We start from the raw sequence: 72089 nt of genomic DNA, 5'->3' as shown, positions 1-72089 counted from the left end.
CCCAAAACTTTTGGGGGTATTTTGGTCATTTTATTTCATGTAAAATATTTTTTTAATATTTTTCAAAGATTCACCTTTTTTTATAAACACACGTCTAAAATCATGTGATTTTGATTTGTAGAAAAAAAATAAAATTCAAACACTACCGGACATCCGTGATCGTCAGAGCGGCCCAAATTCAATCTGGGTAGTTGGGCTCATATGTTCATATGAGCTAATGGGCTAATCCCAGAGAGAGTTATGTAGGTTGGATTTATTAATTTTGGAGTCTATTTTTTTAAAAAAGTTACTTTTGTTGGGCAATTTTGTAAATATTGCTATAAGACAAAGGGTACTTTTGTAATCTCCAAAAGGGGTAAAATTGAAATTTTAACTAAAGGACAAGGGCACTCTACAAATAAAGTTTCAAGATATTAACTTCCAAAATACCATTGTATTTTTGTGAAATTTCAAATTTGTCATTTCTTAATGGTAAAGTTATATATTTAAATCATTTTTTAATAAAAAAATAATGATTGTTTTGATAAATATACCCATCACACTTCTAACTTGAACCTTTGTATTCTGAGGGGTTTTTAACTCTAGACAAATCATATATATATATATATATATATATATAAGGTTTTGTTATACTATACCACTTGTGGTGTAAACCCTTAAAGTTATCAATAATTTTAGACATTTAGATACCCTTACCATATAGTATAGTAACTTTTTGTTTAGGGGTATTTTAAGTAGTTAGTCAAAGGTAAACTAAAAATTCTTAATAGAAACAAAAGCATTTATTAACAATAGTGGACAATGACATCACCCACAAGATGCATTAATTGTTTTTAACTACTAATATAATGTCACTATTTTGTTATAAAAATATCCATTATGCCTTTCTAAATAACAAAAAATGCCCCTACTTGAAAAATTTTGTATTACAATTCAAGGGTATCTTAATGTCTAAAAATGTTGAGCACTTTAAAGGTCTACATCACAAAGTGGTGTAGCCTAACAAAACCCATAATAATATTATATATAATAATATATATTATTATAACGCCACTATCCTAATGTTAACTTTCACTGATAGTGTGAGTTTCACTAAAAGTACCAACACTATGGTACTCCAAAAGCAGCTTTCCTTACAGGAATTGTAAATGGGGAGAACTTGTGTTCCGACTATCCCCCATTTTAGTTGTTCCCAAACAGGTAAAAACTATAATAACAGGGAAAGTCCAGCACTTTCACTGCTTTATGGAGTTATCAAAAGCCCCCATAGTAATCCCTAGCCCCACCGTCCATTGACTGGTTGGGTCCTACGTGGGTCGAGATTGTAATCAATGGATCAAAATTGTAAGGATGCACTTTGTATAAAGCCGAGGCTCTAAACAATCAAAGTAAAGCGCATCTTCAAATAGTGTTGAGAAATATGGATTCAATACTTGTGATCAATGGTTTAAAAAGCGAAACGGTGACCCGGATCGGGCATCTTAAAAATCGATCCAGATCGGCGAATCGGCGATCCAGATCGGGAATCGGCTGAATCGATAGAATTAAAGCTTCAAAAAAATCCGAAAAAATTATTAAAATTTATTATAAATATTGTTTTTTAGGAATCCAATAAGAAATGAAGGTACTACATTATTAATTTTCATTTTTTTCATCAATTTGTGAATATTGAGATGCTCTTTCCCTGTATAAACTTATGTTAACAATTAAATTTGCATCACATAAAAGAAAAATAATAGAATTATCATAGATAAAATATATAATTATACATGGACTATTATAAAGAGTAGACTAATCAATGAAAGAATGGCCATTAAAATCTCGTTTTGGTGAAAAACCCTAATCCGTTAAAAGAATCCAAATTATTACAACCTAACTAACTATAATCCAAAATTATTAAAACCTAACTCATTATAATATTATATACTGAAATTATAATTATTAGTCTACATTTTATAATTATTTTATTAGACAAATAATAACAAATTTTAAATATTTTATAATATTATCTAATTTAAAATGTATTATTGACAAATGTAAGAAAAATAGTACATTACATGATTTATAATGTAAAAATTAATAAATAAAATAAAAAAATTGGTTATCAATGTAAAAATTAATAAAATGTATACAAATTTTGGAAATAACACTTCAATTTTTCAAAAATTTATTTTTTTAGGTTTCTATAATAAATTTAGTGAAAGAGATTGTTAGTAGAAAGATGGAGATTTCAAATAGAATAACCTTTTTATGTTTTATTTTTTTATGCCTTTCATATTATTTAAAAAAATAATTATACCACCATATACAACAAAAATTAACTGGTATACAAAAAATTAACTTTTTTATTTTTCATTTTTTTATTCTTTTTATATTATTTACAAAAATATTTATACAATATATACAACACAAAAAAATAACACCCACGGGGGGACTCGACCTTGATACATCGCATGAAGAAGCAAAGGTCTTAACGACCACGCCACCTCACCATATGTGGTTATAACTTGATGATTAATAGAATATATTTAAATTCTCTTTTCATTTAATGATGTTTGGGAATTATCCCACATCGAAAGATGAGTATTCTACCTTGGTATATAAATACCTATGTAATATAAACTAAAATGTTGTATAAAAATATTGGGGTAACCTCACACGTGTCGCACGCGTGCACGAGCGTGTCACATGCGTGCAGGGAGGGAACCGGGTAGAACCAAACAAAACCAGATTGGAACCGACGGTTCTTCTCTAAAATCGGGCGGTTCCCGGTTTTGTATTGGAACAGGCACGAGCTGTGCCGGTTCCTGAGTCGAACCAGGCGAGTCCAGTTCGACTCGCCGATTTTTAAAACACTGCTTGTGATAGTCTTAAAATATATTTTCATCTTTAATTATAAAATTTAAAGCTTCAAAAACAATGTAGATCGAGATTGAAATTCTTGGAAATTGGCGATCCAAAAATGCGTTCCAAGATGCACTATTTCCGAAACTTGAAATCCATTTTTTTCTCATGTCCATGCATCTTAATCTCAAGATGATCAATTTGAGGATATTGGGGCATCAAAACAACCTCTTTTAGTGAAATTTTTGAGGTGGGCTTTAATTTAATTGTTTAGAGCCTTGGCACTATATAATTTTTTTCCAAATTTTTGAGGTGGGCTCTAATCTGAAAGATTTTACTTTGATTGTTTAGAGCTCGGCTCTTTATAAACCGCACCCAAGATGAATAAAATAGCTTATTTACAGTAACAAGTAAGTCGATTTACAATAATTTGTGAATTTTTAATCAATTCATAGATGAAAGCGTATGTTACACTTTATTGTCAAAATTGATTTATAGGAAGCTAATATTTTAAAAAATCACCCGATTTATGTAAATATGTAAAAGGTGCGGTTTGTATAAAGCCTAGGCTCTAAACAATCAAATCAGAGCCTACCTTCAAATGGTGTCGAGAAATGTGGTTTCGATATTGAAAATATTTGTGATAGCCTAAAATATAGGTAAAATATCTCCTTATCCTCTATTTTTAACTTCCATATCTTATGAGACCCAAAATTTGAAAATATTACTTGTAAGCAAAATGTTTCCTATCTTTTTTATCTTACAACCCCTGGACCCCTTTAACCATTCATTTTTTACCCAAACAAACACTGAAATGACACTCTATTCAAACTCTATCTCTCTCTCTTCGCTTCTCTTTGAGTTTATCAGCCAAGGGGTTTAGCTTAAGCTCGCACATGAGCACACCTTCTTATGTGTGAAAAAGAGATGAAGTTTGGATTTTAGAGAGACATGGAGTTTTAGAGAAAGAGAGAGAGATGGAGTTTTGAGAGAGAGAGACGATAATGTGAGAGAGAGATGGAGTTTGGGTTTTAGAGAGAGATGGAGTTTTGAGAGAGAGAGATGATGATGTGAGAGAGAGAGATGGAGTTTTGAGAGAGAGATGATGAAATGCGATAGAGATGGAGTTTTAGAGAGAAAGAGATATAGAGTCATTTCATAAGTTGTTGAGGTTAATATTACATGGTCAAAATAGTTTAGGGGGTTGAAAGACGAAAAGGATGGAGTAATTTTACTTACAAGTAATATTTTCAATTCTTAAATCTGATGAGATATAGAAGTTAAAAATAAGGGATAATAGGATAGTTTACTAAAATATATGTTCATCTTTATTTATAAAGTCTAAAGCTTCTAAAATAATGTAGATCGATAGATCTATGAAAACTTGAAAAACTTGAAAATTGATGGTCTAAAAATGAGTTACAAAATACACTATTCCAAAACTTGAAATCCATATTTTTCTTATATCCATGCATCTTGATGTCGAGATGATCAATTTGAGGATATTTGAGAATCAAAACAACCCCTTCTAGTATAATTTTTTTGGAAGGTTCAAATTTGATTGTTTAGAGCCAGCTCTATATAGACTTTTCCTATATGTAAATCGATTTACAAGAATGTGAACTTCAATGGCTTTAGAGGCCGACGAGTTTTTAAATAAATCAATCAATCTCTCTCTCTCTCAACCTTTTATACTGTGACTAGTGAAGTGTTCCCATAGGACCGGTGATTTTGTGCTACCCTCGTTTATTTGATTGGAGTTATATTTCTTTACAGAAATTCTTTTAGTAAGTGAAAGATGATTTAATTTTGAAAAATTGTTTCATGCAGCGAGGATTGCATTTCTACATTTGAGGTCTTTGAGGTATAAAGCATCCATTTAAGATGGATGCAAATCGGAGGTCCATCTAAAAACAATTGAAATTAACTGTCTAAATTTTTTTTTAATAGAATTATTATTTTTTATTTTCAAAATTTATTTATTTATTCATATTTATGATCTCCATGTTAGATATTTCATGTCCTTAAAAGTTGGATCCAAAAATCCATCTCAAAAATTAATTTTTAAGAAATCACTCATTTCTAAAGGACTCATAGAAACCGTGTCCTTTAATTTTTAATTTTTTTTTTTAAAAAGAAATATGACATATTCTGAATTTTTATTGAATTTTTAATAGTTAAATTTCCATTTGAAATTAAGTGACATAAAAAGTAATATCACCTTAGATATAAAGTATTAAAAAATAAATCTAAAACATTTCTCAAAAATAGGTTGATCCTTTAAGTTTTGTTTGAAATAAAATCAAGAAACATAATGATTTGTTTTCAATTATTCAGGAAACTAATCAAAATATGCCTATTTTATTAACTATTCAACAATGGGAAATATTTATATAAGTTGACACCTTATAATGTGTGCACCTGTTAAATCCTTTTCATCTAAATTGATCATTTGTCGAGACATAAAATTTAAAAATGCCGCATCTTGCAATACATTATTTGGACGGTCTATTTTAAAGCTTTTCATAAGTTTGTAGATCTGCTTAATTTGAACCATCTTTTAAATTTAAAATAATTATAGATATAAATTATTTCTCGTACATCTAAACAAAAGGAAAATTTCGAAGAATACGCTATTTTTATTTTTAGTAGTAGATGCTTTCTGTGTCAATATCACAAATTCAACGCTTGGAGGACGAATAAAATATCAGATTACTTTATATATCTTCTCTTATTAAATTGCACAAGGCAGGTTTTATCCCATATGTTTTTTTTTTTTGTTATTAATTGCACCAGCCACCAGGTTGCTTATCTCAAAAGTCCACCTTGAATTGGTACGGTGGGGTCGGCCCGAGCCTGACCCACCTGGCCTCTAGTTGGATCACCCAACCCGGGTCTGGTCCAAGTTTTTTGTCTCGGGACATGATGGATTGAGTCAAGTAGGGTTCAAGTAAAGATAAAAAATTATATATCGGGTCGACACTGGCTTGGACCTGACCTAGTGGGTCCAATATTCGTGGTGGGTGTCCCATATATGGGTGCAGACTGCAGACCCAGACAATGGTCGGGTGATCGAGTCCACCCGCCAAGTCGGGGATTGAACCCAACCTGATCAACCTGATTGCAACCTGCCAAATAGATACAACCAAAAACTAACCCATAGAGTACAAATTTTGGCAGGGGAAGGGGGATTCCCCCTCCTCTTTATATTTCTATTGCATCTCTGCACTGGTACAACTCCATAATCACCCAACCCACATCAGATCAATCAAAATAATTCCCCTAGCACATATGTCTACATACACATGGTTAAGGATTCTCTTGATAGATATGCTTTTAAAGTTTAAACCGTTATAGGCGTGGGTTTTGAAGTTGAACCAGTAATGGAGCAGGGAGTGATGATGTTTCTTTGGGTGCTTGTGATTGGCTTTGTCACTTTGGTGGTGGTGTGCCGGTGGTGGAGCAGCCGGCATCACCAAAAGGGCCTTAAACTTCCTCCAGGAACCATGGGATGGCCCCTCATAGGGGAGACCCTCCAATTTTCTGGCGCCTTGGGCTCCGAAGGCAATGAAGGTTTCATCAAAGAGAGGACTCGAAAATATGGAACTGAGGTCTTCAAGACACATTTCCTTGGCAAGCCACTTGTGGTATTTTGCGGACCCACGGGCAATAAATTTGTGTTCTCAAATGAGAACCGAGTACTCGTGAACTCATGGCCACCCTCCGTTGCGAGGATATTTGGCACTTCATTGAGCACCAGGGCAGGGGACGATGCCAAACGGATACGTAAACTCCTAATGGCTTTCTTGAGGCCGGAGGACTTCCAAAAGTTTGTCAGTCGAACGGATATTGTAGCTCAAAAACACTTAAGAACACACTGGTATGGGAAATCGGAGGTGAAGACATTTGATATGCTTAAAGCTTACGCATTCTCGTTAGCCTGTAGCCTGTTTGCTAGTATTGAGAGTGAGGAGCGTAGGGCCGAGCTTTCTGCACTTTTCATTGTTTTGCTGAGGGGACTACTGAAGTTGGACCTGAAAATCCCTGGAACAAGCCATTATAGGGCTAAAAAGGCAGCTGACGTGCTAAAAAGAGAGCTGAGGAAGGAGATGGAGGAAAGAAAAGAGGCCTTGAAGGATGGAAGAGCAACCCCGAAGCAAGACCTATTGTCGTATCTACTCACCACTGCTGATGACCGTGGTGGTTATATGAGCGATACAGAAGTGGTGGACAATATCTTGCTCCTTCTCTTTGGTGGCCATGATACGAGCAGTTCGACACTGCTGATGGTATTGAAGTATTTGGCAGAGGAGCCTTACTGTTACAACGAGATCCTCAAAGGTACTCTTTCTTTCTGTGTGTGTGTGTGTATGATGAGTTGTGCAATGTTGGCACCCAAGAAAATGTTGCCTCTACTGTATTTTGTGTTGAAAACAGAAATTGGTTTCCTTTTAATCAGGCTTTTCAATCGTTTGTGCCTCATTTCCATTCCACACTCCTTATGTTATCTTGTGGTGACTTAGGTTAATTGTTTCTTAGCATAGCTCTAAAACTCGAGTGAGTGCACTCGGACTCACCCGAGTTGCTTGGACATGACAGAGTGATGAGTCTCAAAAGGAACCTGCCAATCTCAAAGGGTTCCTATATTTCAGTACAATCACTTGTACAGACTCGGCTCAGTCTTTGTCAGACTCTGCCGAGTCTTTAAAGACCAATCAGACACAAGACCTGCTGAGTCCCAAACTCGAGCCTTATTTTTTTGAATATGCTCTAAGTTGACAACCTTTGATTCTATTTTGTAATTTTTTCAGAGCAAAGGGAAATTGCCCAGTCCAAGAACAAAGAAGAACTACTGAATTGGGAAGACATCAAAAAGATGAAATACACATGGAATGTGGTGTGTGAAGTGATGAGAGTCGCACCTGCAGTCTCAGGAACTTTCAGATACGCCATAACTGACTTCAACTTTGCTGGCTTCCACATACCTAAGGGCTGGATGGTAAATCAATCAAGCCTCTCTTCTTCTTCTTTTCTGTTTTTTTTTTTCTCTTTTTTCCTTGATGGTTATGAAAATAGGACCCTATATTCATCAAAAACAAATTAAAAATGACAAAACCGGGACAACAATTCTGCCACCCCAACTAAATGTCCTGTAACCTTTCTCAAAAGTCTAAACAGCATTTCTGCTTTCTTGAATTTTTTAATGCAAAATATCAAAACAAAAACAATCAAAGAGAATACAAATTTTTCTCCTGTAATTCTACTCTTTTCATGTTTGTCTAATATTACTTCATGTTGTAAAAAGTCCAAAAATCCCCATAAGAACTATCTCAAAAGAAACTGCCCAGAGAACACACATATTGTACTCCAATGAGACCACATTATACACTTACCCCACATTATACACCTATCTTTTTTGGCAATTGTGAAATGAGCTTTGTTAATGTGGATGCAGCTCCATTGGAGTGCGTATACTACACATACGATGGCAGAGTATTTTCCAGAGCCCGAAAAATTCGATCCCTCTCGCTTTGAGGGGGAGGGTCCCACCCCGTTTACATTTGTGCCTTTCGGTGGGGGACCACGCATGTGCCCTGGGATTGAATTTGCAAGAGTGGGGATGCTAGTGTTCTTGCACAATTTGGTGAAGAATTATAAGTGGGAATTGGTTTTCCCAGATGAGAAGATACGCATGGATCCCATGCCTGTTGCTGCAAATGGACTCCCAATTCATCTCCACCCACATCAGCAACATTCATGATCTCTCTCTCAAAGTTATGGTTGCCAAGTGACTTTAGTGAGGGCCTTCGCTCTAGTCGTTTGCTCCATAATTGAAATGTTTTATGTTTGCTTTTCTATGAAATGAACGGTCCCAATAACTTTAACATGATTTGTGTAGTTGTACATCAATGGATATTAATATCCTATGCTTGTTGCTGCAAAGTGACTCCCAATTCACCTCCACCCAGATCAGCAACATACATGATCTTTCTCTCCGGTGGCTTTTTTTAGATAAGTATTTTCTTCATAAATCATATAGTAAAAGTTAGAAGATGAAATATCAATCTCGAACATTTTCATCAAAAAGAGCTACCAAATGCCAGAAAAGGAAATAAACAGGAGGCGCTTTTCTGTTTTCATGTCAGTGGTGGAGGTGGCGTGAGAGAAAGGTCCTAGTACCAAACCTACACCAGAAACACACGCACACAAATGAATCTCGAACATGATTAACATCTCTAATTAGTAGCTTACATATGTGCTGTAATGGTTTACCTGAGGTGTCTTCATAATCTTGGTCTACTCTGCTTTGAGAATTGACCTCACATTCGATTTCTTCAGTGTCCTCAACTCATGTGTTGTCATCTGGTCTTGCATTTCTCGGTGCTTTCATAACAATTTCATCATCTCGTCTGAGAAACCCAGCTCCTCTCAAGAGCTTTGTGCTCTCCTCCTCTAATTATAGTTATGCTATAATTGCTCTTATCTTCTCCCCTGAAACCCAGCTCCTCTCAAGAACTTTACTCTCTCCTCCACTGAATTGAGTTATGTTCGAGCGTAGCTTCTCATCAACTGAAGCCTACCAAAACTTAAAGACATTATACTGTAATCAAACTTGCAGAGCTAAACATTAAGGAAACTGGTGTTTGTTAAAACTTGCATCATCAAGGCAGGCATATGTTGATTTTATTTTACTTTAATTTCTGTCGAGTAACTTCATTCAGTTGCAATACGATACATACATAACAAAAGACGAGGTATATATGTTGCACAATCAAGAGAAGGATGAAGTTTCTAATTTAGTACATGACTGCGTAATCCATCATCATCATCGTCAAAGTCTTTTCCCAACTAATTGGGGTCAGCTACATGAATCTCGATCCACCATTCATCTGACTCCGTAATCCATTAAATACAAAATATATGTGTAGAAGAACCACATGTTCAATGACTGACTAATCTCTAGTTTATACTTAACAATAGATGACTGATTAATCTATTAAATCATGTTAACAAAAAATGAAAGAGCTCATTAGCATCCAAAAAAAATAAAAAATGAAATAACTAATAAATTAAAAGGAAGTCAAAATAAAGCAGCCTAATTTGAATCTTTTAGGTCGTATAATTTATCCAATGTAACAATCAGACAATACCCATTACACTATTTTAACAAATCAAATCACAAATAAACAAATAAATGATGACACCACATAATAAAATCAAGCATCAAATTATAGTCTGCATAATAAATTGCAATTTACAGCAACTAAGAATTTCAAAATTGTAAACAATGGAGAAATAGTTTTCCATTTCTTTTCTACCCAAAATTATAACATTTGCATTGTATATATGATTAGCATTAGGATCATTTATATTTATTTAATGCAAGAGTTCATTCGGAAAACCCATTTTCAGCGAATGACATTATCAACAAACAATATTGTATACTATAAGACCATTTATATTTGGCACAAGAAAGTCACAATTTTTTTTAGCATCCAGACGTCAAATCCAACACCTTGAGTATGTCACCGAATTGTAAACGTTGTTATTTAATTCTTTAAGCTTGGCTAATGGAACAACCTAGCGACTCGATTTCAAATTTAATGGCAATCAATGATTCTTACCAAAATTAAACAGTCATATACTATGTTCTTCCTCAACAAATTGTCATAAACCAAAATCCAAATCAGTAAATCACCGTAGAGGTTCACTAACTCGAATGGGTTCATTCAAAAAGCCTAATTTAGCAAATCATTACATGAAAAAGTAATGTACACATAACTCTAAAAGATCTCCACAAAAAATTAAACAAAGTTTCGAGTACCATATATCAAACAACGAATTTGCAAATATTATGGATTTATGGTAAAATCTCAAGTGGTTTAAAACTCTCATCCTTTCATGACGAAATTACTACCATAGGAGCGTCAAAACAAATATTCTCAACGGTTAAAATTAAATATCAAAGAGCCAAGGCAAGTAATTCGGCGAGTCCGAATGGACTTAGCCAAGCTATAGCATCATCGTTGAAGTTTTTTCCAACTGATTGGGGTCGGCTACATGAATTTGGTTGTCATTCTACTTTATAAGAAACTAAAATTACATAAATTTTTTGAAAGGTGCTACAATGGGAGATTTCGGAGTAATTTTCTTTTAAGAAAGTTTGTTTTTTTTAGTGTTATTATGCAATTTGAGATGTCATATTAATTAAGGAAAATTATCAAAAATATACTTTCATTTTTGGATTATTGATAATAAACCCAAAACTTTTCAAACTTTTCTTTAATTTTTGTATTTTTTTACCAAAATAACATTCATGGTAGTCTTAAAACTGTGAAGACATTGTTGTGCTCGGAAGCTCTAAACCCGATGGGTTGAGTTTTGGCAAAAAAAGTTTGAGAAATAATAAAAAAACCACATACCACAAGAACGCAAAGATTTACTTGGTTTACTCCAAAAGAGCTACATCCACTATATTAATGAAAGTTATATCAAATATTTTAGTACATGGAGTTATTTCTACAAAGCAACCTTTTTATGCTTTCTCTACATCATAGAAGTAGTATCCTCCCCTTTATCCAACCGTCCATTCTGAATGGAGGGCTAAGATTGCCCCAATTGTAATGTCACATCTCTACGCTATTTTATTTTTTATTTTTTTCTTTAAATTATTTTGACACCAAATTTTGGATGTCTATTCCTCTATTAAATTCGCACTAGCAAAAATATAAAAAAATATTTTCAATAAAATAAAATGACCAAAATACCCCTAAAAATTTTAAGGGGTATTTTGGTCATTATATTTTATTGAAAAATTATTTTTAATATTTTGTATAGGTGCGCCCAATGATTTAAAAAGCAGATCGGTGAACCGGATAGGGTACCTCAAAAACCGATCTGGATCGGGAATCGGCTGAAGTGGTCGGATTAAAGCTTAAAAAAAAATCCGAAAAAATTATTAAAATTCATTATAAATATTGTTTTTTAGGAATCCAATAAGAAATGAGGATACTATATTATTAACTTTCACTTTTTTCATCATTTTGTGCATATTGAGATGCTCTTTCCCTACATAAACCTAAGTATTAAATTTGCATCACATAAAAGAAAAATCATAGAATTATTGTGGGTAAAAATCAATAAAAGAATGACCATTACAATCTCGTTTTAGCAAAAAAACCTAATCCGCTAAAAAAACCCAAATTATTACAGCCTAACTAACTATAATCCAAAATTATTACAACCTAACTAATTATAATTATTAGTTTACATTTTATAATTAATTTATTGGACAAATAATAACAAATTAAAAATATTTTATAATATTATCTAATTTAAAATGTATTATTGACAACTGTAAGAAAAATAGTACATTACATGATTTATAATGTAAAAATTAATAAATAAAATAAAAGATTTGGTTATCAATGTAAAAATTATAAAATGCGTACAAATTTTGGAAATAACACTTTAATTTATTATATGCCCAAGGGGGAACAAAAATTAGCTCAAGAAGGGATAAACTACTATATGGCCCAAGGGGGGATTCGAATTTTAGAAGTCAAAACAAATAACATTAATAATAATCATCATGCCTCCTCAGTATATGTGTTTAAAATTGCATATTAATAACATATATTTACATTATGTTTTCATTTAATGATGTTTGGGAATTATCTCACATCGAATGATGAGTATTCAAATATGCTATATAAATAACAATGTAATTGGAAAATAAAACATAAGTGTGAAAACACGAGGGCATCCGTGCACATGCACACGTGCATGTGTGTCGCACGTGTGGCACATGTGTGTGTCGCGCTTTGATGCGTGTGTCGCATGTATAGCACGTGTGAGAGTGTGTGTATCGCTCCTGTCACACGTACACACGTGTGGGAGTGGTGCGTGATGCGTACACACGTGTGAAGGTGCTTTTGAGGTTAGAATTGGGAGTGAACCGCTAGAACCGGATAGAACAGGGTGGGAACCGACGATTCTAATGAGAAGATGACACGTACGAAATTTCATACTCATACAATTTGTATAAAAAAAACTAAAAATAAATTACTTTGAGACGTCGGATCTAAAATCAAACGGTGAGTGGCTCTCTTGATCAAAATTGGACGGCTGGATGGTAGGGGGAGGATAGAACTTCTATAATGTAGGGGAAGCATAGCCCATTTCTATATCCCTCGACAAAACCCAGTCGAATAAATCCCTTTTAAACCACGCTCCCTTTCTTCTCTTTACTTCTGGTAACCATTACCAATAACACCAGATAGAGACGCGAGAGCAATGCGAAACTTTCTCTTTAACTAAAAGGAGAAACAACCTAAAATCTCTATGGAAATCGCTTTTATCTAGGAAACAACCTCTCATTCTGCTAGAGTCTTCAAGAGGCACTATCAATGTTTCTCTTCATAAGAAACTCTATTTTCTAAAAAGAAATTGCACCTTATGCATAGGAGGCTCTGCCTCTCTCTCTCTAGAGGAAACCACCATTCTCATATGGTGACCTAAATAGTGTACACAAATTCTATGCATTTTCATCCCATATATATAAGTTAGGAATCCACACATAATAGGAAACTTCCTATAAATATTACATATATCTCAAATCAAAGAGACATATTCAATAGTCCTAATCTTTTTAGATTTCTATTTCCTTTAGGAAACGTATCAATATCAATCTCAATCCCAAAAAATATAGGAATACCTCAATCCCACATAATATGAAAATATTTCAATCCCACAAATATCTTAATCCCACATAATATGTAAATATTTTAATCCCACATAATATGAGATTTTTTAATGTAAATGATTTTGGATAGCACCAAATCCAACAATCTTCACCTTAATATCAAAATCACATGTTCACCATGCCAACATCCATTGGATAACATCATTATTTCTTCATCTTTTGCCAAATAAATTTATTCATCATTCTTGTTGAAAGATTAGTGTTTGTCATCATATTTGTCCACCTCGAACCTTGCATTCGAAATCTTTATAGCCAATACCGAAAACCCTAAACTAAGGCTCTGATACTACTTATTATACACGAAATCTCTAAATTCGATGGGTTGATTTTTGACAAATAAAGTATGATAAATAAAACATAAAATACATATCACAAGAACACAAGGATTTACATGGTTCACCCCAAAAAATCTACATCCACGAACACGGCAAACTAAAATCCATTATACCAATGAAACTTACATCAAAGATTTCGGTACATAGAGTTATTTCTATAACCCTCGATAAAACCTAGTCGAAAAAATCTCTTTTAAACCACTCTTACTTCATTCTCTTTCTTCTAGCAACTATTTTTAATAACACTAGATAGAGACATGAGTGCAACAAGAAACTTTCTCTTTAACTAAAAGGGAAAAACAACCCAAAATCTCTATGGGAACCGCTTCTCTTTATGAAACCAACATCTCACTCTACAGAGAGAAAGTCAGCTTCTCATTGTTCTCGCATCTTTATCTGCTGTTGTCGGTAATAGTTGTCAGAAGTAAAGAGAATGAATATAGTGTAGTTTAAAAGGGATTTGCTTGACTAGGTTTTGTTGAGGCTTATAAAGATAAGTCTATGTACCAAAATCTTTGATGTAACTTTCATTGGTATTGTGGATTTCAGTTTATCGTGCCTGTGACTGTAGCCCTTTTGGGATGAACCACGTAAATCATTATGTTTTTATGGTATGTGTTTTATATTTTATTTCTCGTATTTTATTTGCCAAAAATCAGCCCATTGAGTTTAGAACTTCCACACACAAGTGGTATCATAACCTTGTTTGGGGTTTTTAATATGGCAGTAATAGTTTTGAATGCAAAGTTTGAGGTGGAGAAATTTGATGGCAAATACTATATTTCGGCAATAATGATGAATAAATTTATTTGGCAAAAGATGAATAATTCATAAAGTTATCCAATGGATGTTGGCATGGTGAGCAGGTAATTTTGATATAAAGGTGAAGATTGTTGGATTTGGTGCTATCGAAAATCACCCACATAAGAAAATTTCATATTATGTGGGATTGAGATATTCTCATATTATGTGGGATTGAGATATTTCCTTATTATGTGAGATTGGCATTGATAAGTTTCTTGAAGGAAATAGAATTCCAAAAAGATTAGGACTCTTTTGATATATCTCTTTGGTTTGAGATATATGTAATATCTATAGGAATTTTTTTATTTGTATGGATTCTTAACCTATATATATGGGCTGAAAGTGCACAGAATTTATATGCCCTATTTAGGTCACCATATGGGAATGGTGGTTTCTTCTAGAGAGAGGGAGGTAGAGCCTCTTGTACATAAGATGCAATTTCCTCTTATATAAGAGGGCTTCCTATGAAGAAAAACATTGATGGTGCCTCATGACGACTCTTGCAAAGTGAGAGGTTGGTTTCTTGTAGAGAAATGATTCCTATAGTGATTTTGGGTTGTTTTCCCCTTCAGTTAGAGAGAAAGTCAATTTCTCGTTGCTCTTGCATATCTATTTGATGTTGTTGGTAATAGCTGCCAGAAGTAAAGAGAAGGAAGGGAGAGTGGTTTAAAAGGGATTTGCTCGACTAGGTTTTCTCGTGGCTTATAGATATAACTCTATGTATCAAAATCTTTGATGTAACTTTCATTAGTATAGTGGATTTCGATTTGCTATGCTCGTGGATGTAGCACTTTTGGGGTGAACCACGTAAATCCTTGTGTTCATGTGGTATGTGTTTTATATTTTATTTCTTGTAGTATATTTGCCAAAAATCAGCCCATTGGGTTTAGAGCTTCCGCACACAACATATATCACGGTAGACTCATTACCGTGATGGTCATGAGCGGTTAAATGCTTGGAGGTATCTGCGCATTTAACCAGTCGTGATGGCCTTTTAGAGGCTTCACGACATTTAAAAAGCCGTGATGGTTGTTGAGGGTTATTATGCCCCGTGATGATTAAATTAGAACTATAATAGTTCAACAAATTATCATGGTTCTTTAAGTACCGTGATGCTTCAAAACTACATTTGACATGCAACTCCCCATGACCATCACGGTTTTCAATAGACCGTGATTCCTTCACGGTTCTAAGCCTATTGTGAAGGCTATTTTCACCAACTTACCCCAAAAAAGGGTATGGATGAGGTTTTTAAAAGTTTGAGGCTTTTTCTAATAATCCAAAATTAAAGTATATTTTTGGTAATTTCCCATTAATTAAAGCATCATGTTTAGATTTTAAATTCTAAAAAGGGTGCGTTTTGTATAGAGCTGGCTCCAAACAATCAAAGTAAAGTGTACCTTCAAATAGTGTCGAGAAATGTGGTTTCAATACTAAAAATCTTAGTGATAGCTTTAAAATATATGTTCATCTTTAATTAAACCGCACGTATTTATTAGAAGGGATTCATTAAGAGGTTCGAAAGTAAAAGTTTTATGTATTTACTTTAAGGGATGCATTAAGGGGTTCAAAACTAAAAGTATAATGTATTTACTTTAAGGGATTCATTAAGGGTTCAAAAACAAACGTATTATGTATTTTTTAAGGGAAATTTGCAGAATTATTCCTTTAAAAAAAAAAAATATCAAAAAAGGGCCCAATTTTTTTAAAAACCTTATTTGTACCCAATTTTTTTATTGTTCATATTTTATTACCTAAAATACCCTTCAAGGTGCTGCTAGACGTGTAGGTCATCACATACCCTTTCTTACTGCTAAAGAATGATGGTTGTCAAGTTTTAAAGATCATGGTTTTGATGCCTTTGTAAACCAAAATTGATAGGGTAGAGAAGTTATTGCAATGGAGAGAGAGTTTTAAGTTTTAACTCAAACGGTTGGTCTAAAAAAAACCGTAATGCTTTAAAACTTCACTACTGTCCTGCATTAGTACAACGAAAGGGATTGCGATAACATTTTCGCCAATAAAGGATGAACAATAAAAGATTAGGTACGAATGAGGTTTTAAAAAAATTTGGGTTTTTTATTTTTATTTTTTTGAAAGAAGTATAATTATGATAATTTCCCATAGAAGCAATGGTTTAAAAAACGGATCGGTGACCCGGATCGGGCTTCCAAAAAACCTATCCGGATCGGCGAATCGGCAATCCGGATCGGGAATCGGGTGAATCGGTCAGAATAAAGCTTAAAAAAAATTCGAAAAAATTATTAAAATTCATTATAACTATTGTTTTTTAGGAATTCAATAAAAAATAAGGGTACTCCATTAAGAATTTTCATGTTTTTGAATGAATATGTGAATATTGATATGTTCTTTCCCTGCATGAACCGCCATTCAGCATTTAATTTACAGTATTTCGTGCTCATCCCTACACTGTTGCTGTTGGGACTCGATATGTGAATAATATGGCTGGGATAGGGTGGCTTCAGAATCATCATCTCTCTCATTTTCTCTTTGAATAATATGGATTACAAAAAAAAAAAAAACAAATTTTCAAAAAAAGCGATCATGGATTAAAAAAAAAATCACAAATTTTCAAAAAATTCTATCATGGATTACAAAAAAAAATTCGATCATGGATTAAAAAAAAAAATCGCAAATTTTCAAAAAATTCAATCATGGATTACATAAAATTCGATCATGGATTACATAAAATTCGATCATGGATTACAAAAAAAAACAAACAAAAAAAAACAAAAAATTCAATCGTGGATTACAAAAAATTCAATCATGGATTACAAAAAACTCTATCATGGGTTACAAAAAAAACAAAAAACAAAAAATTCAATCATGGATTACAAAAAAAAAAACAAACATTTCGATCATGGATTACAAAAAAAAAACAAACATTTCGATCATGTATTACAAAACATTCGATCATGGATTACAAAAAATTCTATCATGGTTTACAAAAAAAAAAAAAAACAAAAAAATCGATCTTGGATTACAAAAAATTCTATTATGGGTTACAAAAAGCCAAAAAATTCGATCATAGATTACAAACAAAAAAAAAAAAAAAAAAAAAAAAAATTCCGTACGGACTCGTCGATTCACTGTTCGGACTCGTCGATTCCGTACAGTGAATCGGCGATTCACTGTACAGAATCGTCCGGTTCTCTCTAAAACCGGACGATTTTCGATTTTTTAAGCTATCCGATCCCCTTTTTACGATTTTCGAGTCGAACTAGACGAATCCGATTCGATTCGACTCTGACGTTTTTTAAAACACTGCATAGAAGTATTACCGCACCGACGATAGGTGATTCGATCCCCCAACCTCTTATAAGAGGTCCACAGCGCCTATCCTATCAAGGGGCTATTAAACTTTCAGTTGATTGACGTGATTCCATCTCCAACCTCTCATAAGTGGTCCACACCGCCTCTCGAGGGGCCATTGAACCTCTGTTGCGTGACGCGTATGGTGTGTGTTAGTTTTATTTTTATTTATTTTTTAATTTCTTGAACTTGAGCAATGCGAATTTATCTCGGCCAAGAGATGAGTATCTTGGCTCAGTCATATCCGAGTTCTTTGAGATCGCATGACAAGTCCTCTAAGATTGAACCATAAATTTAAATGGATTTGTAAATCAACAACATAATGGGATTTACTATAATAAATCAAAATTTTAAACCCTAGACCACAAAGTCTGTCATTAAAATATATATATATATATATATATAAAAAAAAAAAAAAAGGGAAAAAAAAGAAAAAAAGATGGTTAACTTTTTCAAGGTCATGGAAAGAGACATTTGTGGGAGAGTTGAGGGAGAGAAATATCCTTTTATTTTTTTGGTAGCGGGCAGCTGTCAATGCTGTCCTCGCTGATGGAAAAGCGAGGTAAATGTCGCAGTCTTTTCTTAGTTCAACAAAACATTGAAAAGCTTTAGCGACTTGAACCTAGGCCCTTTTGAGTTGAGTTGAGTTGTGCCCTTGTCCACAATGTAGACTCTAGTAGCCCTAAAAAAAAATCACAAAAAACAAGAAACATGGAGAAGAAGAATTTTTTTGTTGGGATTCTTATCATATCACATAACTATCACCTTGTGTTCTACTTGAGAAAAATTGATTTGAAGCTTCTAAAATCCTAAATTCAATCGATTGTCTTTCAAAATTATTATCATCATCTACGACTTATTGATAGTCCTACTTAATTTTTGACCAGGAATTGTTCTGGAGCATTTTCTCAGTCCAGAATTATCATTTTTACTGACTTTGGAGATCAATGAAGATGATTTGATATTTGATATTATTGGGGCCAGATAAATCCTTGTCAACACGGCGCTTCGACCCCCAACAAAATGCACAATTAGAAGTTTCATGTTATCCGAACGAAGTGGCCCTTGAACCAGTGAGTAGACCATTTCCATTAAATTTGAGCCTATCTAAAAAATTTCACTAGAAAGGGCTGTTTTGATGCCAAATATATTCAAATCAATTATCTTGACATCAAGATGCATGGACATGGGAAAAAAATGAATTTCAAGTTTTGAAAATAGTGCATTTTGTAACACGTTTGTGAAGTTTTAAACTTTATAATTGACTATGAAAATATATTTTTAGGCTATTACAAAGATTTTCAATATTAAAACTACATTTCTCTATACTATTTGAAGGTATGCTCTAATTTGATTGTTTAGAGCCTAGGCTCTATACAAACCACACCCTTATTAAAAAAAAAAAAGCATATAATAAGACTATTTATCTTTGGTATAAGGTGATCTCAATTAATCTTAACCATTGGATGTAAAATTGCAAGGTTACATTTATTCTGTTGACCAAACTCAAAGTTTTAAATTTTTTTTTTTGAAATTTATAACACTTTCAAACTATTAGATTTCACATCGGATGGTTATAAAACCCTCCTGGTACTAAAGGTACATAGGATCATCGTATACGAACCCCTAGTAAAAATTGGTCCCTTGGGACCACCGACACACACTAATGTTTAGCATGTCTGCTGAGATCCAATTCGTCATGTCTATTTGTCGCCAGTTTTGACGGGTTATAAGTATAAGTGCAGTTGACGTGTCCTCCCCTCATTTCCCGTGCTTCCCACGACACTTCCAATTTAGTGAGCCTAGAATGCTCCTGCGGGAGCATTTTGTTTATTTACTCCACCACATGACAATGCGACTTGAAAAGAGATTTGTGGATATGAAACTTCCGATCAGTTTAAGAATCACCACATGATTATTTTTAGGGAAAAAATAAATTTGTGGATTGTCTTGCACATAGATCTTGCTGACAGCACACATTGAATTTTATAACACTATTATTTTTAGGTTCCCAGCGTTTTTTCCCCTGAAGTTGATCACTGAGGTGAAGAGAGTACATACCCAAAATTTGGGTTCTAAAAATACTCCTACACAGGGATTCGCCCAAGGGAGTACTTGGATTGTATGCACCTGTGGGAGCATGAAAATCTTTTGGCATAATGAGATTTGTGTGGTCTCCGAGATATTTAATGGGCTGGTAATATGATACGTTGCTGTACGGAATATTAGCATTCCTACATTTTACTTGCACCACCCCAACTTTCTGATATCAACGTGGGCTGTATAAAAAGAGAAGCAGAACATCCTAGCCATCCATTATTGATATCTAACGGTTGGTAATAGTGCTATCAAAATGTAGGACACCTAGATGCTTGTAATGGTTCACCTGTTTACAAGAACATCAATAATAAGGGACAAGGCACTAGAGCGAGGTAAATTTGGATAAGGCAAAGGCAAAGGATTGGAGCGGAGAGATGGTGGTTCTTTGGAGTGGAGAGATGGTGGTTCTCTGGGCGGCGCTTGCAGTGGGATTCGCCACTTTGATGGTGGCACGGAGGTGGTGGCGCACAAAACACCCCGGAGAGGGCCCGAAGCTCCCTCCGGGGACCGGGGGATGGCCCCTCATAGGAGAGACCCTCCCATATTTGGCCTTAACTGGCTCAGGCGAGAACTTCATCGTAAAAAGGATGCGTAAATACAGGACTCAGGTCTTCAGGACCCATATCCTGGGCAGTCCAATGGCGGTATTCTGTGGAGCTGCCGGCAACAAATTCATCTTCTCAAACGAGAACAGGGTGCTCGTCAACGCATGGCCAGCCTCCGTAGCAAAGCTCTTCGGGAGATCCGTAATCACCACTACTGGAGACGAGGCTAAGAGGGTTCGAAAGGTCCTCATGGCGTTCTTGAGTCCAGAAGCACTCCACGAGTTTGTCGGTCAAATGGACTCTGCGGCTCGATTGCACCTTAAAAGATACTGGGATGGGAAAGCTGAGGTAAAGGTCTACAGTATGTTGAAGGTCTATACCTTCTCCTTGGCCTGCAGCCTTTTTGCCAGTATAGAGAGCGAAGAACGAAAGGCGCAGCTCTCAGCCTTCTTCAATGTCTTCCTCAAGGGGATGATGCAGATGGATCTGAAAATCCCGGGAACAAGATATTACAAGGCTAAAAAAGCAGTTGATGCCCTTCGAAGAGAGCTGAGGAAGGAGGTGGATGACAGGAAGGAGGCTCTACGGGCCGGAACAGCGAACCCGAAGCAGGACTTGATGTCGTATTTGCTCACCACCGCCGATGACAGCGGCAAGCACATGAGTGATGAGGAGGTGGTGGACAATATCATCAACCTGCTCTTCGCCGGACACGACACCAGCAGCTCCACCCTGTTGATGGTGCTCAAGCATCTAGCTGAGAAGCCTTACTACTACAATGAAATCCTCAACGGTACTGTCTCTTGCCATATATTCTTTCTTTTTATTTTCTTTCCTTTCTTTTTATAACAATTGGATTATTATGCTTCTTTTTCTTCGACTTTAGAACAAAGGGAAATTGAGAAGTCGAAGGGCAAAGAAGAAGTACTGAATTGGGAAGACCTCAAAAAGATGAAATACACATGGAATGTGGTGTGTGAGGTAATGAGAGTTTCACCGGCGGTAGCTGGAGCTTTCAGACTCGCCATAACCGATTTCGACTACGCCGGCTTCCGCATACCGAAGGGCTGGAGGGTAAATCACCCAAGCCCCTTTCTTCCTTTCTTTATGTTGCCATGATTTATGACAGGAAAATGCTTCGATAGGGCTGCAGTCCTACTAAAATAAGTAAAGCCTCACCTCAAAATTCACCAAAAATTATAGTTTTGTTGGTCGAAAAACTTTCAAATCAATCATCTTGGCCTTGACCATCATTGTTCTGAAAAAATTTTAGATTTTAAGCACGAAAAAATAATGTATATTGTACTGCATTATTAAACCCTTCTATTTCACCCAAAAAATAAGAGTTCACAAATCTGCAAGGTACCATTTTATTGAGCTTCAAATTTCATTGTCAGCATAGAAAGATTTTAAAGATATCGAATGGCCAAAGTGCTTTCTGTACAAGGATTTTGAAAGAAAGACTAATTTGTTCTTGTAGGGGGATATATTTTGTTATTTTTCTTCTTTTCACCCCTTTAATTTTTTTTTTTTTTTCTTTTAGAAAAAATCAATTACAAGTAGTTTTATTATAATAATTCTTGCTTCAAAGAAAATAAAACTAATAAATTCAAGATCTTAAAACATTCATGCCATAAAAATAATTTTCTTTAAACAAAGAAAAAACCAATTCTTTTTTAAAAAGGAAAATATTCACAATTCTTATGATTGGGAATATAAAAATAATATAATTAAATATGGCAAGAAACAAAAACAGAGTGTCAAATATTACGTCAATCGGGCTTAGTACACCCTACACCGACTCTCCTCTTTTGGATGGTGCTCGGGATCTATAATCGGTCTATTGATTCTCTTATATATGGCAAAACCCTTCTCAATGATATAAGATATGTTGAGCCAGAGCCTTATCCTCCCTTTTCTATTCCCATCAAATCTTTATATATATATATATATATATATACATATATTATTTTTTATTTTAGTATATCCGATTTTTATTTTTTTGGTTCAATCAATCTTGATTCAAAGCTTTACTAAATATTTCAAATATTCAACATTATCATGTAAGTTGGCTATACTTAAAAATTAGTAAACAAACAACGGATCAACTATGACTTAATCTTGGAGAACAAGTTAATCTCTATGGGTGGGGTGTACCACCCTTTGATGGCCATGCCCTAAAATTTATGGAAGATTCTATATAATTGTAGAAAATATTTTATTTTGTATTTATAAGTTTTAAATCTTATATTTTATTCAAAACATTGAAAAATTAATTTCTCTTAATTTATAAATCCAAATGAAAAAAATAAAATATCAGAAGATTCATAAAAATTCAAATAAATATTCTAAAAAATAATATATCATAAACTTAAATAAAACAAATTAATTTTGATGGGAATCGGATTCATTAGATTTAGGAATTTATCTCCACCTTCAACTGCAGACCACGATCTATCTAGCTTTCTCAAACTGACTCAACAGTTCCCATGATCCACAGTCCGCTGCATGGGTTCATGATTGGACCACCAAAGTCCGTCAATAGACTAAAAGACGCAATCCCAGTTTATAGATTTCAGGTTCTGCCCTTGAAACAAAAAAATCATAATCGTCCATACCATGATGCAAGCATGACGTTATGGTATATAGGGGTAATATCTCGTACATGTACTATTGACGAATCTCAAAACGGCTATCTATGTACATGCCGTGTGATGATATATCGATGAGGTTTAGCCCTGTCTCTAAAGGCTATTCATCACACGTAAGGCCCACACAGTCCCTGGGCTCTCATTTGAGCATAGTCTAACCTCATCAAGGGTTAACCCACTAAACCTTTTTCGGTTGATCCCTATGCTTAGATATCTTGGGTTTGTTCAAACTCAATTAGCCTAACATGTCGAGCCTAGTCCGAGTATCGACAAATCGTATTTACCAAGTATGGTTCATAAGAGGACCACACTCCCACTGAGTTCATGTTTCACTATATAAAATGCTCGTACAAGCTTTCATGAGGCCTTTAAAGGCCACATAAACCCAACAAATTTGAGGTGTATTAAAGGTTAGACTTTACTTTGGTCGAGGATTCAATGCAAGGGTTTCACCTATCCCGTTGGAGCACATTATCTTTTGCCAATTGTAGATTAATTTTTGTACGTATGGAATTGTGGATGCAGCTCCATTGGAATGTGCATACTACACACATGATGGAAGAGTATTTTCCAGAACCTGAAAAATTTGACCCCTCTCGCTTCGAGGGAGAGGGTCCACCGCCATACACGTTCGTGCCTTTCGGTGGGGGACCGCGCATGTGCCCTGGGCTTGAGTTTGCAAGAGTGGAGATGCTAGTGTTCTTACACAATTTGGTGAAGAATTATAAGTGGGAATTGGTTTTCCCAAATGAGAAGATACACATGGATCCTATGCCTGTTGCTGAAAATGGACTCCCAGTTCACCTCCACCCACATCAGAAACATTCGTGATCTCTCTTTCTCACTCTCTAAGTCATGGTTGCGAAGTAACTTTAATGAGTTCATTCCCTCGGGTCATTAGCTATATAATTGAAGTGTTTAGTGTTTTCTTTTCTATGAAATGAATGGTCCCAATATGTTTACCATGATTTGTGTACTTGTACATCAATAAAACCTATCTGTTGCTGCAAAGGGTCTCCCAATTCACCTCAACTCTCATCAGCAACATTCATATGATCTCTCTCTGTGGTGGCTTTTTCTTGATGAGCATTTTCTTTACAAATCATACTGTAAAAGTTTCTTTATGATATATCATCTCAAATATTGTCATCACATACTTACATTTGTGCCGAATAGGAATAGGGTTGGGACTTTTTGATCAAATTTCTACGTACTTATCTATTCATCATGATAATCGAAGTGGGTGCTAGAAAAATAAATTAGTTGGAGATTTGGAACAAGAGGAGGAAGAAGATGAGGAAGAATCTGTAGAGGATCCTGGAATTCGTTTAAGAAAAGCCAAACATGTGGTAATCTCCCTAAGGTGTCATGATGGCTTTCTACTCTGCTTTGAGAATTGACCTCACTTTCAATTTCATCAGTATCGTCATCTCATGTATCTTCATCGGGTCCTGCATTTCTTGGTGCTATCATAACAATCTTATCATCTTGTCTGAGAAACCCAGCTCCTCTCAAGAACTTTGCGCTCTCCGCCTCTAAATATAGTTATAGCATAACTGCTCTTATCCTCTCTTCAGAGCTTTGCTCTATCCTCCAAATTGAGTTATGTTCGAACTTAGCTTCTCATCAATGAAGCCTAGCTGAACTTATAGATATTATACTGTGATCAAACTCGCAGAGTGTTTCTTAAAACTTGAATCATCAACGCTTATTTTAGCACAGCCACGAGGACCATGCGTTGATTTTATTTTACTTTAGTTTCTGTAGAGTAACTTCATTCAGTTGCAATAAGATACATGCATAACAAAATACGAGGTATATGTGTAGCACAAACAAGAGAAGAATGAAATTTCTGATTTAATACATGACTGCATAATCTATCATCATCGTCTTCAAAGTTTTTTCCGGATTAATTAGGGTCAGCTATATAAATACCGAGTATATACTAATCCACTATTCATATGGCTCTGTAATCCATTAGATGCAACATATATGTGTAGCACAACCAATGGATTTGTAAATCAATAGTATAATTTAATTTATTGAAATAAATTGATTTTTCAAACCCTGAACCATATAATCTGTCAGTCTAAAAAAAGTGGGAGAGAAAGATAGGGTTCACAAACCTTTTTTCTAAACCGGATCGTTCATCCCAAAAAAGGATCGGATAGGTGGATTAGCGATCCGGTTCGGAGAATCGGCATAAAAAAATTATTAAAGTTTCTTTAAAATAATCTATTTTTTTAGGTTTTCAAAAAAATAGTGGTATTGCATTATAGTTTTTTATTATTTTGTTGAAAATACATAAGTTTGAGAACCTATCTCATATCTGAGTGTTATCCATTGTATCATTTTGCAGTTAAATGAAATTTAAAATGCAACCCATTACAATAGAATGGATCTCTCTTACTCAAATTTATAGTGATAAAAAAGAAGTGTACAATAATTTTGGACATTTGGTTTTAAATTAGATAAAAACAAGGGTAAAACCCTCACAAATAAATAAATCTAATGTGTAATAATTAGTATGGACAAAAATATAAAATTTAAAAACATAAATTTGTAATCATGTTTTAATAAAATTAGAAAAATAAATAAATAAATTCATGCTTGCAACGTAGAATAACTAATAAATCAACTTGAAAATAGATTATAAAGTGGTATGAGTTAGTGTTATTTTCTACATTTAAAATATTCTATAAATTAATATTTTTTAATATTTAATAAATTATAATTAATTTTTATTTTTATATTTTTAATATCCTACAAGCTAATACTATTTTTTTCTCTTTTTAATCTCAATGAACTAATAGCCTAATATTAATCACATGCGATAATACTATTGGTTGGAGTTTATTGACCACAATGCCATCACATTTTGACTTGAGAGAAGTCTTGATTGGAGTTTATTGACCACAACGCCATGACCTTTTGACTTGAGAGAAATATTGGTTGGAGTTTATTGATCACGACGCCATCACATTTTGACTTGAGAGAAGGACCAAAGAAGTATTATCCGACGTCGATGAAAATTGGGAGCAAAACGCCATATAAAATGAGTTAACCCAACTCTTAAATAGCTACACATGATGGGGATCCCAACGGCCAAGTCAATAAATGGGGGAAGATGTCAAGGGCCACGATGTGAGGTTTAACGAGACCTATATTACCAGTGTGCTATCACTCGACTTTTTTAATTAACAAAAATTAGTGAAAATGTAGGAACCGGTTGGAGCTTTCGGTCCCCAGTACGGACCGCTCAAACTGCACGATTCAAGATGGCATTCGATCGGATCTTGATATATTACAGGATCCGAACGGGCAATGCGAAATTCAATCTAGATCAGGTGATTCAATCTGAATCGTCAATTTTAGCCGATCCCCAATAGTTGGGAAAATGTTGTGATGATGATAGATATATATATATATTTTTAGGTAATTCAGTGGGGATAACGAGCCCTTACTCGTTTTTGAAATCGTTAGTGGTTTTTTACTACGTTAGATGAGAATGAAAGCCTAGACCTTAACTGAAGCACAAGTGGTGGTACTTCCACGACCCTAAACCTATTCTCCTGATGAAGATAAATTTGATTTCAAGATTATGCAAATAGGAAGTCTTGAAAACAATCTTATGTGATGTGTATCCCACAGTTGGGACTTTTCGCCTCTCGTAAAGTTGTCCCATGGGGACACTGCATCACACTCCATATATCATCTCTAAGGGCACATTTGTTTTTCTAAAAGAATTCTTTCAAAAAGAAATCTTTTTAATTTTTTAAAAGTTCTACATTGTCACGTGGTTTCATCTAAAAGTTCAGAAAGATTATTGTTAAAACATGAAAAATTAAGTTCCTCGGGCGGCGGGGGGGGGGGGGGGGGGGGGGGGGAGGGGGAATAGGAACTTAATTTTTTAGAATATTTTTGTTCATTGCTATTTACTGTGCATAATATAAATGTATAATATAAGTATTATTAATATGATATAATATAATATAATATAATATAATGTTACTATAACATAGTATTATATCATTTATATTATATTATATTATATTATATTATATACTATATATATTTATGATATTATACGTAATATATATTTATTATATCATATATAATATTTATATTTTTGTATTATAAATTATATATTTATTATAATTAAATTAATATAATATATAATTACGTTATATAATATAAATAGGCATTAATAAAATATATAAAATACATTATATTATACATTATATTATATATTATATTATGCTATATATATGTTATATATTTATATTTATATTGATAAAATATATATGTTATCAAACACAATACCTAAAACTTTATTAATATTCCAGCAGATTATCAAACACACTACCCAGAACTTATTTAAACCTTATAGAACAAAACATTAAACTTTCCACAAGATTTTAAAAAGATTCAACACTCCCGATTTGACCTGGAATGTTCCTGCAGGTGCATTATGTTTAGTTACTGCACCGTATGAAAATGCTACTTGGAAAGGGTTTTATGGATATGAAACTTCAGGATCCATTTGAGACTTGAGAAAGACCGTATGATTATTTTCTAGGAAAAAACATTGATTGATAAGTTTTTTACACTTAGATCTTACTTTCCAAAATTGGATATCTACGTTCAAGTTTAGGACATAATTATTTCCAAGCTTACAGAGAGTGTCCTGAAATTTTTTCCTAGTGTTGATCACTGAGTTGAGTTGAAGAGAATGCGTACCTAAAATTTTAGTTCTAAAGATACTCCTGTATTGGGATTTACTCGAGGGAGATAATGAGATTATATGCTTACAAGGTTACATGATTGTATGCTCCTGTGGGATCATGAAATCTTTCGAGATAATGAGCTTTATGTGGTTTTGGGCTCTCAGCCTAAGTAGCACGTAATACAATATGTGCCAATTCTTACATTTTACTTGCACCTGCCCAACATCCATTGGGTTATATCAAAAAACTTTGAGGGGGACTCATCAAATGGAGAAGCTAAACATCCTAGCCATCCATTGTTGACATCCAATGGTTGACAGGTTATATCAAAAGATCTTACATAGCACAAAGCACAATAAGAATAGAAGAGAGAAGTTGAAGAAGATAGATTAATATCAAATGGTCTACATCTTGGATAGGGGAGAAACCAGTGGTCCACTAGGTTTGGAGAGGGAGAAACCAGTGGTCCACTAGGTTTGGAGAGGGAGAAACCAGTGGTCCACAACTTATAAAGGGAGAAATATGAGAAGGAAGAAAGTTTAGAAAGTTTCATGGTAGTTGAAATAAATTATAATTTTTATTTATAGTAATAATAACTTATGAAAACCCTAATTTAACCAATAAAAATATTTTTTATTTTTTATTCTAAACTATGTATTTTATTATAAAATCTTGCTACTTTTAAAATAAAATATTCCAACCCTAGAAGGGCCTGAATTTCCTAAAGACCTCCCATCAAAATTAAGTTTGATACTTCCAATAACAGGAGGGGTCCATCTGCCTTTTGGTCAGACTTTTGACACATTCTGAAGCATCACGTTATGTAGATTAATATCAACATCCACTTTGGTTACTCCAAACTCTTCCTTTGTCACAGAGAACCAACTGCAAACCGATTGCAGAATTTTCTTTTTGACCAAATCCACTTCCAAAGCTTTGTTGTCAAAAGTTCTCCTATTACGCTCCATCCAAATCTCCTACAGAAGTGTCGCTCTTACCATCTCCCAAATTATTTTGCCCATCTTTGGTGGAGAGATGGTGGTTCCTTGGGCACTTATAGTGGGCTTGGCCACTTTAGTGGTGGTGCGGACATGGTGGTGCACAAAACACCCCGTACAGGGCCTGAGGCTCCCTTTGGGAACCGGGGATGACCCCTCATAGGAGAGACCCTCCAATTTTTTGTTATAATCGGTTCAGAAAGCACCGAAAGCTTCATCATAAAAAATATACAAAAATACAGGACTCAGGTTTTCAGGACCCATATCTTGGGCAGCCCAATGGTGGTATTCTGCGGAGCCACCGGCAACAAATTCCTCTTCTCGAATGAGAATCGGGTGCTTGTCATCACCTGGCCAACCTCCGTAGCAAAGCTCTTCTGGACATCCATAGTCACCACTACTGAAGACGAGACCCAGAGAGTTGGAAAGCTCCTGATGGCTTTCTTGAATCCAGAAGCACTATGCTGCTCGATTTCACCTTAAAAGATACTGGGATGGGAAAGCTGATGTAAAGGTCTACAATATGTTGAAGGTCTATACCTTCTCCTTGGCCTGCAGCCTGTTCGCCAGTATCAAGAGCGAAGAGCAAAAAATGGAGCTATCAGCACTCTTCAATGTCTTCCTCCAGGGGATGATGCATATGGACCTGAAAATCCCTGGAACAAGATACTACAAGGCTAAAAAGGCAGTCGATGCCCTTCAAAGAGAGCTCACGAATCAGGTGGATGACAGGAAGGAGGCTTTAAGGGCCGGAACAGTGAATCCGAAGCAGGACTTGATGTCGTATTTGCTCACCACCGCCGATGACCGCAGCAAGTAAGAGTGATGAGGAGGTTGTAGACAATATCATCAACCTGCTCTTCGCCGGACACAACACGAGCAGCTCCACCCTCTTGATGGTTCTCAAGTACCTAGCTGAGAAGCCTTACTACGACAACGAAATCCTCAATGGTACTCTCTCGCGTCATAATATTCTGGTTTATTTTCTTTTTTTCGTTCTTTTTATAACAATTGGATTGTGCTACTTTGCCTTTTTCTTTTTCTGTGACTTTATAACAAAGGGAAATTGAGAAGTCTAAGAGCAAAGAAGAAAGAATTACTGAATTGGGAAGACCTCAAACAGATGAATTACACATGGAATGTGGTGTGTGAGGTAATGAGAGTTACACCAGAGGTCTCTGGAGCTTTCAGACACACCATAACCAATTTCGACTATGCCGCCTTCCGTATACCTAAGGGTTGGAGGGTAAATCACCCAAGCCTCTTTGTTCCTTTCTTTCTTTGGTCATGATTTATGAAAGGAAGATGTTTCGATAGGGCTACAGTCGTATTAAAATAAGTAAAGTCTTACCTCAAAACTCGTCGAAAATTACTTTCAAATCAATCATCTCAGCCTTGACCATCATGGTTGGACAAAAGATTTAGGATTTTAAGCAGTAAAACTAGTATATATTGTAACACATCATCTAAGCCATCTTTTTTTCCTTAAAAATAAGTGTTCGTGGATCCACAGAATCTGTTTCATTTTATTGAACTTTAGAGTTCATAATCAGCGTTGAAATTTCATTTTATAGCCGTCATGGAGATATCTTATAGCCAAAGTGCTTTTCAGATGAGGATTAGAGGAGGGGTTTGATACGAGGAAGTAAAATCATGATATATGCTCAAATGGGAGCACATTATCGTTAGCCAATTGTATAATAATTTTGTTCATGTGGAATTGTGGATGCAGTTCCATTGGAACGTGCATACAACACACAAGATGGAAGAGTATTTTCCAAATCCCTCGTGCTTCGAGGGAGAGGGTCGGCTTGTTGGATTTATGTGGCCTTTAAAGGCCTTATGAGTAATTGTAAAATGAAATGATATAGTGGAAGATGAACTCAGTGGGAGTGTAGTCCCTCGTGAATCATACTAAGCAAACGATGGTTTGCTGATACCGAACTGTACTTAACGATCTAGGCTAGTCAGTTGGGAAAAACCCATGTTACGTGGGCATGAAGAACAAACCGATGAGGGTTTATGGGTTAGCCCTTGATGAGGTCAGAGAACATGCCCGGATGAGTGAGCCGAGGGACTATGTGACCCTTGTGTGTGATGGTGGCCTACAGATACGAGGGCCAAAGCCTCATCCATATGCCATCACACAACATGCATATTAATAGATCGTTTGGGAACGCTAGATATCCACCTTTGGGAGAAGCGTATGCATGTGCGAGAGATACCCCTATGCGCCATAGAGCTGTGGTCGCATCAGGTCATGGTGACCTTGACTCGTCTCTAGGAGATGACCTGTAATCCACAAATTGAGATTACGGCCCCTTGATTCATCGACCTGACTTTGGTGACCTGCTAATGAGCCCTTGCTTGGACTGTGGGTCATGGGAAACACTGGGTCGGTTCGATAAAGCTAGTGTGGTCTGTAGTCCACAGTGAAACGTGGAGTACCCCGTTATTACAGATTCGATTTCTAAAACTATATGGATCATTTTCCCATCATATTAATTTAATTGTGTTTATTTTATTATTGAAATAATTTTAGTTTTATTATTTAAATTTTTATGAATCTCTCAATATTTTATTTGTGATTTTTGGACTTATAAAAATATAGTTATTGTTCTTACAAAGTTATAAAAATTCACATATATATTTTAAATTATTTTATTCAATTTTAAAAATAATATTTTTTATAATATTCCATGGGGGCCCAAAGTGTACATGGGCCTATCATGTGGCATGTGGGTGGGGGCCCACATGTGCCACAAAAGGGTGGCATGCCCCACCCTCTTTGGATTCTCTTGTTTGCTTTTAAGATAAAGTTAGTTTGATTTGTGGCATGTAGTCAAATTTTGGAAGGGATATATTGACCATGGCTTTATCTATTTTGTAGCAAGTTTGTTTTAAAGGAATATGGTCAATTTGAATTGATATGGATCTTATCTTATTTACATTTGGTAGTATTTATGTACTTGATATTATTTGATATATCCTTATGAAATATGTGACCTGGATCGTGCAATTTTATAGAATGCATGATATTTATTTTATTTAAATATATTGATGGGAAAATGGTTTAAGGAAGGGGGATAATGGTTTATGCACCTTCCATAATGTTGATGGCCCATCTATGAAATGGATGCCAAATCTCTCACCCCACAAGTTATCCTTGATCGACGGTCTATGTTCAATCTCACAAGAAGAGTTAAGCCAAAAAAAACCCTAAGAAACCCTAATCTTATTCAAAGCCTATAAAAAGGGATTGTCTCTACCAAAAAAAATCTCTACACCTTATCTTTCTACCTCTCTCTCTTAAGAAAGTTTATCTCCCTCTCCCATATTGTAAAAGAACCTAAGGGTTTAGATTATGGAGTTCTTCTCTCCTATCTCTCAAATATGGATTTACGGCTAAGGGTTTTAGGGTTTAACAAAAAGAGAATCCATATCTCTCAAACTAGATTACTAAGAAAATTCACCTAGGGTTTGAGTTTGTGTTCAAAGGGGTTCATGTTCCATTGGTATGGCTTGGCCGAAATTTGCTTTCTCGGTTCTAAATTGAAGTTAGACCATTGATCCCGCGCCATCGGATGGTGGTGACTCGGCATAGGGTGTAATAAGCCCGATTGAGGTGATCTCCAATACTCTTCCTTTTGTTTCTTGAAATCTTATCTTTTATTCTCAGGCATAATGTATAATTGTTTCAATGACATCAAGTTGATAAGATCTTGGTTTTATTGTTATATTGATTTTATTTCGAAATTTATTTTATTATAATAAAGCTCACCTGTAAGTGATCTTTTGCCAAAAATAAAGGGAAAAAAAAAGTGTATTCCTTAGTAAAAGATCACATAGGTCTTTCTTTCATTGGTATCAGAGCTATTGATACTTGATGCCATTAGTTATCTTTTCACTTTATTGAGTTTAGATGAAGCTTGAGAATGAGATATAAGAAAGCTAATGACCTTTGTGGTCATGAAATACACCCACGGTTAAGAATTATTGAAATATTTCAACACCAAAAAGGCTCTTTGCATAATGTGTATTCTGGGCTATTTTGAAATAGTGATATGAATAATATAATGAGGTATTTTTCTATTACATACTCAGTAATATTTTGTGTATTTAAGAGTAGGATCTACCTGCAAAATTTCAGTGGGAGATCCTATAGGAATTGAGAGTTATGGACTCAACAATGAAGGGCGTCAGTTCTGACTATGCAAAATGCAGGAACTGTCCACTGAATTTCGTGATTTTTTCTACCAATCATTTGATTTTATTTCTTGCTAAAATTTTACTATAATTCACAAAATTGAGTCTACTTTCAAGAAAAAAATGTTGCATCAAGAAATTGCTTGTGGTTTCAAAGATAAGATAATTTTATTGAAGGGTACGCAAGTGCTATTTTCTGTAACGAAAACTATTTCCATGACTTGGAAATCATGATTTTATTTTTATACTTAACAGAATATTTTATGGTGTACGCTAAATTTTTAAATTCCACTCTGAGTCTATTTTATGATAAAATTTATTTGAAAGAGAAATATATATGTGAAGAGAGGAATAAAAGTTTTGGATTGAAGAGATGTCATCCTGAATTTTCGACAATTTATCAAGCCTATTTAACTGAGTGATATAAGGCTTGCGAAAATATATGTGTTACTATTATGTGTCTAATTTCAAACAAAATTTGTTTGAAAGAGAAACTCGATGATGGTAAAGAGAAAAGATAATTTTACTAGATAATGTTCATCTTGGAATTCTGCAGTATGATTTATTTTGTAACGTAAATGTCACTTATTTATTTCTTTGAAAAAAGTATTATTTGAGATTCAAACTATAGTGTTATGATTTGGTTTTGAGTCTAGTTTTTAACACAAAAGATTTCAAGAAGAAATTCTTTGAGAATTGAGATAAACAATTTTTTAATTGAGAAGTGCTCAATCTGATTTTCTGTGGAGAAATTTGCATTGTGACCTAAATGTCACTGAAACGAAGTCTCACTATATGGTATGATTTTAGGAATGGAACTGATCATTATTTTATATTTTTTAATCTATTTCAATACTCACAAGGATTCGAAAATAAGCTTTTTATGAGTTGACAGATGTCATATTTTTATCATGGGATGCTAATGTTTTATGCTGCAGAAAATTAAAAGATGTGGCATATTAAGGCACATCCTTGAATTCTTAATTATGGAGACCTTTAAGACTCATTTTAAAAGGCTTTATAGTGTGTTATGAGTATGGTTGATTATAGTACAACTTCAGAGAGATCTAATGCAGAGTTAGCAAGATAAGAGACTCTATATGAAGAGTATTCGATCTAAAAATTGCAGAAAGAAGAAGAAATACAATACCTATAAAAACATCTTGATTTTTTCAAAATGAAGGGATATAAAGAGAGACTTGGTAGTAACATAGAAATGCTAAAGATCAGTGGGAGAATTGAAATTGTGATATTTGAAATAATGGGATGAAAAAGATATTTTTTTCACAGTGTAAGATAGGAGAATCCAAGTGCCGAAGAGATGGACACTTCGTGTCACGTGAAACCAATGATCAATATATTCTCCATTTGTTATGCACACTTCAAAGATCACAAAAGCTTGTCAAACAAGTAAAAACGATGAATGAAGAAAGCCCAGGTACAACACTGCGTGGTTTTGAGGCATGAAATCTATCCCATATTATATAGTAAGGTCATATAGGGAAAGATGATTCAATAACTTTGTTTAATGTGCTTTGGTTATATTTTGGCTAATTATTTTATGAATATGTATAGAATGTATGGACATTAAGTGCTAACAAATTTGAAAGTGTCGATTTTGAATACCTTGTGTTTTTGTGCCCTTGTACTTGAGTACGAACTACTTAATATAGTGATACACATGGAGTTGTGATTCGATCAAGGGCTTTGAGCCCTAAAGATGAAACATGAGAGATGTGTGTGACTTATTCAAATATGTAAGCGCAAAGGGAGTGTTCTGATAGAACTTGGTCTTGGTGACCATCCTCTCAATAATGTCTATAATGTGATGTGTTGCATGTAATGATGATCTCTTGATAAACTCTCTATAATTGCCAAAAAGGAAGTATTTTGTCAAAGCTTTAATAGACATTATTTTGTCATGCTTTATTTTGGATAAAATTATAAGATGGTATATATGATTTGTTTTTGTGGCCATGAACTTGACTTGGTAGGAAATTAAAGGTAAACGCGGTAAAATGATTTATGAAGGTTAATCGTGTATTTTAAAATTAAATTGGATGCATATATATATATATATATATATATATATATATATATATATATATATATATATATATATATATATATATATATATATATATATATATATATATATATATATATATTGGGTTGAATTCCAAGCCTTTGATGTATAACGTAATAATTGTTCTTTGGAATCTATTTGTTGTTTTAAGATGCCACCAAGTCCTTTATCAGAGGCATCACATTCAATGATTTTAAAAGCAGTAGGATGTGGAAGAGAGAGGCATTCAGGGGTTTTGACCTTACTCTTGATTACCTGTATTGCTCGTGTATGAATATCAGACCAAGGAGGAGGATTCTTCTTGAGTCTATCATATAAGGGTTTAGAATCCAATGCAAGATTAGGGTAAAAATCACTAACATAATTGAGGCATCCTAAAAACCTTTGTAATTCAGTTTTATCGAGAATCTTATCAGGAAATTTATCAGCAAAAGCTATAGATCTGTCTTTGGGATAATAGTACCATGGTGGATCATATGTCCTAAAAATCTGATATTGGTTTGGAAAAGTGTAATCTTTTTGGCAGAAACCACTAAACCTGCTTGGCTTACAGCATGAATAAATGTATTATTGGATGAAGACATTTGATTAGGAGGAGGTAATATAATTACATTTGGGTTGTGAGAAATGGATTTTCTACTTGGTATTTTATGTTTACTATTTCTCTTCCTATTGATATCAATATCATCTTGGACTTGTAAATTTGTAGTTTGAAATTGTATTTCTACATTTCCATCTGTATGTTCGATGATATGGTTGGGAATATGATGTTGAGGAATTTCTTGTGGTTGATTGGCATTTTGTAATGCCCATGATTGAGGTAGAATTATATCTGACCATTTTATGGTTTTTGGAACTATCATATTAGATTTTTCTATATTTGTTTGGAACAAAATTGTTTGATCTTTTTGATCAAGTTTTAAGGTATTGGGACTTAGTGTATTCATGACCTTATAATATATTCTATAGACTATAGCTAGATTTTGTGAACCATGGACCATATTGAATCCATGTGTTTTGAGATTTATTGTCAATATATCTAGGATATTTGGGTCGGTTAAAGAAACAGAAAAATTAAGAAAACAGTTAAAATAAATTGGACCACTACAAAGGCTGGATTCAACCATGCCTAGTAGAGAGTCTGTGAATATATTGTGTCTTGTATCTCTTAGGCATACAAGCACAGAAGTGTTCAACCCTAGTCGGGTCAAAGGTTTTACGGCTATTTGAATGAGGCCAATGTGTAAATATTTGTAATTATTTTCTTTATGTTTTTCTATTACTTTTTTCGAGAGTAGGTGAAAGTCTTCTTGATGTTGTGTTACTGATAGACTTTCTTCTACAGTCTTGATGGCATAACCCATCTTAAGTTTAAATGATCCTTTATTATAGACATCATGAATTGGTACCTTAGGGATATTCCAATTTTGAATATTTTCCTCAATATCATTTATAATAATTTGTTCTTTATTCTTAACTCTAAGTTTTGAAGATGAAGGTACAGTTTTACCAGTAAGATTCTTTATGAGATTTGCCATCCGTAGGTTGCGGATAATGACAATCTGGACATTCAGTGGCCTTAGCTTTTTTCCCTAAGCGGCTCTCCTGGCCTTGGCGGTACTTTTCGCATCGGCGTTCACTTGTCTCTTGTCTTAACTCTCGGACCAACTTTCTTGGTGGTCAATCTCACTTGGTTTCTTATAGTAAAATGTATCTTTATCTTAACCTATGGAGTGAAAAGAACAGTTTTACAAATTCTTCAGTTGTAACTGTTTGCACAGTTCCACTGTGGAATAGTTCTACTGTTGTAATTTGTTTTGACAGTGTATTACTGTATGGCTCTGATACCACTTTGCGCCAGGATCTACAGCACTGTCATTTGTGGCGAAGTTTGATGCTAAGTTTTATTTATTGGTTTTTATGTTTCAGGTTTTCAAGTTTATTTGGAAGCGGTTTTGAAAGAAATTATAACAGGTATGTAAATAGCAAGCTGTTGTAAGTTATTAAGGATTGTAAAATTCGATAATAATTTAAACATAATAATATGATTCCTATGAATGGAACTATTGAGATATCTAGTACTATCCACTGGGCGTAACTAGTGTTACCTATCTTAATATTAAATAAAATTTTAAACTGCATAACAGGCAAGCATATATCATAGAAAATCACACTAGCATTCTTTATTAATATTCACATCTGCTTACAAGATGAAAACAGGGAAATATTACAGAGAAAAGAAAGAAGGATATTACATGAAAACATGCAATAAAATAGGGAAATAAAACAGAGAGGGATAAAATAGAGCGGAGTTAACTAGAACGAAAGTAAGAGACTTACTGAGCACACAAACAGTAACTGGAAAACAATTTCCAGTGATGAGGGCAATACGAAGGTAAATCTGTGATATTACAATCACACATAAGTATAGAGTGAGGTAAGAGAGAACCTGGTTGAGCTATGAGGGCAATGATAGCTGCAGATAGGAACGGTATGAACTGTTGCAGAAGTTCGCACAGGTGTATGAAGATTTCAAAGGTTGGACTGTGATAACAGGGTTGTTGAGGGTTAAGGTTCAGAGGTCTGAGAGAATTCAGAGGTCTGCAAAGGTTCAGAGTTAGGTTGCTGAGGCTTAAAGGTTGAGGAAAAGGTTTGAAGAGGCTTAGAGGTTGTCGAAGGCTTCAGAGGTTGTCGAAGGCCCAGAGGTTATTGAAGGCTCAGAGGGGGTTTAGGTTTGAAGATAGGAGAAGAGGTGAGAGGTTAGGCCCTGCCCTTCGGACGAGGAGAGGCTTCCTTCTTATAAGGATCGAAGGGAATCTCGGATGGCAGCTGGCAACGTCTAGTGGGTGAGCCAGGACAAAAGAGGGAGAAGGTGTTGGCAGAATGCAACAAAGGAGAGAGGAGAATCTAACAGCTGGCAACTCTTAGTGAGCGAGAGAAGACAAAAGAGAGGAAGAGTGTCGGCAGGATGCGACAGAGAAGAGAGAGAAAAATGTCGGCAGAAGGCGACAAGGGAGAGAGAGAGGTGCTAGTGGACAAAACTACAAGCATCGAGGGATGCTCTTGTACAAAAAGACAAAAACCAAAAAAAATAAAAGCATCTATGCACAGTGGCTCTTTTGGCCTTATTACAATTGGAGTACAGTGTTTGCCGTCGGTGGTGGGACCCTTGTTTGTCCCATATGCTGTCTTGCTATTGTCGTTTATCAGTCCTGGATGGTGATGTCATGGATGATGCATTCATGGTCTCTGACTGAATTCTTCTGGATCATCCTCTTCCGGATCTGTTTCTTCTGGATCTGTTTCTTCTGGATCCTTCTGACTGAGTTGGAGACACCTATTGGTGTGTAGTGGAGAAGACTGAACTGTTTCTTCGGAAGATGTAGGTTTTCTTCCTGCTTCAGCAAAGATTTCCGTCATTTGTTTCTCCAGTTCTTCTTTGGAGGCATGTGGGTTGGTTTGAAGCATATTTCGAAGATAGGTTGGAAAATCAAAAGAAGCGTTTGGAGTATTTGGGTTTTCCTGGTATATAGGTGCTTTAGGTGGTATTCTTTTTGGAGTGGCTTTGGTGAGATCCATTTGAAAGATATCCCACCATTTCACAGAGATGGTTTTTCCCAAACGAGGGATGTATGTATAATCATTGGAAGTATTGGGTGAGATGGTATAATCTCATTTCATAATCCAAGGGATTTGATACAGAGCCATAAAGTAAAGGTGAGTGTCAACTGAATTATTGATATTATTGTATTGTATAAATTGCTCCTGCAACTCCTTAAAAGTAGGAGGAAAAATCATAGCAGTTGATCCCCACACGAAATACCAGTTTTGAAACCAAGTGGGGAACCTTTCAAAAATTGGTAGCCGGAACTGTAAATACCAGCTATGAGTATTATTAGGGTTTTGATAATAGAAAAATTTGTGCCAAGCTTCTATGTACTCAGCATATTTGAAATACTTATAAGAAAATTCAGGATTTTGTAATTTCTTTCCTTGTGCGGGATTAGAACCCCACCCAGTATAAGGAAGAAGCTTTTTTATCTGTACTTTTGAATAGGCTATGATTCGGGTATTCTGTTGAAAGTAGTGGACAACAGAGATGGACCCTGTTTCCATTAGAATGGCTTCGTAATACTCTCGGGTCTTAACCCCATTAATAGGATTAAGATGATTTAGTAGGTATAATGGTGCAAGCTTGCTTGGATCCTTGTGAACCTGATGTTCATCAATGGTAATGTCCATTAAAAAGGCTCTTTCAATGTATTCTGATCTTGGAATGTTGGTAGGAAGAGTGGATTTGGACTGGGCTGGTGAAAATGTAGGAGTTGAAGTTCGTGCTTCTGGGTATGTAATTTGATGAACTGGTGATTGAGATGGTGAACGAATATTAAGGGGTGAAGGTTCCCCTTCATATGGGACTAAAGAATGCATGGGTTGTTTACCCCGACGAGTATTGCCTCGGGAGCCCATATTTAAGGATGAAAGATCCTTATCAGATAGGTTATCTTGGAATAATTGAAGTGCAAGTGAAAGTGGTGATTCGTCGTTGGCGTCAGTGTTGCCCCCCCTGCAAAAATTCACGGGTGAGAAAATCGGGTAAAGAATTAGAAGACCCGGGAAGATGTTCAATAGAGAAGTCGAAGGCAGAGAGAATAGCCTGCCAGCGGGCAAATATTTGTTTAGAAATCAAATTTTTAACATCTTTTTGCAGAATATCTTTGGCTGCTTTGCAATCTATTCGTATAAGAAAATGTTGGTTTAAAACATCACTTTGAAACTTTGTGACACAATGAACAATGGCTAATAATTCTTTTTTGACCATTGAGTAATTCAATTGGATTGAATTCCAAGCCTTTGATGTATAACGTAATAATTGTTCTTTGGAATCTATTTGTTGTTTTAAGATGCCACCAAGTCCTTTATCAGAGGCATCACATTCAATGATTTTAAAAGCAGTAGGATGTGGAAGAGAGAGGCATTCAAGGGTTTTGACCTTACTCTTGATTACCTGTATTGCTCGTGTATGAATATCAGACCAAGGAGGAGGATTCTTCTTGAGTCTATCATATAAGGGTTTAGAATCCAATGCAAGATTAGGGTAAAAATCACTAACATAATTGAGGCATTCTAAAAACCTTTGTAATTCAGTTTTATCGAGAATCTGATCAGGAAATTTATCAGCAAAAGCTACAGATCTGTCTATTGGGATAATAGTACCATGGTGGATCGTATGTCCTAAAAATCTGATATTGGTTTGGAAAAGTGTAATCTTTTTGGCAGAAACCACTAAACCTGCTTGGCTTACAGCATGAATAAATGTATTTATATGTTTAATGTGTTGGTCTATGGATTCAGAGAATATTAAGACATCATCAATATAGACTATCATGAAATGGTAGTAAGAGTTGAACACATCGTTCATTATTTTTTGAAATTCTGATGGCGCATTACATTCAATTCGTATTGGCCAAATGGAACATTAAATGCAGTTTTATATTTATCTTGTTCTTGGATCTGGATTTGCCAGTATCCTGATTTCATATCAAATTTTGAAAATATACATGCTTGAGCAACTCTATCTAATAAATCTTTTTTATTTGGAATTGGGTATCTTATCCATTTTAACACTTTATTTAATGGTTTATAATTTATAACCAGTCTAGGAACTCCTCTTTCTTTTTCAGCATTTTTATTAACATAAAAAGCTGCACAACTCCAAGGTGAAGAACTTGGTCGTATGAGTTTTCGAGATAGGAGTTCTGCTATTTCTTTTCGACACATTTCTAATAAAACAGTATTCATTTGTATTGGCCTTGCTTTGGTAGGGATTTGGTTTTCAGTGAAGTTTGATTCATATGGTAAGCTTATACTGTGTTTTTTCCTATCCCAAAAAGCATTAGGATGGTCACTACATATAGATGTTTCTATTTGTTTTTGTAGTGAGTAAATTTTTTGTTGTATTGAAGGCGTTTGTATTTGGTCTTCAATTACTTTATATTTAACTTCCTGTTTAAGTGTACAAAGAAATTTTTCTTTGTCTTTCAACTGGCTTTTGACATTATTCAATTCTTTTAATTTAAGTTTGTGTATGAAATTGAATTGTATTGGAATATTTTGAATTGTTGATGAAATTCCGATTTCATCTATGGTTATAGGATATAGCAATGTTAGGAATGGAACTCCTAAGATTACTGACTGACTTAACCCTTTAACCATGATAAATGGTGTATCAATACATTGGTGATTATTATATACAGAGGCATTCGATAATTTATATTTGATAAATAATCTACTACCATCTGCTGTATTTAGTATTTGAGTAGTTTTATCAAAGTATTTTGCAGGTACAAGTCCTTCGTTTATACAATTGAGGTCAGCTCCTGAATCTATAAGGGTTGATGTTTCAAAACTATAATTTTTGGCAACAATGATTTTGACTTGGACAAACCATTTTTGTACAACTATTTTATTTATCAAATTGAATGAAGGAATTGATATTGTTGGTTCTTTTGAAGATTCAATAGTCTCTATTGGATTATCAGTAATTAAGTCATTGAATTCTACTTCGTCTGTCTCAGAATCTTGTTGAGACATTTGTTGTAATTCTAATATTTGAATTCTTCCTTTCAATTGTACTATTTCAGTTTTTATTTCTTTAATCTCTTTTTCGAGATCAGAGATTGTAGGTTCCTTTTGAGAAATATGTTGATCACTAACTCTTTTGATAATGGCAGAGAAATTATATTCATATGGATTTTTGATAATAGGTGTTTTTGATTTATTTTTGGTAATATTGATAAATTGGGTAATGATAGCCCTTTTCTCATCAGGATCAGTTATTTTATCTATAATATCTAGAATAAAATTATCTTCCTGTGTAAGTGTATGAACATTATGTTGGGGTAATGGACACTTACAATCTTCTGAGGATTCTGTATTCGAAGAACTGGAAGAACTATCTGTTTCTATAAAATCAAGGTCATTGCTATCTATATCTTCTATATAAGATTCACTAGAAGTAGAGGAGGAAGAATCATAAGAAATTATATTTTTTAATTTTGATTTGGTTGTATCATCTAAATTTAATGACTCTATTGTTTTTTTTAATTTACATTGGTGTTTATAATGTCCTATTTTACCACACCTATAACATACTGGGAGTTTTTTCTTTTTTTTTGTATTTGGGGAAAATTTATTGATTAATTTTCTCTTTGACTTTTTATAGTATTCTTTATCCTTATTCTTTCTCTTGGTTTTATATTTTTCTTTTTTCTATTTTTTCTTCTTCTTTTTGATGTAATCAGGCATATTTTTTCTATCTAAGTAATAGCCAAATTGCTCACAGAAATCTCCAAGTTCTTTTTTCTTGATGAGCTTTTGTTTATCTATTTGTCTTTTTAATTTCATATCGGTGCATAGGGCTAAGCCTTCTGCACATATTTCTGCGGAGAGTTCTTCGAGTGTATATGATGAATATACTATTATTCCATTGTGTTTTTTGCGAAGTCTTTCTTTGACTTTTTCTGCAAATAGATATGGAAGACCAGCTATAAATTTTTCCTTCCAATGATCTAGCTGGCAATCCTCTCGTATTAGAAGTCTTGAGAAAAATAAATCCTTATACCATTTATAATGAGACAAAGTAGGACAGCGTAAGTTTGAGAGCAGATCTTCTGATCTTGCTGCTAGTAATGAAGTACTGCCTACAAAATATAAAGTGATTGTGTATATCAAGGTGTTGACAGCGTCACTTTCTGTATATATAACTTCTTGATTTTGTTCATTTCTTCCTGTCCACTGTCTAGTATTGTTTAAAATTCTTTGTTTGGTATCATCATCTACATAAAAATCCCACCATCCCCGTAACCATCCTGTAAATCCATTTACTATTGCTTTGCCAACTTCTTGATCATGGTTGCCTGCCATCTTATTTGCAGAGGCATACATGGTCATATGTCTCATGACATCTAATATTTTTAATTCAGATAATCCATCAATTTGCCTTTTAACTATTGATTTACCAGAATAAGATACTGCCTGTTGTATTGAATCTTCTTCCATTTGAATGTCAACAGGAGTAGGTCTCTTATGATAGGGTAAAGCTGTTATGGGTTTCCAATATTTTCCATAAGCTATTTTATTGATGGTGTCCATTAGAGGTGTAGTATCCATAAATGCTTTTTCTTGATTTTGGATTGTATCCTCTATTATGGGTTCTTCTTCTGTGAGCATCATTGTTTCATGCTCAGGTATGACAGCTTTTCCTTTGTCAGACGACTCAGGTATTTGAGAAGTGATGGTTGGTGGAGGAATATTGATTTGAGATGAAGGTACTCCTTTCAGATCTAGTTGGGATAGTTTGGAAATTAATTGATCTATAAGGGATTTATTATTTTCTCCAATGTGGAATTTATTCTTATTTAACTCAGGAGGTGGTTTGAATAATACTGATTTAGGAATGGGAGATATCGTATATATATATATATATCTATATATACACCAAGTCGATTTTTTTTTTATTAAAAAGAAAAATATTATGTCTTGAAGGTATTTATAAAAGTGGGAGAATAACTATCATGTATTTTTTAAAAAATACCTATATGTTTTGACCCATGTTTCTAGTTATTTAGAATCCTCCATTACTTAAGATTTTGAACCGTAGGGAATGTTGTAGGAATGTCATCATGCTAGGCTTCCCTAACACATGTTGGGCTTCCCTAACACATGTTGCGTTGATTAGATAACTTGGTTTGTATGAATTTACTACCAAGATATCTAGTATGTTTGAACCTTTGTGGTTCATGAAGGTTTTTGCATATTGTGAAATCAATGGGTATTGAATTATATATTGCATGAGACTTGATATGCTACCTTATGATATATGCATAAGAATGTTGAGAATGTATATGTTGTATGTGCAATAATTGAGTGGGAGCTGCTACAGTCCCACGTTTTTTTAGCTATTTGGATATTCAGATATACAGGTGCAAGATATCTCACAGATTCAGATGATGCGAAGTCTACATCTAGATATGTGTTCATGCTACGACGGGGTACAGTTTCTTGAAAATCAACGAAACAGGATGTGGCGAAATTGTCCACCTTGAAGGCAGAGTACGTGTGTGCTGTTGGTGATCGAGGAGGCCGTATGGATTAAGAAATTTCTTAATCGACTTGACTTTCACCTCGTGTGTTGTGAGGCAGTAAGAATTTTCTGCGACACTACAGTGACGATATGCGGGTCAACGGAGCCACAAGTCCATAAGAACTCCAAGCATATAAAATCATGTTTTTATCAGTTGACGAATGAGATTATAATGTTGTTCACCCAAGGAACCTAAATGTTTGGTGTTGGTTGTATGGCTACAAAAGAGAGCAGCTTATTTGAAAAACTCTTTTGAGCCCATGAACATACGACCCCATGCGATGAGGGTAGTATGTGATGGTCTTTTGCTACAACATATCCATGATTCGTGATGCGATGTGAAAGATGAGCTACGACCATTTTTGGGATGAGATCCGAGCAGCAAAGAGAAAAATGTGTTGCCTCTATAAATCCTTTTGTTAAAGGATTGATGGCGAAAGCCATGATTATTATATTGAGAGAATAAGTAAAAACGCTTGAGAGATATTGTAATTGGGAGCGAGAGATGGGAATGAGAGAAAGTGAGAAAGAGAGACTATAAGGCATTCAAAAGGCAAGTGGGAAATGTTGTATTTATGTAGCCTTTAAAGGCCTTATGAGTCTTTGTAAAATGAAATGATATAGTACAAGATGAACTCAGTGGGAGTGTGGTTCATCGTGGATCATACTAAGCAAACAATAGTTTGCTGATACCGATCTGTGCTTAACGATCTAGGCTAATCGATTGGAAAAAAGCCATGTTTCCTGGGCATGAAGAACAAACCGATGAGGGTTTATGGGTTAGCCCTTGATGAGGTCGGAGAACATGCTCAGATGAGTGAGCCGAGGGACTGTATGACTATTGTGTGTGATGGTGGCCTATAGAGACGAGGGTCAAAGCATCATCCATGTGCCATCACACGGCATGCATATTGATAGATCGTTTGGAAAAGCCAGATATTCACATTTAGGTGAAGCGCATGTATGTACGAGAGATACTCCTATGCATGCATCAGGTCGTGGTGACCTTGACTCGTCTCTAGGGGAGAACCTGTAATCCACAGACTGGGATTGCGACCCCTTGATTTATCGACCTGACTTTGGTGACTCGCTAATGAGCCCTTGCTTGGACTGTGGGTCATGGGAAACACTGGGTCGGTTCGATAAAGTTAGTGTGGTCTGTAGTCCACAGTTGAAGGTGGAGTACTCCGTTATTACATATTGGATTCTTAAAACCACATGGATCTTTTTCCTATTATATTAATTTAATTGTGTTCATTTTATTATTGACATGATTTTAGTTTTATTATTTGAATTTTTATAAATCTCTCAATATTTTATTTGTGATTTTTGGACTTATAAAAATACAGTTATTATTCTTACAAAGTTATAAAAATTCAAATATATATTTTAAATTGTTTTATTCAATTTTAAAAATAATATTTTTTTTATAATATTCCATGGGGGGCCATAGTGCACATGGGCTCACCATGTGGCATGTGGCATGCCCCACCCTCTTTGGATTATCTTGTTTGCTTTTAAGATAAAGTTAGTTTCATTTTTGGCATGTGGTCAAATCTTGGAAGGGATATATTGACCATGCCTTTATCTATTTTGTAGCAAGTTTGTTTTAAAGGGATATGATCAATTTGAATTGATATGGATCTTATCTTATTTACATTTGGTAGTATTTATCTACTTGATATTATTTGATATATCCTTATAGAATATGTGACATGGATCGTGCAATTTTATAGAATGCGTGATATTTATTTTATTTAAATATATTGATGGAAAAATGGTTTAGAAAAGCGGGATAATGGTTCATGCACCTATCTATAGAATGGATGGCTCAAATCTCTCACCCTACAAGTCACCCTTGATCGACTGTCTATGTTCAATCTCACCAGAAGACGCAAGCCAAAGAAAACCTTAAGAAACCCTAATCTTATTCAAAGCCTATAAAAAGGGATTGTCTCTACCAAAAAAAATCTCTACACTTTATCTTTCTACCTCTCTCTCTTAAGAAAGTTTATCTCTTTCTCCCATATTGTGAAAGAACCTAATGGTTTAGGTTATGGAGTTATTCTCTCCTATCTCTCAAATATGGATTTACGGCTAAAGGTCTTAGGGTTAAACAAAAAGAGAATCCATCTCTCTCAAACTAGGTTGCTAAGAGAATTCACCTAGGGTTTGAGTTTGTGATCAAAGGGGTTCATGTTCCATTGGTGTGGCTTGACCGAAATTTGCTTTCTCGGTTCAAGATTGAAGCTAGGCTGCCATAGGATGGTGGAGACTCGGTGTGGGGTATAATAAATCTGGTTGAGGTAATATCTGGCACTCTTCCTTTTGTTTCTTGCATTCTTATCTTTTATTCTCAACCATAATGTATACTTGTTTCAATGGCATCAAGTTGATAAGATCTTGATTTTATTGTTATGTTGCTTTTATTTTGAAATTTATCTTATTATAATAAAGACCACTTGTAAGTGATCTTTTGCCAAAAAAAAAAGGGAAAAAAAATATTTATATATATATATATATATATTCCTTGGTAAAAGATCACATAGGTCTCTCTTTCACGGCCATGATACACATTCGAGCCTTTTGGCGGCGGACCGCGCATGTGGCCTGGTCTTGAATTTGCAAGAGTGGAGATGCTAGTGTTCTTGCACAATTTGGTGAAGAATTAGAAGTGGGAATTGGTTTTCCCAAGTGAGAACATACGCGTGGATCCTATGCCGGTTGCGGCAAAGGGACTTCCAGTTCACTTCCACCCACATCAGCAATATTCATGATCTCTGTCTCTCTCTCTCTCAAAGTTATGGTTGCCAAGTAACTTTAATGAGTTCATTCGCTGCAGTCGTTTGTTTGCTTTTCTATGACGTGAATGATCCCAATTTGTAACATGATTTGTGCACTTGTACCTCAATGGATTCTATGCCAGATGCTGCAAACGGACTCCCAATTCACCTCCACCCACGTCAGCAACATTCATGATCTCTGTGTTGTGGCTTTTTTCTTGGTGAGTATTTTCTTTACATACTATAAAGGGACAAGTCTACATCAGATTGCAACCTTAAAATGTAGAATCAGATGCACTTCAAAAATCTATCTGAAATGCTCTTTTAATGTTGATATAAAAGTTACTACATGAAATATCACCTCGAATATTGTCATCACAATTTCACCATCACACAACAGTAGAGAAAAGGGAAAATTAGGGATATCTTTCTAAAATGAACTTTGTAGATATTATACCCCCAATACTTTTAGTATCGCTGCCCTAACTTAGGTACTTATTTTTTTTGCTTTTAACCCAATAAAAAAAATTAATATTTTAAAAACTAAATTACCCTTCCTCATTAAATCTCTCTCTTTCCCTCTCTTTGCCCTCCTCTCTCTACTTACCCTCTCTCTACCCTCCCTTTCTCTCTCCGCTCTCTCTCTTTTCACCCAATATCAATCTCTCTCCTCTCTCTCACTTCACCCAAGATCAGTCTCTCCCTCTCCACCCAATATCTCTCTCTTTGACCTCTATCAGTCTCTCTCTCTCTTTATTGTGTTGAAAAATTGCGGTCCCACACAAAAATGTGTCAAACCGATCTCTGCCTTCTGAAAATCCAAAAGCCTCGTGACCGATCCGACACGATTTTTTACAAGGCCGAAGTAAAAAAAAAAAAGCTGTCCAATACAAAAGTGTACTAGATCGACTTCTTTCTAAAATTCCAGAAGCCTCGTGGCCAGTTCGACACACTTTTTTGCCTGACAAAAGCAAAAAATTTTGGTCTGGCCCAAGAGTGTGCTGGCTACCACGAGGCTTCTGGAATTCCAGAAGCTAGAAGCTGAGTCCCATACACTTTTATGCCAGACCACTTTATTTTTTTTGCTTTGGTTTGTGTTGGATCGGTCATGAGGCTTCTGGACAGAGGTCTGTTCGGCACACTTTTATGTCGGACCACATTTTTCAATAAGAGAGAGAGAGAGAGAGAGAGACAGAGAGAGACGATAGGTATAGAGAGTAAGAGAGACTAATATTGGGCAGAGAGAGAAAGAGAGGGGGGTAGATAGAGAGTGAGTGAGATTGATATTGGGCGGAGAGAGAGTGAGGCGAGTAGAGAGAGAGCGGGTAGAGAGAGAGGGTGGGTAGAGAGATAGAGAGGTAGAGAGAGATTTAATAGGTATGATACAGGAAAGAAGGGTAGTTTAGTTTTTAAAACATTGACTTTTTAACTAAGGGGTAAAAGCAAGAAAAAAATAACTGGGTTATAGATGTGACACTAAAGTGGGCGGTAAAATGTCTTCAAAGTTCATTTTTAAGGGTATCCATAACTTTTCCCTAGAAAAAATAAAAGATCGCTTAACAATAATAATAAAAGCAAATCCTAGAAGCTTGAGATGTATTTTGGTATTAATAATACTAATAATAAAACTCAAATTATGTTTTTTAGAGGTTTTGGGTAAGAAATATTCACCCTTTTGATCTGATATACAGAAAAGCAGTAGGTAAAAATACAGGGAAAATTACAAATAACCCTTGAGAATAGACTTTTTATGCAACTTACCTCCAATGAAACTTTTTTTTCTCACTTTTTACCACAAAATATACTTTCCTAGCAAATACTCCCAACTAAAAAAAGGCATATATTTTTTATGTAAATACCCTTTTTCGTACGTAAAAATTTAGTTTTGGCCGGACATTCATGTCGGATTATGCATAGTTCCAAAATCTACATGGGTTGCCAGACTGCCATGTACCAATTGCTAGACCTAGTTAAACTAAAAAAAGTAACGGACCTATTTCATTATCTGCTGGTCCACCTTTTGAATCTTCCAGACCCATGTGCCAGAGCACCATGTAGATCTGCCAGAGAGCATGTGCCGTACCACAATGTGCCAGGCTGCCATATAGATATGCGGGACCGCATGTTTGTCCAGGAACAGAAAGTGCCAGACCGCCATCAGGATCTGTCGGACCGAATTTTGTCTAGGAGAAGAAGAGAGAGATTTGGTAAAAGTCAAGGGAGGGTAGTTTAGTTTTTCTTTTATTTATTTTTGTGGTTGGGAAAAGTATTTGCTAGGAAAGTATATGTTGGGGTAAAAATTGAAACAAAAAAATTGGTTCGGGATAAGTTGCATAGGAAGTCTATTCTTGAGAGTTATTTACAATTTTCCCTAAAATATATTACTCACTCGCGAAAAAGGGGAACTTGAGTGTAAAATATGCAATATAGTGGCGTTTTTTTTAATTTCAAAAATAAAATGGGAATTTTTGTAAATTTCCTTAATTTTTTTCCTATTATTTGGAGTCTTTCGATTTCTTTTACACAGTTTGGTTGACAATTTATCTTCTTCTTCTCTTCTTTTCTTTTCTTTTCTTTTTTTTTTTTCTTTTTTTTTTTTTTTTTAATTGTGGGATGGAAAATTCAAATATTGGAAATTCCATTTCTAACTAACTGCTAAAAGAACCTAAGACCCCATGTTCACTTATCCGATAAACAAATTCTAGGTTTGCCCCAGACTTTCCTCACATAGGAATTGGTTTTCCTAACATAGTTGCAATCATACATTTGTATCAGGAATATCAGTATCTTACTGCCTTTTATTTTAAAAACCATGATCTCAAGTGTACAACTAGAATACAAATAACTTACAGACACAAATACAATACTTTACAAGAATGGGTTGGGGCATTAGATGGCAAGATGATGTGTACATAATGTCCCACCCACCATTCTTACCAGTTTTTATATATATAAAAACAATATTTTAGAAAATTGGAACATATTTTAGAAAACTAAGACTCCAATGTCATGAGGAAGAATTCTAATTTAATGGTCATTTTCTGCAGGATTTTAATATAGGAAAAATTTATATAGAGTCGAGGCTCTAAACAATCAAATTAGAGCCTACCTCAAAATTGACACTAGAAGAGGTTGTTTTGATGACAAAATATCCTCCAATTGATCATCCCAACATCGGGATGCATGGACATGAGAAAAAAATACGTTTCAAGTTTTGGAAATAGGTATTTTGTAATGCATTTTTGAACCGTCAATTTTCAAGATTTTCAAGTTTTTATAGATCTGTCGATCTACATTATTTTTGAAGCTTTAAACTTTATAAATAAAGATGAAAATACATTTTCAAAATATCACAAAGATCTCCAATATTGAAACCACATTTCACGATACTATTTGCATATAGTTTCTAATTTGATTGTTTGGAGCCTAGGCTCTACACAAACCGTGCCCTTTTAATATTATCTTGCAAGATAACTTAGTCAACCCATGGATTCCTTTTTATAAAGAGAGACATAGTCAACCTCTCCAATTTACGTTATTTAAAATTTATCTAATTTTTATTATTTTTACATTCATATCTATTTTTTTCTCAATTTTTTAGAAAATACCATTCTTTTATTTTGGATACGCAAGATCTAAAAGTTTACAGTTTTGATATTTTATTATTTTTAATAATTTTCAGATATTAAATATCCAAATAACTAGAATACAAATAACTAACCGACACAAGTGCAATACTTTAGCGGAATGGGGTTGCGGCATTAGGTGGCAAGATGATGTGAACATAATCTCCCACCCACCATTCTTACCATTTTTATATATATAAAAACAATATTTTAGAAAATTGAAATATATTTTAGAAAACTAAGACTCCCATGTCATGAGGAAGAATTCTAATTTAATGGTCATTTTCTGCAGGATTTTAATATAGGAAAAAATTATATAGAGTCGAGGCTCTAATTTGATACAATCAAATTAGAGCCTACCTCAAAATTGACACTAGAAGAGGTTGTTTTGATGACAAAATATCCTCAAATTGATCATCCCAACATCGAGATGCATGGACATGAGAACAAAATGCATTTCAAGTTTTGGAAATAGGTATTTTGTAATGCATTTTTGAACTGTCAATTTTCAAGATTTTCAAGTTTTTATAGATCTGTCGATCTACACTATTTTTGAAGCTTAAACTTTATAAATAAAGATGAAAATACATTTTCAAGATATCACAAAGATTTCCAATATTGAAACCACATTTCATGACACTATTTGCAGATAGGTTCTAATTTGATTATTTGGAGCCTACTCTACACAAACCGCGCCCTTTTAATATTATCTTGCAAGATAGCTTAGTCAACCCATGGATTCCTTTTTATAAAGAGAGACTTAGTCAACCTCTCCAATTTACGTTATTTAAAATTTACCTAATTTTTATTGTTTTTACATTCATATCTATTTTTTTCTCAATTTTTTAGAAAATACCATTCTTTTATTTTGGATCTGCAAGATCTAGAAGTTTACAGTTTTGATATTTTTATTATTTTTAATAATTTTCAGATATTAAATATCCAAAAAAAATTTAAAAACAGAAATTTACAAGCTAAAGAACTTTGTAATATTCAAAATCAAGTAAAAATATAAAATTTCTTGGCTACATAAATTTTCATATATTTAAAGTCCAAAAAAATAAAAAAATATGAAATTTTTGGGCTAAATAAGTTGTCTGATATTCAAAATCCAAAATTGTCAGAATTTTTTGAATATGCAAATTTATTAAAAAAAATAAACAAATAAAGAAATGTATAGTTTCTGATCTTAAATATCCAAAATATAAGCAATTTGGTCTTTTTTAAAATTTTAGAAAAGGGATACCAATGTAAAAATAGAAAAAATTAGGTAAATTACAAATAACATAGACGAAAAAGTTTGTATAGAGCCGAGGCTCTAAGCAATTAAATTAGAGCGCACCCCAAAAATTTCACTAGAAGAAGTTGTTTTGATGCCCAAATATCCTCAAATTGATCATCTCGACATCAAGATCCATGGACATGAGAAAAATGTGGATTTCAAGTTTTGGAAATAGTGCATCTTGTAATGTATTTTTGGACCGTCAATTTTCAAGATTTTCAAGTTTTCATAGATCTGCACTATTTTTTAAGCTTTAAATTTTATAATTAAAGATAAACATATATTTTAAGGCTATCACAAAGATTTTCAATATTGAAACCACATTTTTAGACACTATTTGAAGGTGTGCTCTACTTTTATTGTTTAGAACCTCGGCCTATACAAATTGCACCCAAACATAAAATACTAGGGGATATATATGTAGTTAGGAATAATGGGCATTATTTTATGAGAATAAAGTAATGTCTCATGTTGAATCCTCGTTCAGAAAGCGTTTTGGGTATTGGAAATCTCTATGATAGCTCTGAAATTAATTTCCAACACTGACTATAAAATTTGAAGCTAAAAAATGTTGTAGATCTTACGGATCAATGAACACTTAGTTTTAGGGTGAAATGGACGATCCAGATGTATGTTACAATACACACTATTTGTAGGGCTTGAAATCCTAATTTGATTTCAAAACCATATTACTCAGGACTGAGATGATGAAGGTTTTTCGATACCAAAACTGGAATTTTCATTAAGTTTGGAGGTGAGACTTTACTTATTTTGATACGGGTCAGCCCTATCAAAACATTTTTTTATTTGAAATTGTTATATTTACTTAAAAGTATAATGTTTACATTTTAGTTATAAAAAAATTAGTAAATAAACCTATGAGATTATCAGTAATGTATAAATCTATTTTTATTACAATATAGTGTAATTTTTTTATAAATTATTTTCTTGTAAATATATAAAAGAATATAAGTTCTTTACAACAATGTAATATATGAATTTTTAATACTTAATTTTAATAATATATATTGAAAATATATACTATGAGACTATTTACTTTTGATACAAGAAAGTCACAGTCATTATTAACTATTAGATTTAAAATCGAGTAGCTAAGGATATGTAATATTGCTATCTTTATGGATAGATTAGGTTTTTCAAAACTTCCATACTGAGAAATTAAAACATTTGAAAAGGGTGTGGTTTGCATAAGATTGCAAGCTTAAGCAATCTAATTAAGGCACACCTCTAACTTTTATTATAAATGTAATTTTAATATAAAAAAACTCTTACTATTTTCATCTTAAATTATAAAATTTTAAACTCTAGAAATGATTCAAATCAAGATGATCTAAAAACACATGACAAACTTGAAAATCGACAGTCCAAATAATGTGTTACAATATACTATTTCGTGGACTCGAAATAGTTCTTTTCGTTTTATATTCATACATCTCGATATTAAGATGATCAATTGGACGGTTTTCCAACATCCAAACAACCTTATATGATCTATTTTTTAGGTTAATTCTACATTTTAAGGTTGCAACCTTATATAAACTTTTTCTTTTTTTAAAACATTTGCTTAAATTGTGACGAATAATATCTAATTAAAATTACATAAAAATATGGAAGGTCCTATAACTGTAGGTTTATAACTAAGTAATTTCTTTTGAGAAGTAATTCTTTTAAGTGTTATCTTGCAATTTGAGATTGTTATATTAATTAAAGCGTAATATATAGATTTTCGAAAAATTACAAATAACGTTCAAGACTTGACTTTCTATGCAAGCTACCCCAAACAAACTTCTTTTCTCACTTTTTACCTTAAAATATACTTTCTTAGCAAATACCCCCTATTTTAAAAAAAAATCTAAACTACGCTCCCTTACTTTTACCTATGCCTCTCTCTCTTTTTCCATGAAAAAAGCGGTCCGGAATATTCTTAGGGCGGTTCGGCAGTATAATGTCGGCCTAGTTAATAACAGTAGCGGTCAGGCACTAACAAAGAATGGTCCAACAATAGGCCCATGCAGTCCGGCACCGCCAAAGAGCAGTCCGATAATAGGCACATGCGGTTCGGCAATAGGCCCATACGGTATGGCAATAAGCCCAATATGCGGTCCGACAATGTCAAAGAGCGGTCTGACAGCCCATATAAGCACAGATGAATATCCGGCCAAAATTAAATTTTTATGTATGAAAAAGTGTATTTTCGTTAAAGAAAAAAGTATATTTTTTTACTTGGGAGTATTTGTTAGAAAAGTGTATTTTGGGAAAAAAAAGTGAGAAAAAAAGTTTGGTTGGGTGTATTATTTGTAATTTTCCTAGATTTTAAATTTTAAATTTTAAAAACTAAATTTTCATAAATGAAGTAACAACCATGTGGTAGGTTCACCTCTCGAACTTCCCCCCTCAATATTATATTCAGAGCCACATCGGCCCAAGATGCTATTACAAAAAAATAAAATAAAATAAAACATATACGTGTTTATTTTAAGGGGTTCAAAAATTAAACTGTACGACTGTCGTAAAATTGGTCCCATGGGGCGACCAAAAACGCGCAATGCATCCGTAAAAATTAGTAATGTTTGGCATGTCTGTCGAGATTAAATCACTAATCGAATCCGCCGGTCGCCTGTCTCCACTCGGTCTTAGTGGGTCCCTCGACACTCCCAGTTTGACCTGGAATGGTCCTGCAGGTGCATTTTGTTTACTTACTCCACGGCATGAAAACGCTATTTAGAAGGGGTTTTGTGCACATGAAACCTGCAGGATCACTTGACACTTGAGAAAGACCATAGGATTAGTTTATGGGGTGTGGTTTTTATAAAGTTGCAAACTTAAACAATCTAATTAAAGTGCACTTCTAAATTTTATCTGAAAATTTATTTTCATATCTAATTATAAAATTTTAGTTTTCAAACACAGTTAAAATCATGTAGATCTATAAACATATAAAAATTTTGAAAATGGACGGTCTTGATAAGGTATTGCAATATGTACTATTACACAGTTAAAATCATGTAGATCTATAAACATATAAAATTTTTGAAAATGGACGGTCTTGATAGGGTATTGCAATATGTACTATTTTTTAGACTCAAAATATTTGTTTTTTTTATGTTCATACATCTCGATATCGAGATAATCAATTACAAGGTTTTTCAACCTTAAAACAATATTTTCCAATGGATTTTGGAGGTACATATCTAATTCTACATTTTAATATAAACTTTTGAAAAAAAAAAAAAATTGATTGGCGAGTTCTTTTACACTTAGATCGTGATGCCGACAGCCTGTGTTCAATTGAGGACATAATTCCTAGAGCATAAATAAGAAGGCAAGGGGCACAGTGGGGGATAGTTGGATTAGGTTAGAGGAAGGATTGGAGAGTGGAGAGATGGAGGTTCTTTGGGCGCTTGCAGTGGGCTTGACCACTTTGGTGGTGGTGCGGAGGTGGTGGTGTGCAAAACACCGCGGAGAGGGCCCGAGGCTCCCTCCGGGGACCAGGGGATGGCCCCTCGTAGGAGAGACCCTCCAATTTTTTGCTATATTCGGCTCAGAAAGCACCGAAAGCTTCATCGTAAAAAAGATGCAAAAATACAAAACTCAGGTCTTCAGGACCCAAATCCTGGGCAGTCCAATGGCGGTATTTTGCGGAGCCACCGGCAACAAATTCATCTTCTCGAACGAGAACCGGGTGCTTGTAACCTCATGGCCAACCTCTGTAGCAAAGCTCTTCGGAACCTCCATAATAACCACTGCCGGAGACGAGGCCAAGAGGGTTCGAAAGCTCCTGATGGCTTTCTTGAGTCCAGAAGCACTCCACAAGTTTGTTGGCCAAATGGACTCCGCGGCACGACTGCACCTTAAAAGAAACTGGGATGGGAAAGCTGAGGTAAAGGTCTACCATATGTTGAAGGTCTATACCTTCTCCTTGGCCTGCAGCCTGCTCGCCAGTATAGAGAGCGAAGAGCGAAAAATGGAGCTATCAGCACTCTTCAATGTCTTCCTCCAGGGGATGATGCATATGGACCTGAAAATCCCGGGAACAAGATACTACAAGGCTAAAAAGGCCGTCGATGCCCTTCGAAGAGAGCTGAGGAAGGAGGTGAATGGCAGGAAGGAGGCTCTACGGGCCGGAACAGCAAACCCGAAGCAGGACTTGATGTCGTATTTGCTCACCACCGCCGATGACAGCGGCAAGTACATGAGTGATGAGGAGGTTGTAGACAATATCATCAACCTGCTCTTCGCCGGACATGACACGAGCAGCTCCACCCTGTTGATGGTGCTCAAGCACCTAGCCGAGAAGCCTTACTACTACAATGAAATCCTCAATGGTACTCTCTCTCGCCATATCTATTTAGTTATATTTTTTCCTTTCTTTTTTTTTTTATATTTATTAGATTAAACTTCTTTTTTATTTTTTATTTTTCCATTTTCTTTTCCTGTGACTTTAGAACAAAGGGAAATTGAGAAGTCGAAGGGCAAAGAAGAAGTACTGAATTGGGAAGACCTCAAAAAGATGAAATACACATGGAATGTGGTGTGTGAGGTAATGAGAGTTTCACCAACGGTCTCGGGAACTTTCAGACACGCCATAACCGATTTCGACTATGCAGGCTTCCGCATACCTAAGGGCTGGAAGGTAAATCACCCAAGCCTTTTTCTTCCTTCTTTATGCGGTCATGATTTATTAAAGGAAAAAGTTTATATAGAGCCTAGGCTCTAAACAATCAAATTTGAGCCTACCTCAAAAATTTTACTAGAAGAGGTTGTTTTGATGCCTACATGTCCTCAAAAAAATGGATTTCAAATTTCATTAGAAGAGGTTGATTTGTAACGCATTTTTTGACCGTCAATTTTCAAGATTTTCAACTTATCATAGATCTCTCGATCTACACTATTTTTTATGGTTTAAACTTTATAAATAAAGATTAAAATATTTTTTAAAGCTATCAAAAAGATTTCCAATATTGAAACCACATTTCTCAACACTATGTGAAAGTAGGCTCTAATTTGATTGTTTAGAACCTAGGCTTTATACAATAAAAAGCAAATGTTTTGATAGGGCTACAGTCGTATTAAAATAAGTAAAGCCACACCTCAAAACTCATGGAAAATTGCAGTTTTAGTATTGGAAAACTTTGAAATAAAGATTATTTCAGCATTGATTATCATGGTTATGAAAAAAAATTTGGATTTTAAGCCCGAAAATAGTATATATTGTAACACATTATCTGAACCATCTATTTCACCCTAAAAAAAAGCATCCACGAATCCGCAAGATCTTAATTATTTGATGGAGCTTCAAAGTTCATAGACTTCATCGGAAATTGATTTTGGAGCAATCATGGAAATATCTAATGGCCAAACTACTTTTTAGACGAGGATTTGAGGTGGGGAAGTATTTGAGGTGAGGCTTTACTTTGGTCAAGGATTCAATGCGAGGGTTTCACCCAGTATTCGAAAAATCGAACCGGCATCGAAAACCAGCCAATGGCCGGTCCGAGTAAGAGGTAAACTAGTAAGGTCAACTGACCTAACCTAGCATGTCCCTGCTAGTTCAAAAAAGTGTTAAAAAAATACAAAAAATACAAACAAAATCTAAAAAATATATGAACAGTATATTTAAAACGCGATTAAACAAAGCACATACAAATGAAGTTGAAACTTAGTAAAAAAAAATTGATTTTAAAAAATTGATTTGTGCTTAAGGGTATTTTAAAACTTTTCAAAAAAGATAGGAAAAATATAAAAATAAGTAATCATGGAGAAAACACTTTTCGATCTTTGTCAAAATGATACAAGAAAAAACATTAGAAACCAAACCTTTATTTTTAGGGATGTAATATAAACTTTTTGTATTTGTTTTAAAATACCCAATCGGACCACAAAAATCGGATCTGCCAGTGTCGTGTTCCAGTTTGGCCAGCCGGTTCCGAGTTGGACCGGCGGAGTTTACGAACACTGGTTTCACCTGAGGTAGTAAAATCATGATATATGCTCACATGGGAGCACATTACCGTTTGCCAATTGTAGAATAATTTTGTTCATGTCGAATTGTGGATGCAGCTCCATTGGAATGCGCATACTACACACAAGATGGAAGATTATTTTCCAGAACCTGAAAAATTCGACCCCTCTCGCTTTGAGGGAGAGGGTCCACCACCTTACTCATTTGTGCCTTTTGGAGGGGGACCACGTATGTGCCCTGGGCTTGAATTTGCAAGAGTGGAGATGCTAGTCTTCTTGCACAATTTGGTGAAGAATTATAAGTGGAAATTGGTTTTCCCAAATGAGAAGATTCTCATGGATCCTATGCCTCTTGCTGCAAAGGGACTCCCAGTTCACCTCCTCCCACATCTGCAGCATTCATGATTCTCTCTCTCTCTCTCTCTCTCTCTCTCTGACATGGCTTGGTTTTCTATGGAACAAAAGTCCATAAGTGTAACATGATTTGTGTACTTGTACCTCAATAATTTTTCTACTTTATAGATTAATTACTTCCACAAGTTATCCAAGTGTTCTACGTCGCATTAAGGCGCGTTGTCACAAGGGAAATGTTTTGAAGGGAAATTACTTTCCCAGTAAGTCAATTTAACAAGAATAAGAATTTTTCTGAAATTTTTTACCTAATATGTAGGAATTGTATATCTATTTATCTATATTACATGGTCACAATTTCTCCAAGCTATGAAGAATCTTAGGTTTCTCAGAAGAGACTCAATGTCCATTAATCATGTAGGAATTGTATACTATAGGACTATTTATCTTTATTAGATGGTCACAATTGCTCCAAGCTATGAGGAGTCTCAGGTTTCTCAAAAGAGACTCAGTGTCCATTAATCGTATGAATATACAGGTTTGTCTTTTATAAATAAATTATAGATGAAAAAATATAAAAATAAATCACAAATTCTTATACTATACCCACATATTTCTATATTATACACAGACTTACCATAAATACAAGTATCTACCCTTCCCAATTTTATAGATTACAATATACATCTTCCATATTAACCTGGTAGACAATTTATGATTTTTTTTCACACTCCCCTTAAACACAAGATGCTATGAGAGAGAGCAGCGGAGTTTCAACATATGAGTTGAAACACGACTCAAAGGCCTCACCATGGGACTAGAAATCAATTAAGTCAGTGGGGATTTGGGGTTCTACCCTTTGATGAGAATGGAGTTAGAGAGCTCACCATGTCGCTCAGCAATACTACCACCAAGGTCCCATGCCATTCTCGCTTACATGTAATGCTGAAGATAAGAGCATGTAGTTTTATGAGGAATGTTTTACTATTGATAATAAGGGAAATTTATCAAAGGAAAAAGCTTATATAAGGTTGCAACCTTAAACTATAGATTTAAAATTTTATAATTAGAAATGAAAATAGATTCTCAGACCATTTGAAAAAAAATTGATATCAAAATCGCATCTTATGACAGAGTTTTGAGGTGTACCTTACTATGATTGTTTAAGGTTGCAATCTTATACAAACCACACCTTTTATTAAAGGACATGGTTTCTACGAGTCCATGTAGAAATGAGTCAATCTTAAAAATCTATTTTTGAGATGGATTTTTGGACTTAATTTTTAATGAAGTGTAATCTCTAACATGGAGATCATGAGTATGAAAAACAAATAAAATTTGAAAATTAAAAATAATTATTTTATTATTTTATTAAGAAATCATTTGGACTGTTAGTTTCAATTGTTTTTAGAAAGACCACCTATTTGCATCCATCTTTAAGATAAATGCTTTATATCTCGAGGAACGCAAATATAGAAATGTAGTCCTCGCCGCATGAAACAATTTTCCTTTATCAAAATTAACCTTGCTTTTCAATTACTTAACAGTTTATTCTTTTTAACCAAATAAAAACGTGAATTTATTAGGGGCACAATATTATATAGAACTAAAATAAAATATAAACATGTGGAGAAAAAAATAAAGGAAAATATAGTTTGAACCATTTGTGTAGGTCCCCCAATATATTTTTCCTGCACTGAAAATGAAAGTGAAACAACCGACCCAAATGGGGCCCTAAAAAATGATCCTTGCCATCAAATATTGTTACATGCATGGCACATGTCACATTATAAAAATCGTTCTACGCAGCTGATTATGTCACATATATATTTTTTTAATTTTGGCAATTTTTGAAGTGGCCGATACAACTTCATCATCATCAGAGCTTTATCCCAATTATTTGGGATCGGTTATACAATTCATTTTTTCGATATTCTGCTCAATTAAAAGTCATACTTTTAGTCATACCATAAATTACTATATATTTCCTCTTAGGTCCATACATTAATTGTTATTTTTAGACCAGTCATTGCCGTTCATTTTTAATTCTTTACAGATTCTTTGATTTACACTAGTTTTTACATCATAAAGTCATGGGTTTAAAGCGAAAATGCTTCTTAGATTCACCTGAGAGGTGTTTCATGTGTTAAATCAATCTCTAAGATATGTTACTGTAAAATACAAATAAATAATTTATTTAACGTACAAAGAGGCCATAATCATTACTGCACGTTAAGTTTCAAATTAGGTGGTTATAAAGTATACTTTTTACTATACTCAAACTTATAAAAAAAACTTATGAACTTAATACTACACTCCAAGTCATCATATATGATATATAATGATTGGGAGTAATTACAACAAAGACAATTAGTCTTATAAGATACAATCTCTTTTTTAAATAACTGCTATATTTGAACTCGCCCTTAACGTTTTTCCTCTTTCTTTTCATTTTTGATTTTTTTAATAGTAATGTGTAACTTTTTATTGGCTAACAAAATATTTATCTCTAAAAACAGAGGTTTGGGTCCTAGTGGTAACATCCCACACACCTTAGTTACCGTATTATGGTTTTCATTCCTACTAACACTTAAAAAAAAAAATCTCTCTTAAACTATTTGAAAAACTGAGAGGGTACGGTCTTCTCCACTTAATTACCCGAAAAAAAAAACACAAAAGGTTTATCTCACCTATCTTATTCACGGCATTGCCGATTGAAACACGTTGGTATAACCAGGAAAAGGCAAAAGGAACCACAGAAGCTCGCCGTCATAAAAGCAAAATTGAAAGGCTGATCACCGCCCCAATAGTATTGATGGAACGTTGATGACTATAACGGTCCGTGTTTGAAAAAATGGTGATTCGGATCGGAATCAGCAATTTAGATTGAGAATGTCGGACTGAACCATATCTTATAAAATATCATGAATCGGCAGGTTCTCCTTATGAACCGGCCAAATTCACCAGCTGGTTCTGCCCAAGAACCGGTACGGACTGGCTCCAAATTTTTTGATTTTTTATTCTTTGAAATGGTCGGTTTTAGCACGTACTCATCCCCATTCGGCCGAAACAGATCGAAATCCCTTATGGGCGATCTAGGTTCTGTTTTGTTAAAACCTTGTTGATGACTGGTGCTTGAAAAATCAGACGGTTCCAATCGAAACCTGTCGGTTAAAATGGAACCGGGACCCTTCTGATTACCCCCAGTTTCAGAGTTCTACACTCCCCCACCCCCAAGCCCAACCCAAAATACCCAGATCAAAACCAGCCAATTAGTACACAAACCAGCTAGATTTCTAACTGACCGGACCGGTGTTTATATAAATCGATCTTTATAACATCAATAACAATGGTTTGCAGCACAGAAAGCCAGAAACTCGTGAATAAGTTTTTTTTTGCCATATTTTGGGCTTCTTTTGTGTATTATTGATGTAAATCATTATATTGTATCTATAAAACAACAATTTTGGAATCGAACATCCATAAAAATAAAGTTTCGGATTTAAAATGGCAATTTTTCATAGTTTTTTAAATTTCCGCTATTTTTCAATTAAATCTTCAATGCCGAATCCTTTTTTATCAAATTTGGGGCATTTGATAGATAATCTAAGCCTTTAACAGATTTGTGTTTCAATTTGCTCGAACTACATAAGATTGTGGGTCGATTTTGGTCTGAAACACTACCATTGAAAAAACTTGAGTTTGATCCAAAATTGAAGATTTTTTATCAATTTATAGCTTGTTTTGAATCAAACGAAGTTGTTATTTTTTAGAATCAATACTTCATCTCCCAAATAAATTGGTAAGTTTATTTATGATTGAGTAATTTTTTTATATGAAGTTTTTTTCTTACTTGATGTGACAAAAATTTTATAGGTCTAAAGTTTATGCCATTTTTTAATTTAAATCTTCAATACTGAATCATTTTTTATGAAATTTGATGCGTTTAAAAGATGATCGAAACTTTTACAATGCATGTATGTTGATTTGTTCAATTATCAAAAGATCAAGGGTCGTTTTTTACTCGAAATGTTGCTTGATTTTAGGGGTTTTATATTTTTCTAAAAAAAAATTATTTTTCTTAATAAAAGTATGTCTTTTGATGAATATGTGAATAAGTTTTTTTTTTTTGTTTTTTAATTGTCTTCTGTTTTATTGTAATGCTATATTTTTTTTAAAAAAAAAGAAATCATTTTGCTTAAGAAAAAATGTTTTTTCTATTGTTATATCGTTTTTTAATATTGTTGTATTTTTTATCTCTTTTTTTTTAAAAAAAATATTACATTTAGACTTGAATACATATGTAAATGTTTTTTTCTGTTATTTTCATTTTTAATAATCCTGCATGTTCCTATTTTTGTTTTATGATGAATATTACGACTTAAAAGACAGTTTCGCCCAATGAACCTTGATTGCAAGCAGTAACCTGACCCCCTCATCTCTCTCATTACTGCTAGCTATTAGTAGTTAGAGATTGGAACTCCCTCCATTAAATTAATGTCAATTTCTAAATTATCTTGCATACCTCCATAGTCTTCATATATTAATATATATAAAACGTTTTTAAAAAATTTTTAAAGATAATTGTAGGTCATAAGATAGCATACACTTAATTTATATAAGTTCTTTGAAAATTTTTAATTTGGGGGACGGAGGGCGGGGGGGGGGGGGGGGGGGGGAAGGGAGGTTTTGACCCATTTAAAAAACAAATTCTACCAGACCAAACTGGCCCAGTTAACCACCTAGTTAGCCCAGTTTCAATCTAAATGCTTTTGGCTCCATGTCTTGTTAACTTTCCTGGTGCGATTTTTCGAACAATGATAACCATGCTTCTTATGATGTTCGTATGCTTCATAATTGCGTGGAAATGTGTTTTGGCTTTTGGTTAACCACTCATCCTATCAAAACGTGATGCAAGGGGACGATTCGAGAAATCCCAAAGGTTAGAGCTTGTGAAAGGAAAGTATATATTGTATATCAGGTTAATATAGAAGGTGTATATTGTAATCAGTAAATATGGGAAGGGTATAATATTATGTCTTGTATTTTATGGTAAGTATGGGCATAGTTTAGATATCTATGATTTAGTTTCTATTAGTGACATCTGTAATTTATCTATTAAAGACAAGTATGTATATTCATATCAATTAATGAACACTAAGTCTCTTTAAAGAAACTTGAAACTCTTCACATAGTATCAGAGCCAGATTCATCTTAGTTGTGTCTATTCCTCATCCATGAAGCATCGTCGTCAATTTTCATGACGACTTTGTTGCTCACCCAGTCGGTGCAACTTCTGTTGAGTCGTGTTTCAACTTTATGTGGAGTTGTGTTTCGACTCTCAGATCTATCTCTTTGCCAAGTTAAGTTTTAGTCTCTGAGCTGTTCTTCTCTTTGGAATTTTTGTTTGATTGATCGAACCTGCTCTGATATGGCCTTCAGTTCTTGAGGCTTGTTGATCAACTTCTGCTTTCTATGCTTGTTGATCAAGCAATCTGAGCATGACAACCACTGCATCTACTGGTCATGCTATACACCTGATGTTCCAACTGCTCGTTTCTGGAATTAGTGTTCCAACTCCAGCTGCTTTCTCTCACAGCATCTTGAATATGAGGGGGAGTGCGAAAGGAAAGTATATATTGTATATCCGCTTAATACATAAGGTTTATATGGTAATCAGTGTAGGATATTGTGTCCTGTATTTTATGATAAGTCTGGGTATAGTTTAGGTGTCTTTGATTTAGTTTCTATTAGTAATTTATCTATAAAAGACAAGTCTGATATATTCATATCAATTAATGGATACTGAGTCTCTTTAGGGAAACCTGAGACTCTTCACATATACTGGTATGTATTGACCACATGTTGAATTTGGTGAGAGGCTTGGTCTAGTTAAGATGAATTTGAATGTTGAGTCAAACCTGTTGGATCATATTGTCAAGGGAAAATTGCGACTGTATTGTTTTATTTGACTGTTATTACACGATGGTCCAAAAATATGTGATATTTACGTGGAAGTCTTTGTCCCCTGTTTTTTTTTCATTTTTTTCAACTTTGCCCTCATTTTTAAACATCAGACCACATATTATTATTATTATTTTAAACTTTATGATATTCATAAGTCAATTCAATGTAAAAAACCTATACTTTTTAATCGGTGTAATGTCCGAAACATCGGACTGCCCTTAAACCTCATTTTTTGAATGTTAAGGTTGTCTGAAGTTTCAAAAATCGGACCAACTAAAAGTATAGGGTGGTCACGCTTCGATGGTTTTGACATTGAATTGACCTATGACTATTGAAAAAATAAAAAATGTAGATTTAATATGTGCTCCAATGTTTAAAATATCGAAACAAAGGCAAACTAAATTTGGGAGCGAGGACCTCCATAGAAAATTCTGCATATTTTGGGACCATAATAACAGTTAAAAATAATGGTACGTACTTAAATTTCCCTATTTTCAAAAGCTAAAGCCAAACTAAGAGTAATAATTTAAAAATGTAAAATATATTACCAAAAAAAAAAAATACCCCAAGTTTTCTTAATTATTCTGACTTGTCAAAATAGTCTAATTTGATAAATCAAAATTGATCAAGTGTTGGTTTCAGCTTTGATTGGTTTTCAACCAATCCAAGGTTTTGTTTGGGCCGGTTGGCACTATTGGAAATGGTTGGGTATAAAAAAGGGGCAATATTAGATCAAATTTCCTTCTCGTTTTATGGCACGCGAAAGCACGTTCTCAAATCGATATGTGCCCTTCTTCAGTATTGTAAAAGGTATGCACAAGAAGCACAATTCGTGATCAGTATCAAAAAAAACAAAAGATCTTTTTGTTGCACTTCAAAGTTTTATGCATCTGAACCGGAAACCTACTGTATAGCACCAAAGTATATATATTCTTAGACAAAAAGTTCGAATTAGAGAGTGATAAAAACCAGAGAGAAAGATAAGTGCGAAGGCTCCCTGAAAACTGCGCGTAGAATGGGTACAACAAGCCCATTATATAGAGCTATGAGTGGCTGGCTAATGACCATTCAATTGAACACTTACACATGGTTTCACAGCATAATGTGACTGTTTGTTTTCCAACCGCCACCAACAACAGCTATCAACCGTTCGTTGCGATCAGTTACATGCACCGCTTTTGGTCTCAATGGCTGCGATCAGTTTCATACGCCTTATGCCTTCAATGGCTAGTGACCATCAGATCTCACACGTGCCACACAAAAATAAATTGATCCTTGAGCCTGACCCACACATGTGATCAGACGAGGGGCACCTCATGCAAGAAGCGCCCTTGTCCACATACACGCTTTGCATGCTCTATACAAGCACTCACACTCTTACCGTTGTTCTAAAACATGACTAATGAGAGTGTTCACATATATAAATCACTCAATCATCACTCTTTTTTTCAATGCGGACTAAAACCTACACCTTTTTCAACTTACTTGAAGCTTAGAAAAACCATACAAAATATAATTTTATTTTGAAATACAACTAAGTATTTTTCAAAACCAAAATTACTAACAGGCAGTCCAACATGTTGAATCGAGTAGTCGGTCCGATCTCGATAACTATGGTATGAACCATAAACTAAAGAACCATGAAGAAGGCTCTAAATCTAGGAAAGTTCAGTCAAAATTAATGACACTCATACAAAAGTTTTCAAAACATATAACTAGAAAGTTTGATTAAAAATTAAAAAAATAAAAAGTACAAGAATTAGTGAAAAGACTCCCAACTTCACATAACTCCTATGTAGAAATTTGGGGATCATACCAAACATTGCTTAAAAAAATAGAAACTGCCGTACGTAGGGTTAAGATGGGTAAAGAAAATAAAAATCCAACTAGATTAGAACGCTTTAGTTACATCTACCGTGTTTTGAGATATATGTGACACCTATGGGAATTCTCATATTTATTACGGGATTCTTGACATTCTATATAGGGAATGAGAATAAAAAATAAATTATATGTGTGCTTTATTTGGGATCACTTAATGAAAAAGTGGCTTCCACTCAAGAGAGAGATGGGGCCGCCGCCTGCATTAAAGGCAAGGCCTCCCCATAGAAAAAAGTGAGCTTCCTAGAAAAAGAAACACTACCATGCGCCTCATGTAGAGTAAAAGGATGATTTATAATAAAAAAGTAGTTTCCATCAAAATTTCGGGTAGTATCCCCTTTTAATGAAAGAAAGTCTTTGTTGCACACAATGCTATCTTCCTATATAGAGATGTAGCTTTGAAATAGAGATAAGAGATCAGCTAATAATGTCAATCAAGAGAATTGGTCTAAAAGGATTTCTAGATGGAGTTTTGTTGAAGAGATACATTCTATGTTTTAAAATTTATGATGTAACTTCATTAATGGATTCAGTTTGGCACGTTTGTAGATGTAGCCATTTGGGTTGAAGGATGTAAATCATTTATCTTGTGGTGTAAATGTTTTTGTATTTTATATTTCGTGCTTGTTGTATGGCTTATACCCTCCTTTATTTTGTTTTGAGCCGGTTAAGCACACGATTACGGTGTTCGCGGTTCTTGTTTCTGCATCTAAGAAGGTTCTTAAACCCTGACATGGGTTGCTCAGAAACGCACAAACTTAACTTAAAAGGTTACGCGTCAAACCAGCATTTTGAAGAAGGAAATTTAAGCATTTCTCCTTAAATTTATCAATTCTCATATAGCCAAATAAAATGAACCCCATGAAAAAGAATAATTCCCCATTGCATTTATGCTTGTCCACGTGATATCTTTCAAGGGGAGAAAATCAAGTTCGACTCCTGTGCAAGATAAAGAAAAACGCAACATAATTTTCTCTCTACCAAATGGGTGCTGAAAGAAAGCATAGAAATTCTAAGGAAATTTTGTAGAGTTTTCTACTCAGTTATGCAACTTTAGAGGAGTGTTCAGAAACTTGAATCAACCAAAGGACTGGACCCTTGGTCAAGATGAGTGACTCAGGACTCGCAGGAGTCTTGTATAGGCCAAAAAATCTTTAGAAATTTAAAAATATATAAAAATATGAAAAATAAAATAAAAAGTAGTAAAAGTAAAATAAGATTTAAAAACTTTAAAAAATTTAAATAAGATTAAAAAATAAAAAATTCCAAAAAAATAATAATTTGTAGATGAGAAAATTTAAAAAATTTTAAAAAATATATAAAATAGGGATTATAACAAAAAACAAATACTCGCCAATCCATGGGAAAAGGCTATTTTGATATTAGAAAACCTCTAATTGATCATAGCGACATCAAGATGTAAGAATATGTAAACAAAAAAGATTTTCAAGTCCTAAAATTAGTACATCTTGCGAAATATTATCTGGACCATCCATTTTCAAGATTTTCATATATTTATATATCTACTTGATTTAAAGCATTTTTTGAGATTAAAATTTTATAATTAGATATGAAAATGGATTCTCAAGCCATCCTGAGAACTTTTTACACCAAAATTACATTTATGATAAAATTTGGAGGTGTGTCGCGTTATGATTGTTTAAGAATTCAGCCTCAAACAAACCACACCGCTCTTTTTTTCTTCTTCAAACGCTAAGAAGCTTTAAAAGGGATTCATAGGCCCTTAGCCTTTGTCTCATCCATAAGCCCATAAGGACTAAAACGTAGCCAGAGCCAACAATAACACATGCCTTTTTTTTCTTTCTTCTTTTTTTTTCTTTTGGGTAATTGGGGAGATAGACCCCTACCCGATTTTTAAGTAGATAAGGAGTTAGCTTTTTGAAAGTATTAATGCAGTGGTGTTAATGATGAGAATGAAACCAAAACGTGATGACTAGGATGTAGGGTACTACCACTTCAACCTAAGTTTAAAATTGGTATCGAACCCTGGATTACGGACCAATTCCATTGGAATACTAGAGTCAAACCAAGATACAAAGATAAGTAATAAAAGAATTAGGGATAGTGGGCGATTCTAGGTTTTCTAGAGCTTGATCATTCCCACTTGTTTAAAAAATCGGCAATTATATTTCAAAATGTCAATTCCTTAAGCAGTGGTACCAAGGTTTTAAAAAATATCGATCTAGATCGAAATCACCCGAGCTATATTAGGATTTAGTGGGTTTCAGTTGGAATCAGGGATCGGGGAAGTTCCTACATAATCATTTGATTATCACGAATGAATGGTGGATGGTGCCCCATACCTCATACAAGCTGTTTATGCTATTAGTTTTTCCTTTAATGTTCTGCTTTATGGTATACTTTATTATCAATATCACATATGATTTTAGTAATTTTGAAAAGGAAAATATTTTTTATAAGGTTGCAACCTTAAACTCTAGAATTAAGTTGCATTTTAAAAATCCATCATAAGAGGTTATATTGATGTTGAAAAGCCCTCTAAATAAGCATCTCAATGTCGAGATGTATCAATATGGGAAAAAAAGATTTCGAATCCACAAAATAGTGCATCTTGCATACATTAACCTTATAACAAAATTTGTGAGGTGTGTCCAGTTTGCGCTTTTGCATTTTTGTGATGGACTTTTTTTCCACAGCGGGAAGGACCTCTTTTCTATTGGGGTCTTCTGATCAAAGTAATAAATTATGTAAACGGGGTGGTTTGATTAATGCGCTCACCTTAAATAATTAAATTAAGTCGTATCTTTAAATTTGGTGCAAAGATACATTTTATTGCTGGGAGCTCTTATTAGAGCTTGAAAATCTATTTCTGCATTATCTAATTGCAAAACTTGAACATCTAATTTGCTGCAAAACATATCTATAAACAAAATCTTGAAAATGAATGGTTCAGGTAATGTATTATAAGATGCATTATATTTAAGACTTAAATCTCTTTTTCTTTTATATTAATATATTTCAAGGTTTAGATAAAAGAGTTTTCAGCATGAGAACAACTCTTTCTAATGGATTTTTTTAGATAAGCCTCAATTTTATAATATAAATTTGACAAGCTGTATAAACTTTTTGGGAATGGGGTTAGGGCATTGGTGATTAAGGAATTGGGTGCCTCAAATCCCACCCTCCATTCCCACCTCAATATGTCGGGGCTGCCTAAGAGTGGTATTGTCCTTTGGAGGATCTTTAGGGATGCGATATTGTAGGAGTTATGGAAAGAGAGAGACACAAGAATTTTTTATGGAGTCGTGTTGGATATGATGGGAGTTAAATCCAAAATCATTCCTACTATGTGAGATTGATTCTCTATAACCAAAGAAAGAAGAGGTGCTTATTAATTTAGAGAATTTAATCAAGTGTGGTGTTTACAAGCAGCAGCCATCTTGTGGATGGGTTGCACCTCCTATGGGGTGTTTTAAATTGAATTTTGATGGCAGCTTTCAAGGGAATCCATAATTAGCAGATGTATGGGGAGTTTTGAGGGATTCTGAAGGCGTGTTTGATAACAGGAAGTTAGAAGAGGAAGAAGGAATTTTCCCATTACTGTATAAGTTTTCGTGTTTGATAAAAAAGAGGGCTTTAAATGGGAACTCTACTGTACTGTTCATGTTCATACTCTTGCGTGTAAAAAAATGTTCCGACCCAAAGGTCGGAACTTAAAATAGGAAGTTGGAAGAGGACGTACCCCCCGATAACCCTAACCCTCTTCATCCATTCTTCCCATCGCTGCTGAGTAGCCTCTCTTCCCATCTTCGCTGCTGATCACCCTCTCTTCGCAGTACAACCCCTCTCCTCGAGTTTAGCCCTAAGCCAGCGCCCTGTTTGCAGCACGACCCCTCTCTTCGAGCTCAGCCCTGAACCAGCCCTCTGTTCGCTGCACGCCATTATCTCAGGTAGACTCCTCTCGTCACACGCAGCCCACGCTATGGCTTACTCAATTGTCATTGAGCTCTGATTTGCAAAGAGCCCTCGCTAGGGTTTACTCAGCCCTCTCTTCGCAGTACAACCCCTCACCTCGAGTTCAACCCTAAGCCAACGCCCTGTTCGCAGCACGACCCCTCTCTTCGAGCTCAGCCCTGAGCCAGCCCTCTGTTCGCAGCACGCCATTATCTCAGGTAAACTCCTCTCTTCACACGCAGCCCTCTCTAGGGTTTACTCAGTTGTCATTGAGCTTTGATTCGCAAAGAGCCCTCGTTAGGGTTTACTCATGTAATAATCCTAAAATTTCAAAAAAAATAACAAAAGAAACTTTTAATAAGTGATGGTCCATATGAGCATGATGGTCTTTAGGGACCATCACTACTTTCAAAAGCTTTTGGTTTAAGTTTTTGCTGCTTTGCCACGTTCTTTAATCCTTTAGTAGACGTGGGTTTTAAACGTTCAAGTGTAATATAATTGTTACTCCTCACGTATGAGGTACAACTTAATAAAATAAAATAATAAGGTGTGTTAAGAATTTAAATAGGAGAGGCGAGGACTCCCACCCTAGAAAATTTTTGAGATCTTTCTCTCTCTAGTCAAAACGCAGCGAGCTCTTTCTCTCTTTAGCCAAATTTTTATCAGAAGCTCCCTCTCAAATATATTGTAAGTGACTTCATTATCTTGAAAAATAATCTGTTCTTTTTAAAAATAAAATTAAATAATTACTTCTGCTTATTATCATGACGTTTAGGCGTAATAAATTTTACGCGCAAGCGCCCTCATTATTTTGAAAAATAATCTTTTTAATAAAATTTTGATATTTTATCTATGTTAGAAATTTTAAATGTTGTAGATTCTTAGAAATAAATTTATTTATTTATTCTTGTCTATTGTGAGAAAATTTTAGATACTGTAAAATTATTAGAAATAAATGTGATATTTCTGCTTTTAGTAAAATTGTGACATTTCTTTCTAGTATTTTTTAATATTTAAAAATTATAAATTTCATGTGCAAATGACTGCCTTATTATTTGAAAACTGAAATTTTTGTAATTGATAATAGCATTGTCTGTGAAATGTTTATTTGCGAATTAACATCCCATAAATTGTGATAATTCTGTATTCTTGAATTTCTATAAGAGTTTTTCTATACATATTAGATTGGCAATTATGCTAGAATGTCTTTACGAATTGCTACCTTTCTAAATTGAGCCCAAAATATTTGATTGGTTATTTTTGAAATGTTATTGAAAGTGACAGTTATTAATGGTTAAGTGAAATTCATATTAATAATTTCAGTGATATGTTGAGTACATGATATTGCTGCTTTCGAATGTTTAAAGAGATTTAGAATACTTTAAGTATGCAAGTGGACTCATCCGGTTCGTCGGTGAGGTTTAAGTGGACCTATCCGGTACGCCGGTAAGGATTAAGTGGACTCATCCGGTATGCCGGTGAGGTATAAGTAGACCTGCAGGGATTAAGTGGACCTATCTAGGACGTCGATAGGGATTAAGTGGACCCATCAGGATGCTGATGGGGTATATAGGTGACCTACTTGGGACGCAAGTAGGGTATTTTGTGAAATCTTTTGAATTATGCATTGACGTTAAAATGTTATATGCATTTCAATTATTCGGATTATACTTAATTATACAGTTTTGAAAGTGAAACTGTTAATGCATTTCTGTTAATAGATATCCTTTTTGAAAATATTG

At 34.4% G+C, this 72089-nt stretch overlaps 3 protein-coding genes, 1 long non-coding RNA gene and 1 pseudogene across 4 annotated transcripts; all 5 read left to right on the top strand.

The window, feature by feature from the left end:
- The first annotated feature begins 6098 nt into the window (after nucleotides 1-6098).
- On the top strand, nucleotides 6099-8746 carry LOC18441953 (cytochrome P450 716B1). Its single transcript, XM_006852177.4, has 3 exons — nucleotides 6099-7185; nucleotides 7656-7843; nucleotides 8300-8746. The coding sequence occupies exons 1-3, from the start codon at nucleotides 6228-6230 to the stop codon at nucleotides 8603-8605; spliced, it is 1452 nt and encodes a 483-aa protein (XP_006852239.2). The 5' UTR covers nucleotides 6099-6227; the 3' UTR covers nucleotides 8606-8746.
- Nucleotides 8747-20515: 11769 nt separating this feature from the next.
- Nucleotides 20516-24388, top strand: LOC18441954 (cytochrome P450 716B1). The gene is made up of 3 exons (XM_006852178.4): nucleotides 20516-21519; nucleotides 21613-21800; nucleotides 23903-24388. The coding sequence occupies exons 1-3, from the start codon at nucleotides 20556-20558 to the stop codon at nucleotides 24206-24208; spliced, it is 1458 nt and encodes a 485-aa protein (XP_006852240.1). The 5' UTR covers nucleotides 20516-20555; the 3' UTR covers nucleotides 24209-24388.
- A 5397-nt stretch (nucleotides 24389-29785) lies between these two features.
- LOC110007905 (beta-amyrin 28-monooxygenase-like) lies at nucleotides 29786-47445 on the top strand (annotated as a pseudogene).
- A 20-nt stretch (nucleotides 47446-47465) lies between these two features.
- LOC148781833 (uncharacterized) lies at nucleotides 47466-49797 on the top strand. The gene is made up of 2 exons (XR_016056995.1): nucleotides 47466-47543; nucleotides 49356-49797. It is a non-coding gene; the product is annotated as an uncharacterized LOC148781833 (long non-coding RNA).
- A 5712-nt stretch (nucleotides 49798-55509) lies between these two features.
- LOC18441956 (cytochrome P450 716B1) lies at nucleotides 55510-58752 on the top strand. The gene is made up of 3 exons (XM_006852180.4): nucleotides 55510-56576; nucleotides 56697-56884; nucleotides 58312-58752. Exons 1-3 carry the CDS (start codon nucleotides 55634-55636, stop codon nucleotides 58615-58617), a joined length of 1437 nt encoding a protein of 478 aa, XP_006852242.3. The 5' UTR covers nucleotides 55510-55633; the 3' UTR covers nucleotides 58618-58752.
- Nucleotides 58753-72089: the final 13337 nt, after the last annotated feature.

The sequence above is a fragment of the Amborella trichopoda genome, chromosome 6, assembly GCF_054954075.1.
Source record: "Amborella trichopoda isolate Santa Cruz 75 chromosome 6, AtrichopodaSantaCruz75HAP2 v2.0, whole genome shotgun sequence".
Taxonomy (NCBI): domain Eukaryota; kingdom Viridiplantae; phylum Streptophyta; class Magnoliopsida; order Amborellales; family Amborellaceae; genus Amborella; species Amborella trichopoda.
The sequence above is the reverse complement of the archived record's forward strand: the minus strand, read 5'-3'. Positions and strand labels throughout refer to the sequence as shown.

Coding starts and splice junctions, on each gene's coding strand:
- LOC18441956 (XM_006852180.4), top strand. CDS start 55,634: ATGGAGGTTCTTTGGGCGCTTGCAGTGGGCTTGACCACTTTGGTGGTG. Junction 56,577..56,696: donor CTACAATGAAATCCTCAATG/GTACTCTCTCTC, acceptor CTGTGACTTTAG/AACAAAGGGAAATTGAGAAG. Junction 56,885..58,311: donor GCATACCTAAGGGCTGGAAG/GTAAATCACCCA, acceptor TTGTGGATGCAG/CTCCATTGGAATGCGCATAC.
- LOC18441953 (XM_006852177.4), top strand. CDS start 6,228: ATGGAGCAGGGAGTGATGATGTTTCTTTGGGTGCTTGTGATTGGCTTT. Junction 7,186..7,655: donor TTACAACGAGATCCTCAAAG/GTACTCTTTCTT, acceptor TAATTTTTTCAG/AGCAAAGGGAAATTGCCCAG. Junction 7,844..8,299: donor ACATACCTAAGGGCTGGATG/GTAAATCAATCA, acceptor ATGTGGATGCAG/CTCCATTGGAGTGCGTATAC.
- LOC18441954 (XM_006852178.4), top strand. CDS start 20,556: ATGGTGGTTCTTTGGAGTGGAGAGATGGTGGTTCTCTGGGCGGCGCTT. Junction 21,520..21,612: donor CTACAATGAAATCCTCAACG/GTACTGTCTCTT, acceptor CTTCGACTTTAG/AACAAAGGGAAATTGAGAAG. Junction 21,801..23,902: donor GCATACCGAAGGGCTGGAGG/GTAAATCACCCA, acceptor TTGTGGATGCAG/CTCCATTGGAATGTGCATAC.